Source organism: Armigeres subalbatus, chromosome 2, assembly GCF_024139115.2.
Source record: "Armigeres subalbatus isolate Guangzhou_Male chromosome 2, GZ_Asu_2, whole genome shotgun sequence".
Lineage (NCBI taxonomy): Eukaryota > Metazoa > Arthropoda > Insecta > Diptera > Culicidae > Armigeres > Armigeres subalbatus.
The window spans coordinates 6,141,687-6,213,775 of NC_085140.1; the positions used below are offsets into that span (position 1 = coordinate 6,141,687).

The following is a 72,089-nucleotide window of genomic DNA, read 5'->3' on the forward strand; positions in this document are numbered from 1 at the left end:
AATTTAAAGCAACTTGTTGCAAGAGAATCGGATGAGAATGACCTTGTGAAAAATTAGCGAATGTTTTTTTATGGCAGCGGTTTTCAACCTTTTTCTTGTAAGATACCCCTTCAAACTTTTGCATTATTTGAGGTATCCCTATTTTTTGGTGTAAATGCAAATAAGCGTTGATAAGACATATGAAAAACGGACCTAAAAACTAACTGGATGTATGCTGCCGCTAACCGCAAGTCAGTCCCCAGCCAACAAGTTGGTTCACATAATCAACTTTCAGTTCTGTTAAGTGCACTCTTACACGATATAAATTGATTGTATAAAATGCATAGATTCCTTCTATGTGAACAAAAGTGGAGGCCATATACGTACAAATTAGTATTATGGTAAAACAAGATATACGACGTATTCTGATTTCAATTGAATCTATAAACAATCATGATGTTTTTCTTTAGAGATCGCATATGTTCAGTCATACAGTTGCATAACAAGACTGTTACAACTTTGAAATCTAGAATATATTCCATAGTGAAAACAGCTTTAAACATGTATGCATCCTAATATATCAGTCATATTATCAAAAAAGAAATTCATGTTATTTTGTATGCAATAAAAAATATTTCTTGGATCAGAACTGAATTATATCATCATGGAAAATGTTGTGGGTTTTAGTAAGTATAATGCATATATCAATATTCTAAACTTGACCTCCAGCTACTAGTATCGATGCTCGGACCTTCTAATTTATAGTCTACACGCTATCCGTTTCTCCACGTTCACGCAGCTGTAAACCCATAATTTTTACTTGATGGTAATATAGGATCTACGAATATAATCTGTAACAGACAATGCATTGCATTTTATACAACTTTATTTAGATGGTTACATCAAGCAATATATGCGATTTGATTGAATACATATATATAACTTTATGTTACCGCTTAAACGATCTCTGAGTTGTGGACTGCAATGCTGCCAATCTATGAGAATTTCTCTAAAAAAATCATTTTCAAAAACACTACACCATAGATATTTTATTTTTAAAACTTTCTGTGTATACTCCATGATGTTATGGATTAAAACCCATAAAAAAGCTTAGGGTATAAGAACTGATAGTGAACATTGTAACTGATTCCATTTTTCTGTTATTATGTGAGAAAATTCCTTACGTTCTGTACGAGTATGTATATAACTCACAGAAGTACTCGAAGTTTTTCGTGGAGAATTTTGGAGTGATAAAATAGGGAAGAACAGATAGATTTTTTTTTATTTCAAATTTTGTTCGCATTTCACAAATATATTTAAAGCAATTTATAGATTGATTCTGCAATTGTACTTGTTTTTGTTTACCATTTAGACTTTCAATGGTTTTGTCTTACATATTGGAATGATTCATAATAAGCAACAGATGATAACAATGATGTCGTGAAAACCATTAGATGTATACAGGTTTATTTCAAAGTTTAAAAATCTCGCCATAGGGAGTGAAAAAATAGGAATGGGTGGAGGGGTGTGGGATAGTTAATAAAAATGAGAGTGGACAAAATCGGAGTCAGATCAAATTAGGATGTGATAAATCGGGTCTTTACACCTTTCTCCGTATCGAGTTGGGAGTCCACTATGGGCTATTAATCCTAGTTAGCAATAAAGAAATCCTATATAGACTATTTTATCGTACGGCAGTTTTTTGTTGAATATCATGCTTCTACTTAGTGATAACCAGTGGAATTCTGGCAACTCTGTTTTTTCCTGCTTATTCAGTAAATGCTCAAAAATAAACAATCAATACGCTCATAGATACAACGACAAATAAAAGTAAGTATTGTATTGAAAATCTTGCTAAAAATTAACACTTCAAATAGCAGAGTTGATGGTTTCAAAAATACATAAATTCATTATTACGAAGTACATTACAATCAAGTCTAAATTGCATTATAACTTCAGATGTAATTATATACAATTGTTGAAGTATTCGATATATAATTCTGTTTTGACTTTAAATTACCTTTCATATAACTAATGATATAGATTCTAATTTGATCGTAAGTTTGCATTATATGTGACCTTTGAACAATTTTCCATGACTTTTGTTTGATTCATATATGATTGCGATTTGGTCTGCGAACATATATGACTTTTATTGTACATTCATATACGATTGCTGGTTTGCTGGGTCCCATATGCATATGGATGACTATTGGATGCATCCGAGCCTCTTGAAAGGAGGCTTCCGACCCTCTTAAAAGGCGGCTTTCAAGCCTCTTGAAAGGAGGCATCCGAGCCTCTCGAAAAGAGGCTTCCGAACCTGTCGAAAAGTGGCTTCCGAGCCTCTCGAAAAGAGGCTTCCGAACCTCTTGAAAAAGGGCTTCTGATCCTGTCGACAAGAGGCTTCCGAACCTCTTGAAAAGGGGCTTCCGAGCCTCTTGAAAGGAGGCTTCCGAGCCTCTTGAAAGGAGGCTTCCGAGCCTCTTGAAAGGAGGCTTCCGAGCCTCTTGAAAGGAGGCTTCCGAGCCTCTTGAAAGGAGGCTTTGAGGCCTCTTGAAAGGAGGCTTCTGAGGCCTCTTGAAAGGAGGCTGGAGGCCTCTTGAAAGGAGGCTTGAGGCCTCTTGAAAGGAGGCTTCCTGAGCCTCTTGAAAGGAGGCTTCCAGGCCTCTTGAAAGGAGGCTTCTGAGCCTCTTGAAAGGAGGCTTCTGAGCCTCTTGAAAGGAGGCTTCTGGGCCTCTTGAAAGGAGGCTTGGGCCTCTTGAAAGGAGGCTTCGAGCCTCTTGAAAGGAGGCTTCTGAGCCTCTTGAAGGAGGCTTCTGAGCCTCTTGAAAGGAGGCTTGAGGCCTCTTGAAAGGAGGCTTGAGGCCTCTTGAAAGGAGGCTTCCAGGCCTCTTGAAGGAGGCCTGAGCCTCTTGAAAGGAGGCCTGAGCCTCTTGAAAGGAGGCTTCCAGGCCTCTTGAAAGGAGGCTTCTGAGCCTCTTGAAAGGAGGCTCTGAGCCTCTTGAAAGGAGGCTTCCTGAGCCTCTTGAAAGGAGGCTTCCAGGCCTCTTGAAAGGAGGCTTCCGGGCCTCTTGAAAGGAGGCTTGAGGCCTCTTGAAAGGAGGCTTGAGCCTCTTGAAAGGAGGCTGAGCCTCTTGAAAGGAGGCTTGAGCCTCTTGAAAGGAGGCTTCCAGGCCTCTTGAAAGGAGGCTGAGCCTCTTGAAAGGAGGCTTGAGGCCTCTTGAAAGGGAGGCTTCTGAGCCTCTTGAAAGGAGGCTTCTGAGCCTCTTGAAAGGAGGCTTCCAGGCCTCTTGAAAGGAGGCTTCTGAGCCTCTTGAAGGAGGCTGAGCCTCTTGAAAGGAGGCTTCTGAGCCTCTTGAAAGGAGGCCTGAGCCTCTTGAAAGGAGGCTTCCTGAGCCTCTTGAAAGGAGCCTTCCTGAGCCTCTTGAAAGGAGCCTTGAGCCTCTTGAAAGGAGCCTGGAGCCTCTTGAAAGGAGCCTTCCTGAGCCTCTTGAAAGGAGCCTTGAGGCCTCTTGAAAGGAGGCTCTGAGCCTCTTGAAAGGAGGCTTCTGAGCCTCTTGAAAGGAGGCTTCTGAGCCTCTTGAAAGGAGGCTTCTGAGTCTCTTGAAAGGAGGCCTGAGGCCTCTTGAAAGGAGGCTTCCAGGCCTCTTGAAGGAGGCTTCCAGGCCTCTTGAAAGGAGGCTGAGCCTCTTGAAAGGAGGCTTCCGAGCCTCTTGAAAGGAGGCTTCCAGGCCTCTTGAAAGGAGGCTGAAGCCTCTTGAAAGGAGGCTTGAGCCTCTTGAAAGGAGGCTTCGGCCTCTTGAAAGGAGGCTTCCAGGCCTCTTGAAAGGAGGCTTGAGCCTCTTGAAAGGAGGCTTCCAGGCCTCTTGAAAGGAGGCTTTGAGCCTCTTGAAGGAGGCTTCCAGGCCTCTTGAAAGGAGGCTTCCAGGCCTCTTGAAGGAGGCTCTGAGGCCTCTTGAAAGGAGGCTCTGAGCCTCTTGAAAGGAGGCTTCCAGAGCCTCTTGAAGGAGGCTTCCAGGCCTCTTGAAGGAGGCTTCTGAGCCTCTTGAAAGGAGGCCTGAGGCCTCTTGAAAGGAGGCTTCCTGAGCCTCTTGAAAGGAGGCTCGAGCCTCTTGAAGGAGGCTTCTGAGCCTCTTGAAAGGAGGCTTCTGAGCCTCTTGAAAGGAGGCTTGAGCCTCTTGAAAGGAGGCTTCTGAGCCTCTTGAAAGGAGGCTTCTGAGCCTCTTGAAAGGAGGCCTGAGCCTCTTGAAAGGAGGCTTCTGAGCCTCTTGAAAGGAGGCTTCTGAGCCTCTTGAAAGGAGGCCTGAGCCTCTTGAAAGGAGGCTTCTGAGCCTCTTGAAAGGAGGCTTCCGAGGCCTCTTGAAAGGAGGCTTCTGAGCCTCTTGAAAGGAGGCTCTGAGCTCTTGGAAAGGAGGCCTGAGCCTCTTGAAAGGAGGCTTCCAGGCCTCTTGAAAGGAGGCTCTGAGCCTCTTGAAAGGAGGCTTCCAGGCCTCTTGAAAGGAGGCTTCTGAGCCTCTTGAAAGGAGGCTTGAGCCTCTTGAAAGGAGGCTCTGAGCCTCTTGAAGGAGGCAGGCCTCTTGAAAGGAGGCTTCCAGGCCTCTTGAAAGGAGGCTCTGAGGCCTCTTGAAAGGAGGCTGAGCCTCTTGAAAGGAGGCTTCCAGGCCTCTTGAAAGGAGGCTCTGAGGCCTCTTGAAAGGAGGCTTCCTGAGCCTCTTGAAAGGAGGCTTTGAGCCTCTTTTGAAAGGAGGCTTGGAGCTCTCTTGAAAGGAGGCTTGGAGCCTCTTGAAAGGAGGCTTGAGCCTCTTGAAAGGAGGCTTCTGAGCCTCTTGAAAGGAGGCTTCCAGGCCTCTTGAAAGGAGGCTTCTGAGCCTCTTGAAAGGAGGCTTCCAGGGCTCTTGAAGGTAGGCTTCCTAGCCGCTGGAAAGGAGCCTTGCGGGCCTCTTGAAAGGAGCCTTCCGAGCCGCTTGAAAGGAGCCTTCCGAGCCTCTTGAAAGGAGCCTTCCTGAGCCTCTTGAAAGGAGCCTTCCAGGCCTCTTGAAAGGAGCCTTCCAGGCCTCTTGAAAGGAGCCTGAGCCTCTTGAAAGGAGCCTTCCAGGAGCCTCTTGAAAGGAGGCTTCCAGGCCTCTTGAAGGAGGCTTCTGAGCCTCTTGAAAGGAGGCTGAGCCTCTTGAAAGGAGGCTTCTGAGCCTCTTGAAAGGAGGCTCTGAGGCCTCTTGAAAGGAGGCTTCTGAGCCTCTTGAAAGGAGGCTTCTGAGCCTCTTGAAAGGAGGTTTGGGCCTCTTGAAAGGAGGCTTCTGAGCCTCTTGAAAGGAGGCTCTGAGCCTCTTGAAAGGAGGCTTGGGCCTCTTGAAAGGGAGGCCTGAGCCTCTTGAAGGAGGCTTGAGGCCTCTTGAAAGGAGGCTTCCAGGCCTCTTGAAAGGAGGCTTCTGAGCCTCTTGAAGGAGGCTTCTGAGCCTCTTGAAAGGAGGCTTCTGAGCCTCTTGAAAGGAGGCCTGAGCCTCTTGAAAGGAGGCTTCTGAGCCTCTTGAAGGAGGCTTCTGAGCCTCTTGAAAGGAGGCTTCTGAGCCTCTTGAAAGGAGGCTTCCTGAGCCTCTTGAAAGGAGGCCTGAGCCTCTTGAAAGGAGGCTTCAGGCCTCTTGAAAGGAGGCTCTGAGGCCTCTTGAAAGGAGGCCTTGAGCCTCTTGAAAGGAGGCTTCCAGGCCTCTTGAAAGGAGGCTCTGAGCCTCTTGAAAGGAGGCTGAGCCTCTTGAAAGGAGGCTTCCAGGCCTCTTGAAAGGAGGCTTCCAGGCCTCTTGAAGGAGGCTTCCAGGCCTCTTGAAAGGAGGCTTCTGAGCCTCTTGAAAGGAGGCTTCCAGGCCTCTTGAAAGGAGGCTTGAGCCTCTTGAAAGGAGGCTTCTGAGGCCTCTTGAAAGGAGGCTTGAGCCTCTTGAAAGGAGGCTCTGAGCCTCTTGAAAGGAGGCTTCCTGAGCCTCTTGAAAGGAGGCTTCTGAGCCTCTTGAAAGGAGGCTTGAGCCTCTTGAAAGGAGGCTCTGAGCCTCTTGAAAGGAGGCTTCCAGGCCTCTTGAAAGGAGGCTTCCAGGCCTCTTGAAAGGAGGCTCTGAGCCTCTTGAAAGGAGGCTTCCTGAGCCTCTTGAAAGGAGGCTTGAGGCCTCTTGAAAGGAGGCTTCTGAGCCTCTTGAAAGGAGGCTTCTGAGGCCTCTTGAAAGGAGGCTCTGAGCCTCTTGAAAGGAGGCTTCTGAGCCTCTTGAAAGGAGGCTTCCAGGCCTCTTGAAAGGAGGCTCTGAGCCTCTTGAAAGGAGGCCTGAGCCTCTTGAAAGGAGGCTTCTGAGCCTCTTGAAAGGAGGCTCTGAGCCTCTTGAAAGGAGGCTCTGAGGCCTCTTGAAGGAGGTTTGAGGCCTCTTGAAAGGAGGCTTCTGAGCCTCTTGAAAGGAGGCTTCTGAGCCTCTTGAAAGGAGGCTTGAGGCCTCTTGAAAGGAGGCTTGAGCCTCTTGAAAGGAGGCTTCCAGGCCTCTTGAAAGGAGGCTTCCAGGCCTCTTGAAAGGAGGCTTCTGAGCCTCTTGAAAGGAGGCTCTGAGCCTCTTGAAAGGAGGCCTGAGCCTCTTGAAAGGAGGCTTCCAGGCCTCTTGAAAGGAGGCTTCTGAGCCTCTTGAAAGGAGGCTTGAGCCTCTTGAAAGGAGGCTTGAGCCTCTTGAAAGGAGGCTTCTGAGCCTCTTGAAAGGAGGCTTCCAGGCCTCTTGAAAGGAGGCTCGGGCCTCTTGAAAGGAGGCTGAGCCTCTTGAAAGGAGGCTCTGAGCCTCTTGAAAGGAGGCTTCCGAGCCTCTTGAAAGGAGGCCTTGAGCCTCTTGAAAGGAGGCTCTGAGCCTCTTGAAAGGAGGCTTCTGAGCCTCTTGAAAGGAGGCTTCTGAGCCTCTTGAAAGGAGGCTCTGAGCCTCTTGAAAGGAGGCTTCCGAGCCTCTTGAAAGGAGGCCTGAGCCTCTTGAAAGGAGGCTTCCAGGCCTCTTGAAAGGAGGCTTCTGAGCCTCTTGAAAGGAGGCTTCTGAGCCTCTTGAAAGGAGGCTTCTGAGCCTCTTGAAAGGAGGCTTCCAGGCCTCTTGAAAGGAGGCTTCCAGGCCTCTTGAAAGGAGGCTTCTGAGCCTCTTGAAAGGAGGCCTGAGCCTCTTGAAAGGAGGCTTCTGAGCCTCTTGAAAGGAGGCTTGAGCCTCTTGAAAGGAGGCCTGAGCCTCTTGAAAGGAGGCTCTGAGCCTCTTGAAAGGAGGCTTGAGCCTCTTGAAAGAGGAGCTCTGAGCCTCTTGAAAGGAGGCTTCTGAGCCTCTTGAAAGGAGGCTTCCAGGCCTCTTGAAAGGAGGCTTCTGAGCCTCTTGAAAGGAGGCTTCCAGGCCTCTTGAAAGGAGGCTTGGAGCCTCTTGAAAGGAGGCTTCAGGCCTCTTGAAAGGAGGCTTCTGAGCCTCTTGAAAGGAGGCTGAGCCTCTTGAAAGGAGGGCTCTGAGCCTCTTGAAAGGAGGCTTCTGAGCCTCTTGAAAGGAGGCTTCCAGGCCTCTTGAAAGGAGGCTTCTGAGCCTCTTGAAAGGAGGCTTCCAGGCCTCTTGAAAGGAGGCTCTGAGGCCTCTTGAAAGGAGGCTTCTGAGCCTCTTGAAGGAGGCTTCTGAGCCTCTTGAAAGGAGGCTTGAGCCTCTTGAAAGGAGGCTCTGAGCCTCTTGAAAGGAGGCTTCCGAGCCTCTTGAAAGGAGGCTCTGAGCCTCTTGAAAGGAGGCTTGAGCCTCTTGAAAGGAGGCTCTGAGCCTCTTGAAAGGAGGCTTCCGAGCCTCTTGAAAGGAGGCTTCCGAGCCTCTTGAAAGGAGGCTTCCGAGCCTCTTGAAAGGAGGCTTCCGAGCCTCTTGAAAGGAGGCTTCCGAGCCTCTTGAAAGGAGGCTTCCGAGATTAGCTTAGCTTGATAGACTATACCCATCGTAGTTGCTAGTCGTGATTGGCCGAGAAACAAGAAATAATGCACAGCTCACCAATTGAATAGTTTTCTCGGGACTATGAAGCTATTATCATTGTACATGCTTCGGAGTTTCTTTAATTCAAGACCAATAACGATGCCAGCCACGTCCTCACAGTCAATTAGGATAAAAGGAGGAAATTAGTTCGACACTCATTGATACAAGAGACCGAGAAATTTTCTGCATCTCCATGAGCGTACTGGAAAGAATAAATAGTATGTTAGTTGGGAAGGAAATATATTGGAAATCGCCTTGGTAATTATTTCGACTAATTATTTCTTTTGAACGACGCCATATTCATGATGATACAAAACGGAAAAGCAACGCGTGTCTTACGTATTTTCCCGAAGACTGATTCGATATCTTAACTACTTCGCGACGTCTAAAACACGCACTGCACAAAGCTTGCTCAATGGCTACTCTCTTACTGGAGAAACACGACTGGACAAGAAACAAACTTTCACTTTCTCCCTCTTGAAAGGAGGCTTCTCAGGCTCTGAAAAGGAGGCTTCCCAGCTCTCTTTATGCCTCTCAAATGGAACCTTCCGTACCTTAAAAGTCTGTATTTTAGTGCAGAAGCATATTCTTAACATATTATTCAATATTTTGTTTAGAATAGGAAGATTGCAATGAGGATTTTTTAAATATGTTCATTAGACTTTTTGTTTTTTTTTTATTATTATTTTTTGTCACACAGCTCTTCATACACTCCTTTGGTTGCGGAAGGCAGCTGCCTCAATAGGCTTAGATTCAATGTTCGCTGTGCATATTATAAGTCTTGTACAACAAGACAAAGTTTTGAAATAAAAAATTACACGTTTATCAAAACTTTATAAGTTTTAATGAAAACATCCGCCATTACACATTGTTGTCCGAGGTACCCTCCAAGACCAGCGCAGGTACCCCCAGGGGTACATGTACCCCAGGTTGAGATCCGCTGTTTTCTGGTATCAGGCCATTAGGCTGAAGGTTATTAGTCTGAATAATCATTAGGCCGAATAGTCTTGAGGACAAATGATCATTAGACCAAGTGAGAAGTAAGAAATTACAAGTAAAAAGTTAGTTCTTCCCTTTTCCTTATTTCTTCTTTTTTGTTCTTTCGTCAATTTTCTTTCTTCGTTCTTCCTCAATCTTTCTTCCATCTTCTTTCTAATTTCTTTCTTCTATCTTGTTTCTTGCTTCTTCCCTCTTCCACTTTTTTCTTCAGGCTTTATTCCTTCTTCCTTATTCATTCTTTCTTTATCATCTTTTTCTCACTTACTTTCTCTTTCAAGATTCTTACTTTTTGCTTCTTACTTCTCACTTACTTCTTCATTTCTCCCTTTTTATTTCTCACTTCTCACTTTCTACACACTCACTTCTCACATTTTACTTCCCGGTGTTTCTCCAGTAAGCAGATCGACCGGTCGTCGAAATTTAGGTTTGCTTTGTACGGAAAGCAAAACAATCGGCCGGTTACCGAAATTTTATCCTGCATTGTGTGGGACAGTAAATTGATCAGAAAGAGAAAATTTTGTTCGCATCGAGTTGTGTAGTGCGGTCAAAAATTAAAATAATTAGCGTTCGTTCGTTTTTTTGTTGTTGTTTTAAATCAAACTACACGCTATACACGGCAGACCGTGTACCAAAACGAACCCTGCCATACTCTCTACCCCATATATCCAATGATTTATGGGCATTTCTCGATTTGATTTCTCGTGGCAGTGCAGATGACTCGTCGGCTTCTATCAAAGCGAGTATCACTTCAACAGTTTCCTACCTATTCCTTAATTGACCTGCATTCAGACACGGCCGGCGCAGGTATTGCTTATTTTTGGGTCACCAGTTCCTACACATTAAAGATAATGTTAGTCCCAAACTTCATCTGTTGGTTCTCTGTGTAATTACAGCTGACCTGGCAATAACGGAGTAGCAACCGTGGGCGGACAATCATGCTCATGCTCATGCTCACTCTCTTCTCACATTTTACACGCTTAAAATGATTTACACATCGCATGAATAATTTTTACACATCTCTTCGATAGGAAAACAAAAACGCTTGAATGTGTGAAAAATGTGTGTTAAATCAACTTATTGTATGTGCGAACTCGCATTTACACATTCATGCGTTATTCGTTTTATTCGCATTCGTATTGCTTCGAGAGAAACGAATGGTTCAAATCTGTTCGAATAGGTTCGAATCGAAATGAACCGTTTGTTTTTGTTGTTGATGTTCGGTTGTTTGATGGCAAATAAGTTGCAACTTTCCTCCTCTTAAATATTGAATTAAAGTGAATAAAAATAGTTAGATTAGTTAGTTTAGCAAGTAAGTAAGTAAGTTAGTTAGTTTGTTAGTCAGTTAGTTAGTTAGTTTGTTAGTCAGTTAGTTAGTTAGAAGTAAGAATAGTAGGATTAAAGAAGTGTGATTATTAAAAATGGATGTACTGGCGGAGCGGCTGGATCAAGAGACCATCGCTGTACTTAAAGGTAAGTTAAAATGATTAGCCCACCTAGCGGTGTTGGTGCTTTCAATAAATCGCAGAATTCTGTAAAATTTCAACGAAATCTCAACAGCAGAACAGTTTGGGAAATAATCTCACAGATTTTCGGTGGTTTTGACGATTGAACAAAGAAAAAATAACTGGAAATCGGTGAAATAGTTATCAAACAATACTGCTGTTGAGATATCGGTGAATTTTAAAGAAATCTGTTAAATTATTTAAGTGTCTTACGTTTTTTGTAGTATGTATATGTTCACTGAAAGGCATAGAGGGCAAAACAATAGTATTCTTTTTCGTATTGTCATTACCCCTCCACTGGGACATTGCCGCCTCGCAGTTTTAGTGTTCTTTAAGGCTCAAGACTCCATCACAATGTTTTGAAAATTAATGACTGTATCGCTTGCTTGTAATAGTGATGCATTTGGTAAGAAAAAGTGCAGCAGTGATCAACAAATTTTGTTTACAACTGGGTGTTAAAAATATGCCAGCTGATACATAATGTTGCCAGACTTGACGAAATGTTTATTTTATATCATAACACATGTTCACGGTGTATCAAATATATGGGTATTTATCGGTTTACAAATTTTTATACACCTCTAAGAATGTAACAGAAGCTTACATAACATGTTTAAATATTTATTTCTGGTTGATTTATTTAATCCGACAAACAGCAATGATTTTTTCCAATAAATAAATCTGGCAACGGTGAAGAGATGATTATTTTCTTGTGTATGCACGCCTTTGTTTGCGTGTTGGCTGGCGTATACGTTGTATTGTTCGGATTGAATGAAGTTGATTAGCGTAGATTTTGTGCTCACCATTTCACTTATTGCGCTAGTGAATTTGAGTCCTCCGCATTTTATTACATTCACAATACGGTCGTCAAATTTGTCTCTCACATCGATTTTTGGAAAACAGTTTTCGACAGTTTTTAGACGTGGAGTGAATTAATTAGTGTCCAGGATTAAAGAAAAATGTGAAACTAAGTTGGTAAATAGTTTTTAGCAGTGATAAAATCACGAAAACAGTGGGAAAAAATCAAGTGAAAAATTAAGTGGGTGTGTATGTGTTTGATCCGAACGTTCGAGCGTTAGTATGCGTTCGATGAACATACGAACGTCGGCCGAAGAAAAAGCAGTTTTCAGCGTTTTTTCAGCAATTTCTCAGTAATTGCTAGTTTTGATAAGTGAAAAATTAATATGGAAATGCCATGAATATATTATGATGGAGGGTAAGTTGGTAAATAGCCCCAAAATATTAAATTTATTTCAAAAGTGCATTAGTATTGGTGCGGATTCGAATAAATCATCGTCATTATCGGATTGATTACGGTTTATAGAGCCTTAAGCACTTCCACAGTTGTCAGCTGCGATGTTTCTATAGAAGCCACAAGCCAGGTTACCATTGTTCCATTCGTATACCTATCATGAAGCTAACACAACCCGAAAATTTCCTAGACCTGGCCGGTCTTGCTTTGCAGCCGCGTATCTTACCGCACAGCCAAGGAAGGCCCCATGATTAGTATTTATATAAGTTTCTAATGATGTAGAGAACTCATTTGGGTAGAATGCAGCAAAGCCATAAACGTTGCGAACGGAAATAAACTTTGATTGTGGAAATGTTCAATATTACAGTGACCGGCATATTAAAAAGCCCACTCGCCGTTTTTCATACAAAATGGTCAACTTTGGAGTTCTAGATCTCGATTGCGTGTGAACCAATTTTGCTGAAAATTTGACCAGAGCTCAGATATAACTTGAATTTTACCACACCTGAGTTTCGCCATATTGATTCATAGGGTAAAAAATTATTGCGGTAATACCAAAATTAATTTTTTGGCAAAAAATTATTTTTTGAATATCTTGAATTCTATAGGTTGTTAACTGATGGCTTATTTAGCAAAAACGCGTATTTTTGCAATACAAAAAAGTTTGCGGAATATACTTGTACATTAAGAGTTGTAGTTTTCAAGATATTATAAAATCATTTTTTTACCAAAAAATCGTTTTGGTATTACCGCGATAATTTTTTACCCTATGAATCAATATGGTCGAAACTTAGGTCCTTAGGTGTTGTAAAATTCAAGTTATATCTGAGCTCTGGTCAAATTTTTAGCAAAATTGGTTCACACGCAATCCAGATCTAGATCTCCAAAGTTGACCATTTTGTATGAAAAACGCCAAGTGGGCTTTTTATTATGCAGGTCACTGTATATACATTACTAGCTGACCCGGCGAACTTTGTCTCGCCAAAAAAATATAAACTTTCTGATACAATTTTTTTGCGTACACATTTCGTCTAGAAAACAAATCGGTTCCATAGAATGATTTTTCTTTTTTTTTTAAGTTTATCATAATATTTTTCAATTAATTGAGTGAACAAACAAAAATTACAGTATATCGATCTTTCCGATATCGAGGCCAACGATGTTGCATCGAAGATATTGAGATTAGCATTTTAAAAGTATTCCGGTTTCATTATAACATTTTTCCCATTGTTTCCTATTGGCCAGATCGGACTATGAGCTTAGAAGTTAGGGCCAAAATACATTTCTTTTCGAGTTCAGAACAGTTTGCGAGTTCAGAACAATGGGAACCGAAGCGACAATCTTTCTCTATCGTTTATAACCTCTTTTGGTTTATCCCAAAACAAAATCGCTCACTCGTGGCACGAGCATCAGATATGCTCCAGTTTGATGTTTGCCTACTATTGCCATCTGGTTCGTGATTTGCTTAACTTAGTGAAAACAATACTGTTTGTACAACGTTTGTACGTTAGTGTTTGTACGACGATAAATCTGGTGAATGAATATTCAATGTGTTTTGTCTGTTTGTATGTACTTTATTTCCAATGCTCATTCATATTAAAGTGTAAGTGGCAACATGGATATTACAACTAGTGGTAATGTTAATGTGTTAGTTACGTCACATAACAATAACAATAAGAGTCAGCCTTTGATTCGAATTACACTAATACATATTTTTGTGCTCGTGAAAAAGGTGAGGAGTTTGAGCCAAACTTGCGAGACCTTGCCGCAATTCTGCATTTTCTAATTTTTCTTTATTGTATATCTAAGGATTCCGTTGCCATATGGCAGGATGTAAACGCTTGATACCAGGACACGTGGTAGAGTTGAAGCGGCATTTCAAATTTGTGCATGGGTTGAATGTCACTGGAAAATCTGATATCCTGTTTCGCTGTTCAGAGTGTGGTGCTAGCTATAGCTATTTCAAAACTTTAAAAAGGCACCTGATTACTTCTCATCCGGACATAAAACCGTACAGCGATGTAAGACCAACTGTTGCACAACAAGAAGAACATGTACCAGTCGATCAAACCGAAACAGATATTGCACAGAAACGCTGTGCAGAAACGGACAAAGAGAAGAAACTCGATGCATCAAGAACTAAGGAAGCGCTACTGGTTAAGATAAGGAATTTCGTCACTTCGATGCGGATTGATACTTCGTTGCCAGAGAGTAAAATTCGAGATTTCATGGTAGCAACCGCAAATATCATCCAATGTTATCAGCAGCACACCGAAGACGTATTCAAACAATTTTTGAATGACAAAGCTATCCCAGTCAATGATGAAGTTGCCGTTAATGCACTGAACGACATGAAACTGGATAAGCTGTTCGAGGAAGTTCGAACAGCCGACGAAAATTTATCTTATTTGTCCTCACTCGCTGGGTCTGCAGTGCCAATTCCAAAGGAGATAATCTTAGGCAAACGGACGGTGAAGAAACTTGTCAATCTGGAGCAACAGTTGGGTAAAAAGCCTAAACGTATTAGGAGCATCACTGTTGAGAAAGATACTGCCCACTATGTTTCAATCCTTGATACCCTATCCTTGGTCATGCGGTCGAAAGCGGCTCAGCAGATGGTTGCCAATGAAGGTATGTTTTATTGTCATATAGACTTAACACAGATATCCCCGGCACAGTTTGAAAAATTAATGATAATAGATAATAGGGGAAAAGATTCAGTTGTAGGCGCGTTCAGTTCTGGGCACCTCTACATATCTTTTTAGAGATAATAGATGCTGTCATTTCTGACAACCGTCATTTGTTTGCTATAGTAACATGATGTTTTGAGCTCAATATTAAACCAATATCTACTTTGAACTAATCACATTTTTTTTACAAGAAAAACCTTTTTCAAAGTGTTTTAATAGTAGGGTTATTCGTCTAGCTTTCCATTGATCTAAAAATGTAGGGCTAACTAGGGCCAAAGTTATGGACCAAAGACAAAATGGTGCCCGAACGTCTTCCCTTATAAGTTTGTCATAAGTTTACAGCTATACAATTGTGCGTGTGAATAAACGATGCAGCTAATTCAAATTTAACTTTCTGTTAAATAGCTATTTTAGAGGAAGTTTCCAAGAATACGTGTCAATTTAATTATAGTATAAAATTCGTTTCTTTTTATTTCAGATTGTTTTGCAAGTTTCCGAGACGGAAATCAATACAAACAAAATGACTTCCTCAAAAATCATCCGAACTCGATACGATTATCACTCCACGTTGACGATGTCGAGTACGTTAACCCGTTAGGATCGCGTAAAACGAAACAAAAATTAACGTTAATCAGCTTTAAGATTGAAAACATGCATCCAGCTAAAAATGCCTCTCCAAGTCGTGTCTACTTAGCACTGACAGTACGATCGAGCCATGTGAAGACGTAAGTAAACAATCCTATACGCCTAAGAACATTAGCCGTTTGAAAATGCAATGAATATTGTATATAATAAACTAACTTTCTTTTTTTTTTTTTTTTTTAACTAATTTTATTTGCTAATTATCTAATACATGCATTCATCTCTTAGACTAGGTGTTCCGTGTTTTCTTAACACTATCATCCTTGTTTGCTATGTAATATTTTTAGTTATTATTAATACATTTCAGTTGCCTCTGGCAGTTAGAATTTTTTCCTCTGGTTGAATTGAACCATGTAGGAATTACAATGTTTTCAACTTAAACTAAACTTAACCTATTTTATACTAAGGGTACAAGGAGTTAATCGTTGCAATAGAAGATTGCAACGATTTTTGTCTAAAATTGGAAATTATTTTGTTGGACATTTGTTGCAATGTCTCAATATTAGAAATTCTATGAAGTTCATTGGTACTATACCACGGAGGCAACTTCAGAATCATTTTCAAAATTTTATTTTGAATCCTCTGGAGTGCCTTCTTTCTGGTATTGCAGCAACTAGCCCATATTGGCACGGCATACAACATGGCAGGTCTAAAAATTTGTTTGTAAATCAAAAGTTTGTTCTTAAGACAAAGTTTTGATTTTCTGTTATAAAGTGGATATAGGCACTTAATATATTTGCTACATTTGGCTTGAAGGCCTTCAATGTGATTTTTAAAAGTTAATTTTTGATCTAGCAGAAGTCCTAAATATTTAGCTTCGCTAGACCAATTAATTGGAACCCCATTCATAGTGACAATATGTCTGCTAGAAGGTTTCAAATAAGAAGCTCTCGGCTTATGTGGGAAAATTATAAGCTGAGTTTTGGAAGCATTCGGGGAAATTTTCCATTTTGCAAGTAAGTGGAGAAAATATCCAAACTTTTTTGCAATCTACTACAAATGACACGAAGGCTTCGCCCTTTGGCTGAAAGGCCCGTGTCATCTGCAAACAAAGATTTTTGACACCCTGGTGGTAAATCAGGTAAGTCAGAAGTAAAAATGTTATACAATATGGGCCCCAGAATGCTGCCTTGGGGGACACCAGCCCTTACAGGTAATCTGTCAGATTTAGTATTCTGATAGTTTACCTGCAGCGAGCGATCTGATAAATAATTTTGGATCAGTTTAATGATGTACAGAGGAAAATTAAAATTCATCAATTTTACAATCAAACCTTCATGCCAAACACTGTCAAATGCTTTCTCTATATCAAGAAGAGCAACTCCAGTCGAATATCCTTCAGATTTGTTGAGCCGAATTAAGTTCGTAACTCTTAATAACTGATGAGTGGTTGAATGCCCATGGCGAAAACCAAATTGCTCATCAGCAAAAATAGAATTGTCATTAATATGAACCATCATTCTATTTAAAATAATCTTTTCAAACAGTTTGCTTATTGAAGAAAGCAAACTGATTGGGCGATAACTAGAAGCCTCAGCTGGATTTTTGTCCGGCTTCAAAATTGGAACAACTTTGGCGTTTTTCCAATTATCTGGAAAGTATGCCAATTGAAAACATTTGTTAAATAAATTAACCAAAAAGGATAAAGAGCTCTCAGGAAGTTTTTTGATAAGTATGTAGAAAATACCATCATCACCCGGGGCTTTCATATTTTTAAATTTTCTAGTAATAGATTTCACTTCATCCAAATTGGTTCCCAACGAAGGGTCAAAAACATTCTCTTGGTTGAGAATGTCTTCGAAGCTTCGTGTAACCTGATCCTCAATTGGACTAGTGAGACCTAGACTAAAATTATGGGCACTCTCGAACTGCTGAGCAAGTTTTTGAGCCTTTTCGCCATTTGTTAATAAAATTTTATTTCCCTCTTTAAGCGCTGGAATTGGCTTTTGAGGTTTTTTAAGAATTTTTGTTAATTTCCAAACGGTTTCGAACTGGGATCCAACTTCGAGACATTATTCTCAAAGTTGGTATTTCTCAGAATAGCGAAACGTTTTTTAATTTCATTTTGCAAATCTCGCCAAATAACTTTCAACGCGGGATCGCGAGTTCTTTGGTATTGCCTTCTTCTCACATTTTTAAGACGGATCAGTAGCTGAAGATCGTAGTCAATAATAATGGAGTTGAATTTAACTTCACATTTCGGAATTGCAATGTCTCTGGCTTCGACAATTAAATTTGTCAAAGATACGAGAGCATTATCAATATCACTTTTGGTATCGAGAGGAATCAAAATCATCAAATCATCAAAATTCCTATCGATATACGTTTTATATAAATCCCAATCAGCTCTATGATAATTGAAAGTAGAGCTGATTGGATTATAAATGGCTTCTTGTGAGATTTCAAATGTCACAGGAAGGTGATCAGAGTCAAAGTCAGCATGAGTTACCAATTGGCCACACAGCTGACTTGAATCCGTTAAAACTAAATCAATTGTAGAAGGATTTCGACTGGAAGAAAAACAAGTCGGTCCATTGGGATATTGAATAGTATAATATCCAGCAGAACAATCTTCAAATAAAGTTTTACCATTGGAATTGCTTTGAGCATTATTCCATGAACGGTGTTTGGCATTGAAGTCACCAATTACGAAGAATTTTGATTTGTTGCGAGTCAGAATTTGAAGATCAGCTTTCAACAAATTCTTTTGCTGCCCATTGCATTGAAAAGGCAAGTAGGCTGCAATGAAGGAAAATTGTCCAAAATTTGTTTCAACAGAAACTCCCAAGGTTTCAAAAACTTTGGTTTCAAAGGAAGAAAATAATTTATGTTTGATACATCTATTAATGACAATGGCGACCCCACCACAGGCGCTGTCAAGACGATCATTTCTGTAGATAAAATAGTTTGGATCTCTTTTAATGGAGAGTCCTGGTTTTAAATACGTTTCAGTTATAATGGCAATATACACATTATGAACTGAAAGGAAGTTGAATAATTCATCTTCCTTACCCTTTAGAGAGCGGACATTCCAATTTAGAACTTTCACACAATTATTTGGATCCATTGATTGTATAAATCTCATTTTGAGAAGAGAAATTTTGTCTACCAGCAGCGATGTTTGCATACGTGGGTACATTCGAAAAATTGGAATTTACTGAAGTGCTTGCTACCCGTTGACGAGCGGCAAAATTTGTTTGTGAATTGTGGTGGGTATGAATTGCTCGACCGGTAACCGGTTTCGAAATTTGAGCGTTTGAAAAATTTCTACCCGTCGAATCTGGGATCCGATTGGAATTTCCCGTCATCAATTTTGCACGGGAATTCTAAACTTTTTTGCGTGAAGGGCATTCCCAGAAATTGGATTTATGATTGCCCCCACAGTTTGCGCACTTAAATTTATTGGAATCTTCTCTCACAGGACATGCGTCCTTGGCGTGAGAGGTTTCACCACAAATCATGCATTTAGCATCCATGTGACAATGTTTGGTTCCATGACCCCACTTTTGGCACTTACGGCACTGGGTAGGGTTTTGGAAATTTCCCCCAGGCCTGCGGAAATGTTCCCATGTAACACGGACATGGGACATAATACAGGCCTTTTCCAAACTTTTCATATTATTTAGTTCACTTTTGTTAAAATGAACTAAATAAAATTCTTGAGAAATGCCCCTCTGGGAAGTACCAGAATGGGATTTCTTTTTCATCTTAATTACTTGGACTGGTGAAAATACAAGTAATTGAGAAATTTCAATTTTAATCTCATCCAGTGATTTGTCATCACTGGGTAGACCTTTCAAGACGACTTTGAACAATCGCTCAGTTTTGTCGTCGTATGTGAAGAATTTATGGCGCTTCTCAGTTAAATAGTGAAGAAGACGTTTGCGATCGTCAAAGGATCCCGGCAAAACGCGGCAGTCACCCTTCCTAGCAATCTGAAATGAAACCTTGATCCCCTGAAGGTTACTCAAAATCTCATTCCGGAAGCCAGAAAACTCTGCAACAGATACCACAATTGGCGGAATCCTTTGCTTTTTCGCATGAATCGAATCACCTGGGCTAGAGGTAGATTCGATTTGCTCAATTTCATCATTAATCAAATCGAACTGATTGCTCAGTTGGAGAAGAATTAATTCCGATATTAGAGTTAGAAGGAATATCTGAATTCTCCAGCTTCCTTCTATTTTTTCCGCGCTTGGGCAGGACGGTCTTGAAACCTTGTTTCTTTGAAGGAAGCGGAGAATTCAGAGACTCCCCCTTCCTCTTGTTTTTGTTAATACTCATTGCTGAGCGTGGAGACGTGACCTTCTAAGAGGTTTTTTCCCAGAACGGTGTCCCTGCAGGATTACCACCGCTTGTCGGAATTTTACTTCCGCAAACGGGTCCAACGTAAAACGAAGGCACGGGTCCTTGCAAAGATCGTAACGGGATCAGTGGGTACAAATAGCGCTAAGAAGCACAGTTGAAATTAAAATAGCATCGGGTAGTATTAAAAACTTCCTTCCGCAAAGAGAGAAAGAACCGCACAGCACGAAAGCACGATGCGGTCTATATAAACTAACTTACTTTTCATGTTTGCTCACGGTGGTAAAATGGTTAAATCAATTAGCGATTTTTATTTGGCATGCTGTATACACATTATTTCCAGTGAAATATGCAAAAACACATGGGGAAAAATCTGCAGATCAAAATCCCGAGGTCCACGAATTTTCCCCATGTATTTTTACATATGCGATGCTATCGGGATTTGGGCACAGAAAATCAAAATCCCGGCCCCAAATTGGCCTCCATTGGGGACCGAAATCCGGCGGAAATTATTCCGAAGTGTAAAGTAGCCTTTAAAGATGTCCCTTGTGATTGACTTCATGTGTTAAACAAACAATATTATTGAAATATTCGGATCACCGTGATTTTACACTGAAATGTGAATTCTAATTTCCCACTCGAACGGCATTTGCTAACAGGAACGTAAACACCATGCAGTTATCGAACAGCTAATGTTATCAGAACTGCTCCAAATGTGACAATCTTTCACTCCTACATGAAAAACCATTATACGCACATGATATTTTCATTACAGGTACGGATACCAAACGGTTCTACAGCCGTTGTTGACGGATTTGAAAATGCTTGAATCAGGAGATGGTGTAAATATCGCGGGGGACGACGGTAGTGGGTATATTTTGCACGCCGTATTATGCCACATCGTAGGGGACTCTTTAGCGATGCACGAGATTTTCGAGCTGCTCAGTCCTTCCTGCAACTTTTTCTGCAGAGCGTGTTACTGTAGCCGGAATATGCTACGATCAGGCTCATTCGGGCACAATGCTGTTCCCAGAACAGTTAGTAGTGTTCAACACGATATAGCAGCATTACAAGACGGTTCCATCGTGCCAAAAGACTGCGGCATAGTGCGAGAGTGTGCGTTCAACGCTTTACCGAATTTCCATTTCACAACGCACAACACGTTTGACCCAATGCATGACCTGCTGGAGGGGGTTGTAAAAAAAGTGCTGTCAAGTATATTACTATTAGCAGTGAAGCAATTCAGGATCATGACGGCCGAAGAAATAAACAAGGCTATTAAAAATTTTGATTACGGTGCAGCGGAGTCGCGAGACAAGCCAACGGCCAACTTCAACCCATCCAACAAAACTGTATTAAGTCAGTCGGCCGCCCAAATGTGGCTGCTCCTTAGAGCGTTTCCGTTTATATTTAAAAACATTTTGAATATCCGGAAAGAGTATCACGACCTAGTTGCAATGCTGTTGAAAATAACATATTATTCGTTTTCCGACAAAGTGACATCTAGGCAACTCACAGATTTAGAAGAAGCCTTCAAAAAAATTACAAATTTGTTTTTGGTTTGCTTCCCAACCATAAATCCCACTAACAAATTGCATCACCTAACGCATTACCCTCAAATGATCCGCCAACATGGGCCAATGGTTTTTTTTCAGTTGCATGCTCTTTGAAATGAAATTCAAAGAGTCAAAAGCATTGTCTAAGACATGTAACAATTTTCGCAATCTATCGTTTAGTGTGACATGACCATAGTTTTTATACTTGTCTGTACCTATGACGGTCGTAAATTTTGTGTAGAGCTCCCGTGACATTGTATCATCGATTCTTGTTCGTCTAAAATAATGCAATCTTCTTCAGATTTTTTTCCCGAAGAAGGAATGCGTTATTTTAACGTAGGACTACTTTGTTTTCGATACGGATATTGTAGAATTTAGAATAGTGAGACCGTCATTCAAAATGATTATTGGAATTTAATAACTTTCAACAGTAAACTATTTGTTCCCCTAATCAGTCATTTTATCGCATGATTTTATTTCGGCGAATCAATTCACTTTTTAACTACCATATCTCTCATAACACCAACTACGTCGAAATGGTTTCAGACGGGAACTAATTTTAACAAATTAATGACTGTGATTACAGCTGAGAAAGTTAACGACAGGGCGCTACTTCTGCTGACGGATGCTCATTTGCAGACGATGGGCATCACAGCGGCTGGACCACGTATCATAATACTTAGCACAATAGAAGAATTGCAAACAAACTTGGTCGCACCTGTAGCTCGAGAAGAATCGGAGGATGCAACGCAACAATTGTCGCGAGAGATGTTCGAAGGTGACGGGTATTTCCGAAACAAATATTTATACAAAACGTTAGACGCAAACATAATTCCGGACCAGAATGGACTACACGCCCTCACCAGGATTGCCGCCAAAAAGTTGTCCACGCGTATCCTTGACGGCGGGCGGTGGGTATTATAGAATTAATTCTAATTATTTGATATTTATGTAATGTTTTATCTTCAGATACCCAGAGATACATGAGATGGTACAACTTGCTAAGGAAATAATCAATCTGTTTCCAATACTCGAGCGAACTCGGTTGCACAATACTGCTCCACCGGAGGTACATTACTGATACTAAAACTATCAGTACACTCTTTCCTATAATGACAAATATTTGTCAGGTCTGACTGCAACCAATGTCGATATCTAAACAATCTACTAGATAACTAGAAGTACTTGGCAAATATGTGTCACTACGACAAAGCGTAACAGACAATCAGACGAAAATACTACAGCCATCATTTTTGCCTTTCTCGTATACTAAGTATACGGTAAAGGCTATATGATCGCTCCAAAAACAAACTTTTTATAGAAGGCCCGGAGACCCATAGTGTTATATACCAATCGACTCAGTTCGACGAATTGAGGTGATGTCTGTGTGTGTGTGTGTGTGTGTGTGTGTGTGTGTGTGTGTGTGTGTGTGTGTGTGTGTGTGTGTGTGTGTGTGTGTGTGTGTGCGCAAAACTACTAAAAAAAATGTCACTCATTTTTCGGGCACTTACCCTCAACCGATTTGCTTGCAACAAGTTGCATTCGACGCAGAATCCTGTCCCATTGTTTCCTATTTGAAATTGGCCAGATCGGACTATGGGATCAAAAGTTATGGCCAAAATACAAATTCATACAAAAAAATCGCGTAAAAAATGTCACTCATTTTTCGGGCACTTACCCTCAACCGATTTGCTCGCAACAAGTTGCATTCGACGCAGAATCCTGTCCCATTGTTTCCTATTTGAAATTGGCCAGATCGAACTATGGGATCGAAAGTTATGACCAAAATACAAATTCATACGAAAAAATCGCGTAAAAAATGTCACTCATTTTTCGGGCACTTATCCACAACCGATTTGCTCGCAACAAGTTGCATTCGACGCAGAATCTTGACCCATTGTTTCCTATTTGAAATTGGCCAGATCGGACTTTGGGATCAGAAGTTATGGCCAAAATACAAATTCATACAAAAAAATCGCGTTAAAAATGTCACTCTTTTTTCGGGCACTTACCTTCAACCGATTTGCTCGCAACAAGTTGCATTCGACGCAGAATCCTGTCCCATTGTTTCCTATTTGAAATTGGCCAGATCGAACTATGGGATCGAAAGTTATGACCAAGATACAAATTCATACGAAAAAATCGCGTAAAAAATGTCGCTCATTTTTCGGGCACTTATCCACAACCGATTTGCTCGCAGCAAGTTGCATTCGACGCAGAATCCTGTCCCATTGTTTCCTATTTGAATTTGGCCAGATCGGACTATGGGATCGAAAGTTATGGCCAAAATACAAATTCATACGAAAAAATCGCGTAAAAAATGTCACTCATTTTTCGGGCACTTATCCTCAACCGATTTGCTCGCAACAAGTTGCATTCGACGCAGAATCCTGTCCCATTGTTTCCTATTTGAAATTGGCCAGATCGAACTATGGGATCGAAAGTTATGACCAAAATACAAATTCATACGAAAAAATCGCGTAAAAAATGTCACTCATTTTTCGGGCACTTATCCACAACCGATTTGCTCGCAACAAAATGCATTCGACGCAGAATCTTGACCCATTGTTTCCTATTTGAAATTGGCCAGATCGGACTTTGGGATCAGAAGTTATGGCCAAAATACAAATTCATACAAAAAAATCGCGTTAAAAATGTCACTCTTTTTTCGGGCACTTACCTTCAACCGATTTGCTCGCAACAAGTTGCATTCGACGCAGAATCCTGTCCCATTGTTTTCTATTTGAAATTGGCCAGATCGAACTATGGGATCGAAAGTTATGACCAAAATACAAATTCATACGAAAAAATCGCGTAAAAAATGTCGCTCATTTTTCGGGCACTTATCCACAACCGATTTGCTCGCAGCAAGTTGCATTCGACGCAGAATCCTGTCCCATTGTTTCCTATTTGAATTTGGCCAGATCGGACTATGGGATCGAAAGTTATGGCCAAAATACAAATTCATACGAAAAAATCGCGTAAAAAATGTCACTCATTTTTCGGGCACTTATCCTCAACCGATTTGCTCGCAACAAGTTGCATTCGACGCAGAATCCTGTCCCATTGTTTCCTATTTGAAATTGGCCAGATCGAACTATGGGATCGAAAGTTATGACCAAAATACAAATTCATACGAAAAAATCGCGTAAAAAATGTCACTCATTTTTCGGGCACTTATCCACAACCGATTTGCTCGCAACAAAATGCATTCGACGCAGAATCTTGACCCATTGTTTCCTATTTTAAATTGGCCAGATCGGACTTTGGGATCAGAAGTTATGGCCAAAATACAAATTCATACAAAAAAATCGCGTTAAAAATGTCACTCTTTTTTCGGGCACTTACCTTCAACCGATTTGCTCGCAACAAGTTGCATTCGACGCAGAATCCTATCCCATTGTTTTCTATTTGAAATTGGCCAGATCGAACTATGGGATCGAAAGTTATGACCAAAATACAAATTCATACGAAAAAATCGCGTAAAAAATGTCACTCATTTTTCGGGCACTTATCCACAACCGATTTGCTCGCAGCAAGTTGCATTCGACGCAGAATCCTGTCCCATTGTTTCCTATTTGAATTTGGCCAGATCGGACTATGGGATCGAAAGTTATGGCCAAAATACAAATTCATACGAAAAAATCGCGTAAAAAATGTCACTCATTTTTCGGGCACTTATCCTCAACCGATTTGCTCGCAACAAGTTGCATTCGACGCAGAATCCTGTCCCATTGTTTCCTATTTGAAATTGGCCAGATCGAACTATGGGATCGAAAGTTATGACCAAAATACAAATTCATACGAAAAAATCGCGTAAAAAATGTCACTCATTTTTCGGGCACTTATCCACAACCGATTTGCTCGCAACAAGTTGCATTCGACGCAGAATCTTGACCCATTGTTTCCTATTTTAAATTGGCCAGATCGGACTATGGGATCAGAAGTTATGGCCAAAATACAAATTCATACAAAAAAATCGCGTTAAAAATGTCACTCTTTTTTCGGGCACTTACCTTCAACCGATTTGCTCGCAACAAGTTGCATTCGACGCAGAATCCTGTTATGACCAAAATACAAATTCATACGAAAAAATCGCGTAAAAAATGTCACTCATTTTTCGGGCACTTATCCACAACCGATTTGCTCGCAGCAAGTTGCATTCGACGCAGAATCCTGTCCCATTGTTTCCTATTTGAATTTGGCCAGATCGGACTATGGGATCGAAAGTTATGGCCAAAATACAAATTCATACGAAAAAATCGCGTAAAAAATGTCACTCATTTTTCGGGCACTTATCCACAACCGATTTGCTCGCAACAAGTTGCATTCGACGCAGAATCCTGTCCCATTGTTTCCTATTTGAAATTGGCCAGATCGAACTATGGGATCGAAAGTTATGACTAAAATACAAATTCATACGAAAAAATCGCGTAAAAAATGTCACTCATTTTTCGGGCACTTATCCACAATCGATTTGCTCGCAGCAAGTTGCATTCGACGCAGAATCCTGTCTCATTGTTTCCTATTTGAATTTGGCCAGATCGGACTATGGGATCGAAAGTTATGGCCAAAATACAAATTCATACGAAAAAATCGCGTAAAAAATGTCACTCATTTTTCGGGCACTTATCCTCAACCGATTTGCTCGCAACAAGTTGCATTCGACGCAGAATGTCTCATATTTTCTTATTTAAAATTGGCCAGATCGGACTATGGGCTTAGATGTTATCCCAAGCAACACAACTTGTGTCAATACTGAACGTTTCACTGTATTGCAACTATTCGGAAAGAAACAATCTTTGCGTATGTGCCATCAAATATAACTCTCTTGCAATCTAAAAAGCGCAAGAGGTGGAGCCTACGGAAACATCCTTCGATTGCAGTAAAATTGCAATAATGTTGCAAAATACTACAGCGGAAAAAAATAAAATAAAAATATAAAACTGGATTCGATTTATAGATCTTGTGATTGATAGCCCTTCACTCTACCACAGCACCATTCAACACTTCGAAGGGACTGCATGTTGACTCACCATAAAAACCATACGATTATGAAGTTTTGTACTCGAGTTTTCTGTTACTTGATTGCACCATCACCGGAAAAAATTGTGAGTTGTCAAAACGTTGAACGATACTAAATTAAACATGAAGACACACTCAACTTATTTGCAACTCAATTTAAACAAACAAATAAATTTCTAAAGACGCATTGAAGTTACATGGTAAAAAATATGCACCTTGATGATTTTGTTTCGTGTTTGAAACATGAAGTGCAATATTCTTTGGTTGTTTGTTTCCAAATGTCAAACACGCACTGCATTGCAATGTTAATGAAACATTGACCACAACTCGAACGTTTTTGACATCTCGATGCAACTTTTTCGTGCTTTGATGTTTTTCCAATGCCTTTAATGAAACTGAATAGAAACAAGGTGCTTTTTAGAAGATGTTGCGTGTGCTACTTGGGATGGTCAAATTACTATTTATTGTGAAAAAGAGTTCGAAAAAGTCTAGCTCACTTTTTTAGCACTTAGACTTCATCTATCAATATCGACAATCAATATCTATTGATGAATTCGACGCAGAATCTTGTCCCATTGTTTTCTATTGAAAATTGGCTAGATCGGACTATGGGATTGGAAATTATGGCTGAAACACCATTTTTGCCTTTTTCTACGAAAAGGCTGTATGCTCGCTCCAAAACCAAACTTTTACAGAAGGCCTGGAGACTCATAGTGTTATATACGTATAAGCTCGATGAACTGCGATGATGTCTCTGTGTGTGTGTGCGCGCACCAAAAGTGCGAAAAGTTTAGCTCACTTTTTTGGAACTTATCCTCAACCGATTTAATTCCAACTATAGATAGTAGAATATATAGATAGTAGAATCTATAGATGAGCGAAAGCATGGCTGAGTCGATTTTTCTACCCGTGCACACGCACATATGACGTCACAGCCCTTAACGTTTCCATTGAAATCGTGACGTCATGCTCGTTTGGAGACACGTTTGACAGTTCGTTTGGAGACAGAGGATTTATCTTCACTCATCTATATATTCCACTATCTATAATTCCAACAAGTTTCATTCGACGCGGAATCCTGTCGTATTGTTTTCTATTGAAAATTTGGACCATGGGCACAGAAATTATGGCCAAAATATACTATGTGTTATAAAAAAACGAGTAAAAAAGTCTAGCTGACTTTTAATGGACTTACCCTCAACCGATTTACTCACAACAAATTGCATTAGATGCGGAATCCTGTTCTATTTAGAAAGTTGGCCAGATTGGACTATTACCTTTGAAATTATGTCCAAAATAATTTTTGCCTTTCTTGCGCAACAAAGTTGTACCGAAAGGCTATAATTTCTTTCCGAAAACGAACTATCGGATGCTTCACACTGATACACTTCCCTTCCTCTTCATACGGGAGTTTGGTAGAAAGATGGTCATGAGATTTATATCATAACAAATATTGCCCTCCGCTTGCTTGATGGGAATGACATTTTCGTTTTCTTTTTGTGTAGTCGGAGCTTCAGTTCAATTTACATCCAAAAGTGATATCCTTAAAATATATGACTGGGTAAAATAAAACAGGGGTATGTACGTCAAAAAGATTGGAAAAGGAAACAAAAATGTCGAAATTCTTATTAGCATATTGTAGATCAAGCTGAAAACCGAACCGAGGTTTCGCGACAATCGCATTTTCTCGCATTTCCGGATGTTGCAACTGCATCGCGAGTAGTGCGCAACTGTGCCATAGTCGGTTTTCAACTGGATCTACAATATCTTTGCCATAAATAATCTGATTTTCATAGAACGGACAAAGAAATTTGTCTTTTTTACTCCTAGCTACTAGCTCATCTATTTTCAAGCACACACATTTTACGAAGGTCGAGAAAGGCACCATCACCGCTAGGTGGATTAATCTGGGTTTTTTTTTTTTTTTGAGGGTCTATATCGACCATGACTGATTTCCATATTTTTTGTCGCCATCAAAGAAGAACATTTTCACCAACATGCAGGCATACTAATTGCACTGACCAGACTCAATAGTGCTATTTGAGGGTTCATTAATAATAACTGTTATTCGGAGTGGCCTGTGCAGTACATTCAACTCGGTCAATGACTGCACGTCGCCAATCACGCAGTCTACGGAGGGTCCGCAAATCGTCTTCTACCTGATCGATCCACCTTGCTCGCCGCGCACCTCACGTTCTAGTTGCCGTCGGACCGTTGTCGACAACCATTTTCACCGGATTACTGTCCGATATTATAGCTACGTGCCCAGCCCACCATAGTCGACCGCAATACGCAACACTACCCTTTTGAAAACTCCAAGTGCGCGTTGGTCCTCCAACTCGTGTCCGTAGAAAACTACTGATCTAATGAGCGTTCTGTATGTCAAGTATGTCTTGCGCTCATGCTCATATACTCAGGTTCGTCACCATACCGCCATCGTTGTCTGTCACATCGCCCTTCAGGTGTTCTTCATAATGCGGTCGCCACCTCAGGATGACATCACACTCGTTTGTAAGAAGGTTCCCGTTTATGTGCCTACACACAAGGATGTTACATTTAAAAATCTGCGTTAGATCATTTAGTAGTTTGTCAATAACTCATTCCAGAGGCTAAATTTCAAAATGTGTTGTATGGTGGACTTCTAGTACGAAGGTTTTTCTACAACTATGCATATTGGTTCGTTGCTAGAATTCAACTAATAGCGCTAGTTGCAGTATCTTAAACTAAATGATTGAATTTTTGTTATCATTTAGTATGAGTTACTGCTACTAGCGCTAAGTGATCGAACGCAGCTTACTAAAAGATCGATAAAAACCTTGCCTACACATGTCAGGCGTGGCGCATAGCGTAGGCGTGGTATTTTTGCTCGGTGCATTTGCTGCGTCCCTTCATGGTCTCGATCTTCCTGCTGGTGATTTTTATCGTGCGTCGCTTTGGTTTATCGTTTTTTGGTTAAATGATCTCCACGTGGCATTGATGATGCTATAGTTGAAGAAATGGTCTTTAATCCTCTTATGTCGTTCGTAGTGTTTGGTTTTAAAGGCGGCTTATTGGGCCTGTGGAAAGCCGTCGTATCAGGTCTGTTTAGTGCCTCACCCAATACCAGGACTCGGACTAGTGCGCTTGGAGCGGTACAATGTCACTTTTGCGTAGCCTACTTGTGGATATATGCAGCTTTTTATAGACGTTGAACAGAGTCCGCTCTCTAGCTCCACCATATCCCAATAAGGCACTTCAACTCGCAGCTAGCCTGGGAGGGATCACCAAGTCCTTGATGTCCCCGCGAACGATGTTTACATGGAAAGTGTTTCGTCTGTTTGTCTGTGATTGAAGCTCATAGTACAGATACTAAGGTAAGTAAAGTATACAAAAAAAAATTTGACGTACACAATTCGGCACCAACATTTCAAAAGGGCGAAACTGCTTTCGTAAACAAGAGATTCTCACGTCGCTGGTGGCCTAACTTGAGCCCACCCACGTAATCCAACGCCACTGATGGAAGCAACAGATCCTCTTCTTGTAGTGGTAGTGGTGACAGCTTTTACGCCATTCACAAATGTCACGCACACAATATATGGATTTCCTCACCTTGGTATCTAAGCTTCGTGATTCTCAATAAAGACTGTTTTAGCAAGTTTTATTTCTTTTTGCCTTTCTCGTATACAAAGTATACGTAAAGGCTATATGTTCGCTCCAAAAACGAACTTTTTATAGGAGTCCCGGAGACCCATAGTGTTATATACCGATCGACTCAGCTCGACGAATTGAAGTGATGTCTGTGTGTATGTGTGTGTGTATGTGTGTGTGTATGTGTGTGTATGTGTGTGCGCAAAATAATCTCACTCATTTTTCAGGCACTTATCATTAACCGATTTGCTCGCAACAAGTTGCATTCGACGCGGAATCTTGTCCCATTGTTTCGTATTGAAAATTGGCCGAATCGGACTATGGGCTTCGGAGTTATGGCCAAAATATATTTTTTTACAACAAATATTCTCACTCACTTTTTAGACACTTACTCTTAGCTGATTTACTAGCAACAAGTTTCATTCAACGCAGAATCTTGTCCCATTGTTTCGTATTGAAAATTGGACAGATGGGTTTCGAAGTTATGGCCAAAATCCACTTTTTCACATGATAAACACGTACAAAACTCTCACTCATTTTTCAGGCACTTATCCTTAACCGATTTGAAATCTTGTCCCATTGTTTCGTATTGAAAATTGGCCCAATCGGACTATGGGCTTCGGAATTATGGCCAAAATATATTTTTTTATAAGAAAAATTCTCACTCACTTTTTAGGCACTTACTCTTAGCTGATTTACTCGCAACAAGTTTCATTCGACGAAGATTCTTGCCCAATTGTTTCGTATTGAAAATTGGCCCAATCGGACTATGGGTTTCGAAGTTATGGCCAAAATTCATTTTTTTACATAAGAAACCCGTACAAAATTCTCACTCATTTTTCAGGCACTTATCTTTAACTGATTTTCTCACAATAAGTTGCATTCGACGCGGAATCTTGTCCCATTGTTTCGTATTGAAAATTGGCGGAATCGGACTATGGGATTCGGAGTTATGGCCAACATATTTTTTATATAAAAAATTCTCACTCACTTTTTAGGCATTTACTCTTAGCTGATTTACTCGCAACAAGTTACATTCGACGTAGAATATTGTCCAATTGTTTCGTAGGGGCTGTCCATAAACCACGTAGACTCTTGAGGGGGGTGGGGGATGGGTTTCGAAAAAGTCTACAATAGTCTACGAAGGGGGACGGGGGGTATACCGAAAGTCTTAGTAGACTTTTTGATTTTATGTTTTTTAAAAGCGATTTATACAGTAGCTGCGTGCAAAGGTCACTTGTTTGATTTTTTGATTTTTTTAGGATGTTTTTGGCTTTTTTTCAAGACTTTACCGAAATAATCTCTTGTATTTCTCCTTAAAAATTTAATGAATTTCACTAAAGTAAAAGTCTGAGCTACGGTTTAAAACTATCATGGATTTCACCCGGAAAATCTTCTGTGATGAGCAGGAAAATTCTGCAAAATATTTCCAAACCAAACTTTCGATTTTTTTTCAATATCTTCACTTGGATTTTACTGCAGATTCTACTAGAATTTCGTTTAATTTTCGGCAGGAACTTCTTTGCAAACTATGGAAATTATGTCGTACTTCAACGGATTTATTTTGGGAATTTACAAAGGAAGCATTTTGGAATATCCAAGAAAAAGTCTTTGGAATGCCCAAAAGATATTCTTTGGAACTTGTAAAGGGAATTCTACAAAATTTCCGCGAGAAACCCTTCAGAATATTCACTGGAGATTTTCTGGGAAGTCCCCGAAATTTTTTGCTTAATTTCGGAAATTCTTTGGAATTTTCGCGAGGAATTCTTTGCAAATATAAGAAAAAATATTTGAAATGCCCGTGGAAAATTCTCCTTCGTAAATTTCTTCGGCAGTTCTAATGCAAATTCTTTGGAATTATCGATGGAAAATTTTGGGAATTTCTAAATAAATTGTTGAAAACTTCCACGAGATATTATTTGAATTTCTCACCAAAAACAGTTCGAGTTTCCACTAATAAAATATTTACATTTTTTGTAAAAAAAGCCCTTCTAATTTTCATGAAAATTTATTCGAATTTTTACGAGTAGTTCACAAAAAGTTCAACTAAAAATTCTCCATAATTTCCACCGAAAATTATTCAGAAAATATTTTTTGGAATGAACATAATATTTATTTAAATTTCCTCAAGAAATTGCTCCCACTTTGCAAGAGAAATTAAAAAATATCGTAGGAAACCATTCTAAATTTCCACGGGAAATATTTCGGAATGTCCGTTTAAACTAAAAATTACCTCGGGAAATAATTCTAAATTTTCACGGAAAATTACTAGGGTTTTTTAACGGGGAAACTTTTAGAATTTAGAAGAAAAATCTTGGGAATTCAACAGATGCTTATTCAGCGGGATACTGCATGGAATTTAAAAAAAAAAGCACCGGTATTATCACGGAGAGTTCTTGGAGTATTTCAAGGTTATCAATTGGGAAATCCTACAAAATTTCCGCGCAAAATTTATTGGAATGTAGACTTGACATTCTCAAAATTTCAACTCGAAATTTTTCTGAATTCTGAAAATTCACGATTTTTACAATTATGAACCGGCGTTGAGAATTATAGGTCAGATGCGTGACAGATTTTATCAGTGGCGAGCCGATGCAAAAATGTGGACGATGGTGCACCATGGTGCACACCTCTAGGAGGAATTGAATTCAACAGTATTTAAATTAATTGGCTTTGAGATTTGATTTCAGGAGTTATGGACAGAGGATTAAATTTGATTTCGTTTCAATTTGGTTTTTGTTTTGTTGGATTTTGTTCAGCGTGATTTTGTTAAGGTGTTTTGTAAAATTTGGTAAAGTCTACGTAAACATCATGGGGGGGGAGGGAGGGGTTTTGAAAAAGTCTACGAAAGTCTACTGTGGGTTTCGAAGTTATGGCCAAAATACATTTTTCAAAATCTCACTCATTTTAGTCACATATGTACCCTCAGCCGATTTCTATACCAACATTTGAAAAGGGCGTAACAGCCAAAATGTATTCCTTCTGATTCTTTGTCTACATATATAGCTATATATGTAGGCAAAGAACCAGAAGGAATACATTTTGGCTGTTACGCCCTTTTCAAAAGTTGGTCTAGATTTGCTCGCAAGAAGTTGCATTCGATGCAGAATCCGGTCCATTGTTTCCTGTTGAAAATTGGCCGGATCGGACTATAGGCTCAGAAGTTATGGTCAAAATACTTTTTTTTTCACCAAAAGTGCGTAGAAATTACTCACTCGAAAGAAATGAGAAAGGCACCATCACCGCTAGGTGGATTAATCTGGGTTTTTTACTGAATAATCGCGTAAAAAAATGTCACTCATTTTTCGGGCACTTATCCTCAACCGATTTACTTGCAACAAGTTGCATTCGACGCAGAAAAGTTTCTCATTGTTTCCTATTGAAAATTGGCCAGACCGGACTATGGGATCGGAAGTTATGGCCAAAATACTTTTTTTACTGAATAATCGCGTAAAAAAGTGTCACTCATTTTTCGGGCACTTATCCTCAACCGATTTACTTGCAACAAGTTGCATTCGACGCAGAAAAGTTTCTCATTGTTTCCTATTGAAAATTGGCCAGACCGGACTATGGGATCGGAAGTTATGGCCAAAATACTTTTTGCCTTTCTCGTATACTAAGTATACGTAAAGGCTATATGATCGCTCCAAAAACAAACTTTTTATAGAAGGCCCGGAGACCCATAGTGTTATATACCGATCGACTCAGCTCGACGAATTGAGGTGATGTCTGTGTGTATGTGTGTGTGTGTGTGTGTATGTGTGTGTGTCTGTGCGCACCCCACCCAAAAAAAAATGTCACTCATTTTTCAGGTACTTATCCTTAACCGATTTACTCGCAACAAGTTGCATTCGACGCAGGATACTCTACCGTTGTTTCCTATTGAAAATTGGTCAGATCGGACTATGGGCTCGGAAGTTATGGCCAAAATACCACTATTTTTATTTAAAAAAATGAGTAAAATAATGTCACTCATTTTTCAGGCACTTATCTTTAACCGATTTACTCGCAACATGTTGCACTCGACGCAGGATACTCTACCATTGTTTCCTATTGAAAATTGGTCAGATCGGACTATGGGCTCGGAAGTTATGGCCAAAATACCACTTTTTTTTTATTAAAAAAATATCACTCATTTTTCAGGCACTTATCCTTAACCGATTTACTCGCAACATGTTGCACTCGACGCAGAATACTCTCCCATTGTTTCCTATTGAAAATTGGCCAGATCGGACTATGGGCTCAAAAGTAATGGCCAAAATACTATTTTTATAATGCACGAGAAAGGCACCATCACCGCTAGGTGGATTAATCAGGGTTTTTTTTCTGTATCCTTAGTCGTTTTTCTTCTGGATTCACGGAGGCAAGGAAAGAGGTCCGCACACTGGCGTTGTGTATCATCATTTACGGAACACCATTCGAAAGCTACCGAAGCAAATGCTAAAATTTCAACGTAAAAGGAAGCTCTCCGAGGAATCTGAACCAATCTCCGATGAGTTGTACGAAAGGGCATTAGTGCTCACAAGGGTAGAGAGTACAAGGGTGAACTTGCTACACATAATCAATGAGATGATCGCTTGCTTTGGAATTCATAAAGAGATGTTACGAAAGGGAAAATCATCGGAGGAGATATTACAGACATTCCCTCATCTACTGTCATTCAAAGGGCTAATGGTGAACACATATTTCATTTAATTAATTTAGTTTCCATCTATACAGATAACACTGAATCAAAAATGTAACGCCATAATACACGGTTCGAGGCCACATCTCCCCATCCTCGGTTGCGCCTTACGTTCGCCATATTGCCTACCTAGCTCGCTTCGCTCCACGCTGCAACCGAATCCGAATTGCACACCATCTTTGCAGTGTTGCTGTCCGACGTTCTCATACATGACCTCAGGTTTTATAAGCATTTTGTACATGACACATTTGGAGCAGGTGTGAATTTTCTTTGAAGTATCTTCTGGAACCTATGGTGGGCACAGTTATGCACCTTCGCATTCTTTTCGTAATTATTCAACCTCTTGGCAATGATCTCAGGACGAATTCATCGACGACCACGAAGGAATCCAGTCACCTTTTCAAATATGTCCATATTATCCTCGAATCTGATAATCTGGTAATATCAACGCACCCTCTGACCTATGTTCATATTATCCGCGAAGCAAACAAATCCATTACCTTAGTTTCATGGTATCGAAATTAAATCAATTTTAAAAAAGTTACAATTTATTCACAGCTTCATCAAGCCTTCAATAGGATATGCCTGAAGGAGATGCCTGAAGAGCCTGATTTGCATTAGGTTTTCACCGATTTTTTTATTTTGCTGCCAACCAGATACGGCGAGGTGGAAGATGGTTAGTCATACTTTTGATTTCGAAACCTATTGTTCAATAACTAAATCATAAAACTATATCGGCTTTTAGTTATCATTCGTGGATGCTTGCGTCTGATGGCATCAATGCCGATACGCGGTCAACGCACTATGGGGAATCAGGTGGCCGAAAATAAAAAAAAAATCTACTTTCTCTGATTCGTAATTCAAGTTGACCTACTAAATGCTAATGCTTTGGAGCATTAAACCCCAGCATATAAGGGAGCGTCCATAAATTACGTAACGCTTAGAGGGGGAGGGAGTTGAGTTAAGTGTGAAGATCCATACAAAATTTCATACAAAAAGTGTGACGAAAAGTTTTAAAAAAATCTATGCTGCACTGCAATTAACTCTCAATAAAATGTCCATCAGATCCAACGTCCCTTCGGCCGAACGACCATTTCACGAAAAGTCATTCAACCAAACGTAATTCTACGACACGTCCTATAGCCAGTCTACAATCTACATACATATTTATAGATAGAAGATAGAAGTTTGTTATAATGTAAAACATGTCAACATTTGTAAGGAAGGAACAATGACGTGAACATTTTTCAAGTGTTATTTTACGAAAAGCGAAGCAAAGCCAAAGTTTCCTCAATAATTTGATTTTGCGTTGAAAAGAAGTTAACGTATACACAAAAAAAAACAAACTGGAGTTTTGATACAAAAATAATGGTCAACTGACGCTTTTCATTTCAACAATCGCAGAACAGTTGTCTATCGATAGGCTGTTGCATTAAGGGATCAAATTTATATTGCCCTATTTAAGGCTTTGATAAACTCAATGATGAGGGAGGCATTCAAAACAGTTATTTGATTAAATAGTATATCGTTTACATGTAGCTAATATACATGCCTCTGCTTCATGGAAGCTCGTTCTTGGAATGGTAGCCTAACGCCGGAATGCAATCCCAGTAACTGTATCAGAATACATAAGATATGCCGCGAAATGCCTTGAAGGTGAAGATAGTGCACACAAACTTCAACTTCTCATTCCGGGAAATCTTCGCAATGCCCAACCTATAGCATAGATTTTGCACCAGCCAGCAGCCCCGTCACCAGCCCTTCGCATCTATCCAACTCGACCTACGAGTCAGTACGGTGGTTTGGTTTCGTTCGGTTCCTACTGCATCCATCCGCTCATTCAGTTGTTATTGTTGCTGCTCCCGAGGCATCCACTATTATTGTACCTATACGTACCGACATGTAAGTTGGGGAATTTATTACACTGATCTACTCAAGCGCAAGAGACACATCCATACCGTACACAATCAAGTTGCTGAAGCTGTTGTTGCTCTTGTTGAGACAGTATCACCCCGTTTCAGCTTCCCTCGCCGTCCGTAGAGGCGGTTCGTGGCCAAGAGGAAAAACAGGTTCCCTCCCGCGCCAAGCAAGCGTGAGTTCATATACATCCAGTGCACGTTGTGTTTCAGATTCCATATTCTAGAGCAAACCACATCATACCACACTCTTTCTCCTTCGGCGGGGCTCTCACTCCCAGTTGGTCGTATAAAATGTGTCTTCTACCGCTCTCTGCTCTGTGCTACGGTTCCGTTGATAAACTCTTGTTTCCCCTCCCCAGTGGCGTTCAGAACTTCAGAAGTGCTCCACAGCATCTTCATCGTCTCACAGAAACACGGCGACGCACGGTGCCGCCGCTTCTACAGATTTCCCCAAGATTGGATGGAGGGGCCTTGCTGGCATGTCTCCCCTTGGCTACCCTCCTCCGGAGTTCCCTTCTTTGCTCCAGGCCGATGCGGTGTGTCAATAACGTATGCCCCGTCGAGAAAATCCTTGCGCATTCCCTTGCGCTTCTCCTCCCGAACTGAACGTTGAATGAGTCCTCCTATCGTCTCATGCGACCGGTTGGAATAAGATGCTGTTCAAAGCGTCGCCGTCGTGTGTTGGCGGATTATGATTAGGACCGATAATGGATGATGCTTGGAAGTTCATGTTCTTTTACGATGATCGGTTCGTTTCGTTATGGGCAGGGTTGTAGCTGTTAGGTTGCCTTCAAATTAGATATCGCTATATCGTGAAAATTAATTAAACGTTCATCAAAATACTATTCAAAATTGCAAACAAACTATACTTCAAACTTATATGGAGATATCTAAATATTTTACTGAACTCGGATGAGATCACCGTGGGTTTTTATATTTTTGATTTGTTGTTTTTTTTTTCGGTGATAATAATACACATAAAATTTACGTTTTCTAAAAAAACGATTCGGGTTAGGTAGGATCCATTAATTATGTAACGCAAAAACTGTACCTTTTAAAGTTTTTGAAGTTATTTAGTTCTCGTGCTCAGTATCTGTAGCAAAATTAAACTGATTTGGTCCGGTCTTGGTATTAGAAAATACGCGATTGATTTCTCTTTTGTGTATAGAGTATGATACAGAATTGTTGCTTTCGACTGTGACTGATTATTGACGACGGTATTTTTCGGCTCTTTCAGTCTTTATGATAAGCTAAAACGGGTTTTGCGTCTACTGTCCGACGTTTCGGTGTTTATTACACCTACTTCAGGGATTTAGAGGCTGCGTTCCCTGAAGAAGGTGTAATAAACACCGAAACGTCGGATAGTGGACGCAAAACCCATTTTAGCTTATCATAAAGACTGAAAGAGCCGAAAAATACCGTCTTTAATAATATGATACAGGATTGATGCGTTCGATTAGGATATTTATTTGTGACTGGCTCGATCTATCTGGCTCTTACCTACTTGATATATGAGATGCACACGGTCTAACGATTATTATTATTATTTCAGACTAAGGCCGAAGTGGCCTGTGCGGTATGTAAGAGTCTTCTCCATTCGGCTCGGTCCATGGCAACACGTCGCCAGCCACGCAGTCTACGGAGGGTCCGCAAGTCATCTTCCACTTGATCGATCCACCTTGCCCGCTGCGCACCTCGCCTTCTTGTGCCCGTCGGATCGTTGTCGAGAACCATTTTCACCGGGTTATTGTCCGACATTCTGGCTACGTGCCCGGCCCACCGCAGTCGTCCGATTTTCGCGGTGTGAACGATGGATGGTTCTCCCAACAGCTGATGCAACTCGTGGTTCATTCGCCTCCTCCATGTACCGTCCGCCATCTGCACCCCACCATAGATGGTACGCAGCACTTTCCTTTCGAAAACTCCGAGTGCGCGTTGATCCTCCACGAGCATCGTCCAGGTCTCGTGTCCGTAGAGGACTACCGGTCTAATGAGCGTTTTGTAGATGGTCAGTTTGGTACGGCGGCGAACTCTATTCGATCGAAGCGTCTTGCGGAGTCCAAAGTATGCACGATTTCCAGCCACTATACGCCTCCGAATTTCTCTGCTGGTATCATTTTCGGCAGTCACCAGTGAGCCCAAGTACACAAATTCTTCTACCACCTCGATTTCATCACCACCGATGCCAACTCGCGGTGGGTGGCTCACATTGTCTTCTCTTGAACCTCTTCCTATCATGTACTTCGTCTTCGACGTGTTGATGACTAGTCCGATCCGCTTGGCTTCCCTCTTCAGTCTGATGTAGGCTTCCTCCATCTTCTCAAAGTTACGTGCCATAATATCTATGTCGTCGGCGAAGCCAAATAGCTGGACGGACTTATTGAAAATTGTGCCACTCGTGTTAATCTCTGCTCTTCGTTCCAAAGCGATGTTGAATAGCAGACACGAAAGACCATCACCTTGCCGTAACCCTCTGCGGGTTTCGAAGGGGCTCGAGAATGCCCCTGAAACTCGAACTACGCACATCACCCGATCCATCGTCGCTTTGATCAACCGTGTCAGTTTATCCGGAAATCCGTTTTCGTGCATAAGCTGCCATAGCTGGTCCCGATCGATTGTATCATATGCGGCTTTGAAGTCGATGAATAGATGATGTGTGGGCACGTTGTATTCGCGGCACTTCTGCAGTACTTGGCGAATGGCGAACACCTGGTCCGTGGTGGAGCGTTCGCTCATAAAACCCGCCTGGTACTGCCCCACGAACTCCCTTGCAATTGGTGCTAGTCGACGGCATAAAATTTGGGAGAGTACCTTGTAGGCGGCGTTCAGCAATGTGATTGCGCGGTAGTTGCTACAATCCAGCTTATCGCCCTTTTTGTAGATGGGACACACGACACCTTCCATCCACTCCTGCGGCAAAACTTCCTCCTCCCAAATCTTGGTAATGACCCAGTGCAGCGCTCTAGCCAGTGCCTCACCACCGTGTTTAAATAGCTCTCCTGGTAGTTGGTCAACCCCAGGGGCTTTGTTGTTCTTCAGCCGGCCAATCTCCTCCTGGATTTCCGGTCTAACGATATTGGTTTTGATTCTACCTACGCTGCTACCATCGTTCACTACGGTGATTATGAAGTTATTTATATGTGATGGAGTGAGAGAACTATCTTTCCTAATCAAGTTTCACATTAGCATGGTTCAATTCTATTTTGGACCGTCCACCGTTGAAAAGTTTTCTTTTCGAACAAACCCTATTTGTCTAGCTATAAGGTGGACCGACACACATGTACTTCTATATAAGCAATTCTTCGGATTTTTACACGTGCTTCTTCGGGTTACGATGATGGCTCGAGGCCCATCGGATGCATTCTAATGCACTGCAGGGGCTTGTTAACCGATGGTTTGCTGACATCGACTTTCAATCGTTCGGCGATCCGCAGACTCTTCATAACCACCAGGTTGGAGGTCCGACGAGATCGATGGGTTGCCGACTGATTGTGTTGAAGTTTGGATCCAAAGGGCTGGATAGTGATGGAAATCCGGTGGGTTGATTCCATCGTTCGAAGGGAGTATTCTCACGGTTGCAGGACGTTGGTAGAGGTAAGTAAGAAAACTATTTTGAGCTTTTTAGTGGAATGTTTTCACCTGTCATAAGACGAGTTTAGACAATCCCATTGAATTCCACCACTTAATTGTATCTTGACAGATACGTATTTCGACCTCAAAGGTAAGGCCGTCTTCAGTGTCTCGTACTTGACTCGACTTCAGTGTCTCGCAAGTCGAGTCAAGTACGAGACACTGAAGACGGCCTTACCTTTGAGGTCGAAATACGTATCTGTCAAGATACAATTAAGTGGTGGAATTCAATGGGATTGTCTAAACTCGTCTTATGACAGGTGAGAGGTAAGTAGTCGTTTAGCAGCACCTGATGTCGTCGAATGGCCAGAGTGCCAAAAGAAGTAGTCTCATTTGCCAATAAATAGATAAATAAATGTATAAATAAATAAGTAAATAAATAAAGCATCTGAATTAATAATGAAAATCTACAATCGGAATACATAACAAAAATGAATAAATAATAAATAAAGACCTGCAGACCTGCAGGCCTGCCCAACCTTTTCAAGCCACGGGCCAATTTTCAGAATTGTACATATTTTTATACATTTTCAAAATAACCAAAGTAAAATACTTTTTTTTAGAATGGCATTTAATTTTACAGAATGGCTAAAATTGTTTCAAAGAGAAACTAAACACGATTTAATTGCGTTTGAACATTTTTTTGTGTGCTTCTTTTTTTCTTGACCTGGAATTGTTGGCTTCTTTCAATACTCGACGCATATGATGATGATGATGATGATGATGATGATGATGGTCCCGCCACATACCCCTACAAAGGTTTGAGATGGACGAGCTATCTTTAAGATAATTAAATAAGATCAATGTAATCGGTTTTGCAAACAAACGATCCGATTGTATATACAGATATAAAATCCAAAATAAAATTCCATACTGTACAGCAAAAATAAATTGGTAAAATGAACTAAAGAACTACACCTAGAATTTTTGTAATCAACAGTAGTGATACATGGAGCTCATCAAAAGCTAAACTTGTGAAACCTCTCGCACAGATTTCAAAAGCTCCGCCAAACATCGCGTTCTTTTCACAAACCAATATCGCAATCTAAAACTCACATGTATCTGAACATGGATCATTAGGTTCGACAACCAAACATCAAAACTTGTGTAACCGCTCCGTCGATAACAAAAGTTTCGGAACAACCGCGAGTACAAAATAATCTACCAGAAGGCTTACTACTAATTCAAGAGCATGATTCAACAGTTCGAAATATGCAAGTTTTTAAATAAATTCAAAATCATTCATATCTGTAATCCGCGCGCGATGCTCAAACTTTTGTAGACTACACAAAGAAAGGTTCAAAAATAAACTACGTCAATAAATTAAAATCCATCATCATCATCGAGGCGAACGTTATAGCTTATTAATGCCTCAATAAATAATAAAAATAAAAAATGGTCCATAAAAATCATCCGTGGTTAAAAACTTCGTCAAGATACGGGTAGCTGTTCAAAAGGCAGCTTTGACGTGTGAAATACATTGTCTCTTAAACTGTGTTAGCGTGACTGCACGTTTGATGTGTGAAGGCATCGAATTGAAAACATTTAAGGCTCCGTCAGACGTTGCAAGCAAATCACTCGTGCGAGCGAATGATTTCTGAGAGCACTCGCAATTGCAGTCACACGTAGCAATTTTTTACTTTAAGCAAATGACAGATTTACTCTCATGCAAATATAAACAAAAACGAAAAACTTGTTTTTCGGCCACAAAATCTAATTTCATTCCTATTTTTGCAGTGCAACACTGCCACCTGAAAACGTTTTCACTTTTGCGAGCGAAAAATTTGCTAGTGCTGCACTAGCAAGCGCAATTTCGTTTCTGCGAGTTGAAAATTTTTAACGCTTAGCAGTCACACATTGCAAGCGAGCGTTTGCTTACGAGTTGTCATTTGTTTGCATGCAATCACTTTCAGTGTAGTCAGACAGGAAATTTTTTGACAGTTGTCACTTTCTGCGAGCAAAATGCTCGTTGCGAGTGATTTGCTTGCAACGTCTGACGGCACCTTTATACCTTTAAAAAACAAAGAGTTTTGTGAAGCGCCATACAGAAAATAGGGTGTTCTCACATTATCCGCGTGTCTAGTATTATAACTATGAATATCACTTCCTCTTTCAATTCGATCACACAAATATCGAGGCAGTAAACCGTTTATTACTTTAAAAATGAACACCATAGTCAAGTACACTATTCTTTGCTTCACTGACAGCCATTGTAAGGCGTCCAACAGGAAAGTTGAGGAAGTGAATCTATCACATTTTAAAATCAAACGCATTATTTTATTTTGTAAGCGCTGCAATCTCGATATTTGTGTTTCGTTAGCCAAGAAAAGGATGGAAGGACAAAAGTCCAGATGAGGAGAGATGATTGATTTATACAAGAGTATTTTGCTACCAATAGTCAAATCGTGTTTTAATCGACAGAGCATTCCATACTTCTTGGCTATTTTCTTGATAACATTGTCAATATGTATGTCAAATTTTAGCTTGTCATCAATAATCACGCCAAGATATTTAATATCGCGGACGCGATCAATTGTCTCATCATCAATTTTAACAGAGACATCCTCATTTACTCGGGTTCGCGAAATTACCATGTATTTTGTTTTATTAATATTCAATTTCAAATGCTAGTTTTTTTTTTTTTTTTTTTTTAACTGATTTTATTTGCTAATTATCTAATACATGCATGCATCTCTTAGACTAGGTGTTCCGTGTTTTCTTAACACTATCATCCTTATTTGCTATGTTACGCTTTTAGTTATTATTAATACATTTCAATTGCCTCTGGCAGTTAGAATTTTTTCCTCTGGTTGAATTGAACCATGTAGGAATTACAATGTTTTCAACTTAAACTAAACTTAACCTATTTTATACTAAGGGTACAAGGAGTTAATCGTTGCAATAGAAGATTGCAACGATTTTTATCTAAAATTGAAATTATTTTGTTGGACATTTGTTGCAATGTCTCAATATTAGAAATTCTATGAAGTTCATTGGTACTATACCACGGAGGCAACTTCAGAATCATTTTCAAAATTTTATTTTGAATCCTCTGGAGTGCCTTCTTTCTGGTATTGCAGCAACTAGTCCATATTGGCACAGCATACAACATGGCAGGTCTAAAATTTGTTTGTAAATCAAAAGTTTGTTCTTAAGACAAAGTTTTGATTTTCTGTTTATAAGTGGATATAGGCACTTAATCTATATGTTACATTTGGCTTGAAGGCCTTCAATGTGATTTTTCAAAATTAATTTTTGATCTAGCAGAAGTCCTAAATATTTAGCTTCGCTAGACCAATTAATTGGAACCCTATTCATAGTGACAATATGTCTGCTAGAAGGTTTCAAATAAGAAGCTCTCGGCTTATGTGGGAAAATTATAAGCTGAGTTTTGGAAGCATTCGGGGAAATTTTCCATTTTTGCAAGTAAGTGGAGAAAACATCCAAACTTTTTTGCAATCTACTACAAATGACACGAAGGCTACGCCCTTTGGCTGAGAGACCTGTGTCATCTGCAAACAAAGATTTTTGACACCCTGGTGGTAAATCAGGTAAGTCAGAAGTAAAAATGTTATACAATATGAGCCCCAGTATGCTGCCTTGGGGGACACCAGCCCTTACAGGTAATCTATCAGATTTAGTATTCTGATAGTTTACCTGCAGCGAGCGATCTGATAAATAATTTTGGATCAGTTTAATGATGTACAGAGGAAAATTAAAATTCATCAATTTTACAATCAAACCTTCATGCCAAACACTGTCAAATGCTTTCTCTATATCAAGAAGAGCAACTCCAGTCGAATATCCTTCAGATTTGTTGAGCCGAATTAAGTTCGTAACTCTTAATAACTGATGAGTGGTTGAATGCCCATGGCGAAAACCAAATTGCTCATCAGCAAAATAGAATTGTCATTAATATGAACCATCATTCTATTTAAAATAATCTTTTCAAACAGTTTGCTTATTGAAGAAAGCAAACTGATTAAGCGATAACTAGAAGCCTCAGCTGGATTTTTGTCCGGCTTCAAAATAGGAACAACTTTGGCGTTTTTCCATTTAGCTGGGAAGTATGCCAATTGAAAACATTTGTTAAATAAATTAACCAAAAAGGATAAAGAGCTCTCAGGAAGTTTTTGATAAGTATGTAAAAAATACCATCATCACCTGGGGCTTTCATATTTTTAAATAGTAATAGATCTCATTTCATCCAAATTAGTTCCCAACGAAGGGTCAAAACATTCTCTTGATTGAGAATGTCTTCGAAGCTCCTTGTAACCTGATCCTCAATTGGACTAGTGAGACCTAGACTAAAATTATGGGCACTCTCAAACTGCTGAGCAAGTTTTTGAGCCTTTTCGTATTATTTAATAAAATTTTATTTCCCTCATTATGTGCTGGAATTGACTTTTGAGGTTTTTAAGAATTTTTGTTAATTTCCAAAGGGTTTCGAACTGGGATCCAACTTCGAGACATTATTCTCAAAGTTGGTATTTCTCAGAATAGCGAAACGTTTTTAATTTCTTTTGCAAATCTCGCCAAATAACTTTTAACGCGGGATCGCGAGTTCTTTGGTATTGCCTTCTTCTCACATTTTTAAGACGGATCAGTAGCTGAAGATCGTCGTCAATAATAATGGAGTTGAATTTAACTTCACATTTCGGAATTGCAATGCCTCTGGCTTCGACAATTAAATTTGTCAAAGATACGAGAGCATTATCAATATCACTTTTGGTATCGAGAGGAATATCAACATCAAAATTCCTATCGATATACGTTTTATATAAATCCCAATCAGCTCTATGATAATTAAAAGTAGAGCTGATTGGATTATAAATGGCTTCTTGTGAGATTTCAAATGTCACAGGAAGGTGATCAGAGTCAAAGTCAGCATGAGTTACCAATTGGCCACACAGCTGACTTGAATCCGTTAAAACTAAATCAATTGTAGAAGGATTTCGACTGGAAGAAAAACAAGTTGGTCCATTGGGATATTGAATAGTATAATATCCCGCAGAACAATCTTCAAATAAAATTTTACCATTGGAATTGCTTTGAGCATTATTCCATGAACGGTGTTTGGCATTGAAGTCACCAATTACGAAGAATTTTGATTTGTTGCCAGTCAGAATTTGAAGATCAGCTTTCAACAAATTCTTTTGCTGCCCATTGCGTTGAAAAGGCAAGTAGGCTGCAATGAAGGAAAATTGTCCAAAATTTGTTTCAACAGAAACTCCCAAGGTTTCAAAAACTTTGATTTCGAACGAAGAAAATAATTTATGTTTGATACGTCTATTAATGACAATGGCGACCCCACCACAGGCGCTGTCAAGACGATCATTTCTGTAGATAAAATAGTTTGGATCTCTTTTAATGGAGAGTCCTGGTTTTAAATACGTTTCAGTTATAATGGCAATATGCACATTATGAACTGAAAGGAAGTTGAATAATTCATCTTCCTTACCCTTTAGAGAGCGGGCATTCCAATTTAGAACTTTCACACAATTATTTGGATCCATTGAAACGGAGTCCGATAACAATTTTGTGTGTGTACTTTATACCAACCTGAACAGCTTCAGGAATGGTATTTGCTTTGAACATTGCATCAATCATGTGATGCAATTGTTCAGTTAAAAAATCAAAATCGGAAGCAGTCATGCTACCTGAATCGGCAACATAACCGTTATTTTCCGTTGGGAAATGGGTATAAACCTCATTTTGAGAAGAGAAATTTTGTCTACCAGCAGCGATGTTTGCATACGTAGGTACATTCGAAAAATTGGAATTTACTGAAGTGCTTGCTACCCGTTGACGAGCGGCAAAATTTGTTTGTGAATTGTGGTGGGTATGAATTGCTCGACCGGTAACCGGTTTCGAAATTTGAGCGTTTGAAAAATTTCTACCCGTCGAATCTGGGATCCGATTGGAATTTCCCGTCATCAATTTTAATTCAAAACTTTTTTGCGTGAAGGGCATTCCCAGAAATTGGATTTATGATTGCCCCACAGTTTGCGCACTTAAATTTATTGGAATCTTCTCTCACAGGACATGCGTCCTTGGCGTGAGAGGTTCCACCACAAATCATGCATTTAGCATCCATGTGACAATGTTTGGTTCCATGACCCCACTTTTGGCACTTACGGCACTGGGTAGGGTTTTGAAATTTCCCCAGGCCTGCGGAAATGTTCCCATGTAACACGGACATGAGACATAATACAGGCCTTTCCAAACTTTTCATATTATTTAGTTAACTTTTGTTAAAATGAACTAAATAAAATTCTTGAGAAATGCCCTCTGGGAAGTACCAGAATGGGATTTCTTTTCATCTTAATTACTTGGACTGGTGAAAATCCAAGTAATTGAGAAATTTCAATTTTAATCTCATCCAGTGATTTGTCATCACTGGGGAGACCTTTCAAGACGACTTTGAACAATCGCTCAGTTTTGTCGTCGTATGTGAAGAATTTATGGCGCTTCTCAGTTAAATAGTGAAGAAGACGTTTGCGATCGTCAAAGGATCCCGGCAAAACGCGGTAGTCACCCTTCCTAGCAATCTGAAATGAAACCTTGATTCCCTGAAGGTTACTCAAAATCTCATTCCGGAAGCCAGAAAACTCGGCAACAGATACCACAATTGGCGGAATCCTTTGCTTTTTCGCATGAATCGAATCACCTGGGCTAGAGGTAGATTCGATTTGCTCAATTTCATCTATAATCAAATCGAACTGATTGCTCAGTTCGATTGGAGAAGAATTATTTCCGATATTAGAGTTAGAAGGAATATCTGAATTCTCCAGCTTCCTTCTATTTTTTCCGCGCTTGGGCAGGACGGTCTTGAAACCTTGTTTCTTTGAAGGAAGTGGAGAATTCAGAGACTCCCCCTTCCTCTTGTTTTTGTTAATACTCATTGCTGAGCGTGGAGACGTGACCTTCTAAGAGGTTTTTTCCCAGAACGGTGTCCCTGCAGGATTACCACCGCTTGTCGGAATTTTACTTCCGCAAACGGGTCCAACGTAAAACGAAGGCACGGGTCCTTGCAAAGATCGTAACGGGATCAGTGGGTACAAATAGCGCTAAGAAGCACCGTTGAAATTAAAATAGCTTCGGGTAGTATTAAAAACTTCCTTCCGCAAAGAGAGAAAGAACCGCACAGCACGAAAGCACGATGCGGTCTCACAATTGCTTCTATTTCAACCATCTACTTAGAGAGTGTGAATCCTCGTTCAAGCGTGAAATGGCATCTGCTAAATTTTTAGCTGCAATGAATATCACGGTGTCATCAGCAAAAAGATTTATATCACATGTCATTTATATACATAATGAATAAAATAGGCCCTAATACACTTCCCTGCGGCACTCCTAGCGTGTTCTCCACGGGACTAGAAACAGAATCATTAAAAGCAGTCCTTTGAGATCTGTCAGAAATTCCAAAGCGCTTGATTGTGCTCAACAATAAGGGCCGAGAAATTGTCTCAAAAGCGCGTTTTAGATCCAAGAACACAGCAACAATCGTATCTTTACGCTCTACATTTTCCTTCCATTTAGCTAATACCAAGTTCAATGCGGTTTCACAAGAATGACCTTCTCGATATCCCGATTGTTCCGGTATCAGCAAGTTATTTCTATTCAAATACTCAAGCAGCTGGCCTTTTACTACAAGTTCCAAAATTTTCTCTAATGTGTGCAACATATTGATAGGACGAAACTCTTCGGCTTTAATCGTCCCAGCAACTTTTTGAATCGGAATCACTAGAGATTCCTTCCAAACTTGTGGCACGTGCCCAGTTCGTAAAGATTCATTTATAAGGTCCAGCAAGTTGTGTCCGATGACATCAAAGCAGTCTTGTATTACCTTGGCATTAACATTATCGACTCCAGCCGTTTTTCCAATTGAAGAGCAAATATTTTCAAGTTCTTCTAATGTTATTGGGTGAAATCCATCAAATCTACAATTAAAATTAATCGGCTGTTTTATTTCGTCAGGCTCATCAACTAACTCAATTGACTGGTTAATCAGTGAGACACTGTTGACGAAATATTGATTGAATTTATCTGCAATAACTTGTTCTGACTGTTCTAATGTGCCATCGAAGGTTATGGATCGCTGTTTGCTACTATTAGGTTTTAACAAGGATTTCAAAATTTTCCATAACTCTTTGCTGTTATTTTGATGCTGATCAATTTTCCTCTGAATATATTCGCATCTCGTTTTTTTCAACATATGCGAATATTTATTACGCGCGACCTGATACCTTTTCCAATGAATAGCATTATTACTTCTACAAAATTTTCTGTACAATTTGTCCCTTTTACGTTTGAATCGTAAAAGATCCAGATTGTACCAGCTGTTCGAGTTTTTCAGAGATACATATTTATGTTCTATTAGATTATTGGTACAGGTTTTCAAAACGTCAGTAAGAACAGCTGATTTTTGATCTAACGAACCGACGTTTGATTGAAAATCCACGTTTCTTGCGACAAGACCCGAGATAGCTTGTTTTGAATATTTTCTCCAGCACTTTAATTTGATAAGATCACTATTATTATCACTATTATCATCTACGTTAATTACTAGAGTTTCATGATCGGTTATTTTCAAATCACAAATCGTTACCGTACTAACGGAATCGAAATTAGAATATACATGATCAATTAAAGTTCTACTGTGCTGAGAAATACGTGTGTAATCGAAGACCTTTTGTTTCAAATAAAAAAAAGTCTGCTAACCGTTTCAAATGATTCGAATTATGGATGTCACACCAATTGATATTAAAATCGCCAGCGAGTATATTTAATTTACTAGGATCTATGAACATCTCCAACTAGTTCTCCAAAATTTCAACAAATCGCTGGTCATTTGAACTGCTAAAACTGCTAAAATATAAAACTCCATAGTTACCCATCTTCATGCCACGTTCAACTGCAATGCCTAAGAACCAGTTACCATCACAAACTTCGTTCAATTGAAGCTTGAATTGAACCGATTCTTTGACATAAATAGCAACACCGCCAGTGTGTCTTGAATGTGATAAACAAGCAGCTACACTGTAACCCGGGATACTGTACTGTTCGAAAGAATCACTGTCAACGATATGCGTTTCAGATAAAAAGACTAAAAATGGACGTTTATCTTCTACACCCAAAACAATTCTGTGTAACATTCTTTGTATTAAGCATTTTGTATCAAATCTCGCATTCAAACCGATCAGAGCATGTCATACTTGTTAATACAGCTCATTGCATTAAGTCGGTTTATTTGGCTTCGATCAATACATCCAAACGAATCTCGTTGGCTCCTCCTAGACAAGTATATGAATCGTGTACAGCAATATAACTTTAACCCACACAATATTCCCGATTCCATTTAGCTTGATGACGGAAAAGGACACAAATATGCATGGTGCTTATTCCACTCGTATCACTCATTGCTATCCCTGTTACCCTTCCACTTGTCGCATCCGCATAGCATGAAACGTGGATCATGATTGCCTTTGGTCCATTCATTCCTTATCTGGTAAATAGTCCAGATGGTTAGCGCGTCAGTCTAGATGTGCAAAGTGTGGAGGGTCCGGGTTCAATACCCGTCTTTGACCGAATTTTTTTGTAAGGTTGTTGAGGTTGTCGAAGTATGCAGCATTCCACTCCTCGATGGGGAAGTGTAAAATTAGATTCAATGTAGACACTAACACATAACCAGTTCTTATTTTCTCGTGACCGGAGACCTAATGCAAGGGCCTGCCGTTTACTTAATACAATCTGTGCATATGTCGCAAATTATGGCAAACTGTACGCGAAACTAATGCGAGATTGCAATAAAATGTTGCAATCTCTGGTTGGGTGTACAAGCTGACGTAATGCAACGTAGTTTGTAGAGAGACCTGCAATGTTCAAATACAAAATATCGAATTTATTTACATTCATACTAGAACTTGGTTGCTATTCACTGAAATGCAAGCTGCTCTTTTTGCGATCAACTAATCTTTTATACACTTTGCATTCAGTACTGAATGCTCCGTGTTTAACGTCCAAATTCTTTTTACGTTCTTGATTCATTTTATTACAATTAACACATTTCAATACAGATGACGTGCATTCAGATGTCTTGTGAGGTCCATTGCACTTAGAGCACGCGATAGCGTTTTTGCAATCTGTGCTCATGTGCCCAAATTCTCCACATTGGAAACACCTAAGAATACTAATCTCAGGAACAACAAGGCACCGATCAAACCTTATATTTACTTTCTTCGCGGTCAACAAACAGCTATGACTGTCTTTATCGACTTCAATCACAACGTTGTACTTGTTGTATTTGAAACGAGGATTTTCAAACACCCGTATTACTTTTACATCATTGATAGCGATGTCTTCATTCTGATCTTTTAAAATCTGAATGAAGTCATCGGAGGAAAGTTTCGCTCATGCCCATCACTTTTAACCTTGGCACCGATGAGGGAACAACAGCATTGTAATTTTCACCCAACTCGCTTTTAATGCCTTCTTTCACAACATTAATACTATATCCTGTTGCACACTCAGCAATAATAGAGCCGTTTTTCCCGTTTCTAAAGTTACTGATTTTGTGTGTTTTTGGATCTAATTTGGTGGTCAAAAATTTCCGAGTATCATCGCTACTCTGGTTGGACTCTTTCGGTTTTATCACTATAACCGGACGAGCCTTACGAACAACCTTCACATCATTAGCGGTCGTACTTTTTGTCTTAGCTTTATTACTACTATTATTTATTACTACTATTACGCATATTGATTTCGCAATCGAATTTCACAAGTAGAAAATGAAGATCAACAATTCTCGCGCTTAAAATAGTAGGGGCTTATTGGTCGATTTCTCTTAATCGATGTTTTTTCAATTTTTTTTTATTCCTTTATTTATTTGATAGGCACTCTGTGTTACTTAACCGCTATTGTGCCGAGATCTACTGTGGTATTCTGCAGCCAGAATCCACACAGAATTTAGATCTTCCATTATTCATTGTTGTTGTCGTTGCTGGTCTATCTCGTCGTGAGTCCATTGTGTTCGTTTTGTCCATGTCGTGTATCCAATGATCGTTGCATTGTCCGGTTGCCATTTATCCGGGTTACGTTGGAGGAATGTCTCCGAGAAGAACAAGTTGTCAGTTGTCATCGGGCAGCCGTTACGGTGAGGCGTGCATCCCAATACGCCACCACATAGGCTGCGCATCCGGCGACTGACGAGGGTTTTGGTGGAGGGGCTGGGAATCGAACCCATGACCATTCGCTTGAAAGGCGAACGTGTAGCCAACTACGCTACGGGATCCCCTGATGTTTTTTTAATTAATGTGGCGAACTTTGGTAGTTTGCCGAAGATTTTATTGTTTGGTATGATGAAGATTGATTGCACACAGTTGTAGCTTTCAAAACAATTGGGTCCTAAAGCCCTACCTCATTTATGGTTGCAAACGACAGTGCATCGGTCAAGAATACTTTAACCGACGTTATAAAAATACTAGTAAAAGTCAAAATCAGTAAAAATAATATTTTTGTGTTTAAGACATTTTAAGGCAAATTTTGGGTTGTGTAACATTTCAGAACGTCAAATGTTGAGTCAAGAGCCCTGCGGTGTTTTGCTAGTGCGTTTGAATCATATTATTCCGTACGTCAAACAAAACCGAAAATGTCGAGGAAACATTTTTCATCTATTTTTAAATTTCAAATTAAACAATGTTCCTTTTGATTTTTGAATCGAAAGAAAAACTGACGCGTTCAGGATGATTAACTTCATCGTTCCCTGAAAGAAAATCGAATATTGAATCATCATTTTAGGACCCAATTGAGTTATTAAAAAAATATGAAATTGATTAAGACAAATCGATCAATAAAGTTATGCCCCTATGATTCTAAGCGCGAGAAATTCTTTTTACTGTTCAATCAAAGGTAATTGCCTATTTCCGGGGATTAAACCACCCGACTTGGACGTTAATTTACAATGTTATGAAAACTCATATGTGAATATGTACGTTATGTGGAAGATATTGATTTGAAAAATGTATTGGAGGTAACCACTTTCCCTTCGATGGGACTCGAACCCATGACCCTACAGTACGCTAGACTGGTGCTTTAACCAACTAAGCTACGAAGGACCTCCGTCGGCCTTCGCAACCTAGCGGCTACTGAACGAGCTCGAGATTCCCAAATTGGACGCATAGTCAAATCACTCGCAATCCATTTATCAAGCCAATACTTCCACATGTGTATTGTACACGTCCACATTAGAGGAGCGTGAGTATTTAGAATGTCTGGCGGCTATACACATTCTTCATCAGCAACGGTACTTTAATCCCCGGAAATAGGCAATTACCTTTGATTGAACTGAACTTGAGTTGCGTGCTCTTGCCTACGCAATGCGGTCGGGTCTGAGCTTGACGACCGACTGGCAAATAGCTTACACAACCTCACTTGATCAGTACCGTTGCTGATGAAGAATGTGTATAGCCGCCAGACATTCTAAATACTCACGCTCCTCTAATGTGGACGTGTACAATACACATGTGGAAGTATTGGCTTGATAAATGGATTGCGAGTGATTTGACTATGCGTCCAATTTGGGAATCTCGAGCTCGTTCAGTAGCCGCTAGGTTGCGAAGGCCGACGGAGGTCCTTCGTAGCTTAGTTGGTTAAAGCACCAGTCTAGCGTACTGTAGGGTCATGGGTTCGAGTCCCATCGAAGGGAAAGTGGTTACCTCCAATACATTTTTCAAATCAATATCTTCCACATAACGTACATATTCACATATGTTCTTTTTACTGCTTTCATTATTTATGAGAGTTGATCACACAGCTATGTACTTCTGGGAAGAGAAAATATTTTACGAAAGATGTGTCTTTCTGAAATTTAGAATTGAGCACGTTGCTGCATTGGAGGTCAATTATCTCCATTTGAAATATATTATTCACATCAATAAATGGTGTTTTCAAAAATTAGCGAATGGGCTTGAATATTTCTGGCTTCGTTCTTTGGGAAAGTTGACCTTAAATAAATTACAGATTCGATTGGGCGAATAAAAATTTTCGACAGGAAAGGTCAATTGTTTCAAAAGCTACAAGCGTGCTTGTTGATTCTGGTGCAAGATGCTATCAACCTTTACCACACCAATCAGCATTATTGCTTTGATTCTTCAAGTGTCACAATGCTCGTATTCTTTCCGTCATTGTCGGAGCTCCATCAGTTGTTAGACCTTAAGTTTTCAAAGAAGAGTTTAAGCTCCTTCAAACAGGTCTTAACAGCTTTCCGCAGGTCTATACCTGTGGTAGTCGTTTCCTTCATTGAGATCAAAGCCGCTTCCTTTGTAATTTGAAGATGATCATCAATTCCCCTTATGAAGACAGCTACCTGTACATTGTTTTTTACATTCAGTATTTTCATGAAAGGTTTTGTATAACAATGAAAGGTTTCATCCGTATTGCAAAAATCTCATCAGAAGCATGCTTGCCCAGATTTATTTCCTTTAATTAGTAATAACCTACATTATTTATTAATGGATAATAAGAAGGAGCTTCTCGAGACAGATAGAACAGCTTTCGGGCCAGTTATGAAGTATTTTTCCTTACACGCCGCGGGCCACAAATAATGGAGCCAGGGGCCGCATCCGGCCCGCGGGCCGTACGTTGGGTAGCCCTGCTTTAATGGATGGGCCAGTGGTTCAGGAATACCTAGTTTGCATTACTATAGTGCTGTCCAATGAGCAGCTCGAAGTAGCTCGAAGTTGTTCCCGTCCTGCTCGTTCTTGTTTGTCAACAAACGGGCATGAGCAGGACAGGGAGAAACTTCGAGCTACTTCAAGCTCTGATTGGACGGCACTTATGTGTTTCCGAATGCCGAAATTCGTAATCATCTTCGACATTGAAAAAATGCACCGAGTTACCAACCGTTTTTGGTAACAACGTTGTTATATGTTGAAAAGGCCAGCTGATGGTTTGGAGAATGTTTATTGTTTTTTTTTTGTTCAAATTGTATGTTTATATTATTTATATAAATGTTTAAGTGTATAATAATCGTCTGTTTCCACATTTTTGTTTTTGATTACGATGTTTATTTTACGCTTAGTAGCTTAAAGCGTCTTTTCTGGAGATATGCACATTTCATTTTCTGATATATATCACAATTGGCATTTCGTTGCCAGAAAAAGTGGTACATGTACAGTTCCACCCACTAAAATCAGCTTATTTAAAAGAAAATTCGGCAAAATGACTGTTTTCACAACAGATTTTAATCTTATTTTGAATTTCAAGATAGTTTACTGCCGTTAACAATGATTTTAAAAATGTACATGTACCACTTTTACTGTCAATGTTTTTCGGTTTATGTTTCCTTTTGTTCCCATTAATAATGGTACATGTGCAATTTGTTCCAATAAACTTTAAATTTTTCATAAACTTCGCTTATTGTTCACTACTATCATTAGGCACATAAGTCATAACATGTTGGTACTGTTTAGTTGTCCAAAATTGCAAATATGAATTTACTAGCTTTCGAGACGAGCCAGCCTCGGGCTGAAAGTCTCGATAATAAAGACAAAAAAAAAATTACTAGCTGTATGTACCCGGCCTTGCTCGGAGCTGCCAGTTTGATTCGCAGTTTTTTTTACAATCGGAAAATGAATAAACCAATTGATCACCAGGATAATTGTGTTTTCTTATTAATATTTACTTCATCATTTGATTAAAAGAAGGCTAATTTCATTTGAAAAAGGTATTTGAAGAACGCATTTTGAAAAGGGATCAAACCCAAAATCGCCTTATTCTGGTCAACCGTCTATTTCTAAAGAAGGAAAAACATCCACCGATGCCTTATTCTTGGCAAACGCAAATTTTTAAAGAAGGGATCATTGCTTTTCACTGGGCAAACACCCTCCCCTTTTCCATTCTTAACCCACTATCGTCGTTTCCTTAATATGAAGGGGATATCAGAAGTTACACTGAGTTGAACGATAACTAAACAATACCCCTCCTCACACACCCTCCCTCTTTTCCAAAGAACATTCGTAACACCCCTATCGCCGTCTCCTTAATATAAAGAATGTGTATTCCAAATTTGGTTGAAATCGGCTAAGGGGTTCTTTGGTCGAAATCGGCCAAGTGGTTCAGAAGTAGTTAGCGAACATACATACATACATAGATTGGTTTATATATATATAGGTTATTCGATGTTTTTGGGAAAATGCGTCTTCTGAAAAACTTACTCAATGTAACATGCACAATTTTTGCAGGCACCGGCAAGATGAAGTTCCTCCATGTGGCCTAGATCCAAATACTCCCTGATGAATTCTGAGTAGGCTGACTTTAGAGCCGAGTTCGCTTCGAGATGGTGACTCAGCAATAGCAGACGACGAGGTAGTATGACATTCCAAGCTAAATCAAGACTTCAGGTTTCTTCGATAGCGCTCGAAACGACCAGTAGGGTAAGACACTCAGAAGTCGCCTTCACCAGAGTTTTCGCCTCTATTTCAAAATCTTCATTTCTCGTAAACTAGTTGTTGAAAACAGTTAAAGTTGATGTTTTTTCATTCAATCAACAAACAATTTAAAAAAAAACTTCAGCTTTAACTGGATCCAACAACTAGTTTTCAGGGAAAAAAGAGATTTCAAATAGGTGGGATTTTTGGGTGTCTCACCCTATCAGCTCTATTGATGGTTGCAGCAAAATGTTCTTCGCAAGCCGACTCCTCGATGGACATAGTACTTCAAGATTGACACAACTCTATCTCTCAAAATCTTGAAATTGAGTCCTCTAACGAAAGCGTACTACAGACATGGCCGGTGGTGATTGCATTTGGAGGTTGCCGTAGACCAACTGCGCTGGAAACAACCCAACCCAGAGTGGTATTCTAGAGCACAGGCCGTCATTGACCATGCTTAACGAAACCATCCAGAAGTAGATCGTAGTACACTTCCATTCCGATTATCATATCTACGGAGGCTGGCTTGTGGAATTAAGGATCTACGAGTACGAAATCGGATGACCATTCCGATGTGGAAACAACATGTTTTTTATTACTTTATTTTCGTTCCTGCAATAATGCGTCTCCAAATTATCCTGCTGGTATCGTTATCGGAGGTCACCAGTACACGAATTCTTGAACCACCTCGATTTCGTCACCACCTATCCAAACTCGTAGGGGTGGCTTGTATCATATGCAGCCTTGAAGTCGATAAATAGATGATGTGTTAGCACGTTGTATTTGCGGCATTCCTGCAATACCTGACGTACGGCGAACACCTGACCTGTGGTAGAGCGTTCACCCATAAATCCCGCCTGGTACTGCTCACGAACTCTCTTGCAATTGGTGTTAATCAGCGGCATAAAATTAGGGAGAGTACCTTGTAGGCGGCGTTCAGCAATGTTATTGCGCGGTAGTTGCTACAATTCAGCTTATCGCCATTTTTGTAGATGGGACACACGACACCTTCCATCCACTCCTGCGGTAGAACCTCATCCTCCCAAACCTTGGTAATTACCCAGTGCAACGCTCTGGCCAGTCCCTCACCACCGTGTTTAAACAGCCCTCCCGGTAGTTGATTGACTACAGAGGCTATGTTGTTTTCCAGCCAGCCGATCTCCTCCTGGATTTCCTGGAGATTCCGAGCCGGAAGTAGTTCTCTTCCACTAACTGCTCACATTCACCGTCATACCAGTCGTTCTCTGATCTGGAAGCACCGTGCCTAGTGCAAAGGTTGCGGTGCTTCCAATGGCGGATCAAATATCTCTTCAGCCATCTCCCAGCGACGCTGCGCCTAGCTGCTCTTCCGCACTACCAGCTGCTGCGCGTAGTCTTGAGCTAGTCTACCGTCTTATAGCCGCCCAATGTTAAGCCGCGGCTTTCGACTTCGACGCGTGTTGTACACCGTCGAGAGTGTTGAGCGCAGACGTACTGCAACGAGGTAGTGGTCGGATTCAAGTTTCGCAATGCGATAGTACGTACGTTCGTGATGTCGGAGAAGAGTTTACCGTCGATTAGAACGTGGTCGATTTGGTTTTCCCTTTCTTGCTTAGGTGATTTCCATGAGGCCTTGTGGATATTCTTGCTGGGGAATAAAGTGCTTCTGACTACCATTCCGCGGGATGCTGTACGTTGGTGATGCTATGGTTGAAGAAACGGCCTTTTATCCTCAGCTTGTACATCCTTGCGTTGATTGGCTGCCGCTCAGTCACGCGTTGGCGCCGGTTCCCAGCTCGTTGGAGGTTACACAGCATTGGTAGAAAGTAGCCGCTCGCTTGCCCGCTTTTCGACGTCGTCGTCGCGGGGATATAATTCATCGTAGATTATCCTATCGCAACCAGCGAAGCCTAGCGACTTGCAGTTCCATGCTCCAATCGTGATCCTTTATTCGTCGCCTAGGTCGTTGCCGATTGTATCGAGTTGTCTATCCAGCTCAAATTGACAATTTATTATGTAGTGAAATTAAACTGATTTGCCAAAGATTTCAGTGTTTGGTGTGATAAAAGATGATTGCATCTCGAGTTAGAAGCAGCAATCACAGCGCCAGTATTATAGTGATCTCTATTTGAACATCTACTACAAAAGTGTCCCTAAGTTGAACGTTGGGATCAGATCTATATGGGTAATTGTTTAAATCATCATATAAGTGTTCACTTTTATAGTAATTCATTAGTTTTTGAAATCTAAATAAATGCTCACTGACTGATATTCGATCGGAAATTGACAGTGTTTAGCCGAAAATGAAAATGTTACGAAGTGAGGGTAACAAAAGAGACCGATGGGCTTCACCAAAAACACTCGATTATTTAAAGCAAGGTTCTTACATCTAATCTTGATTTAAAGCTCTGTCCGTGTATTCCTTTTCTATGTGTATAAGACTCTTAACCGAAGACCTCTAACAAACAATACGAAGCCACTCTCATATCTCAACAGAAATTAATCGAATACATACCATGCTTCAACCCTGGTCTATCGAATGGTTCGCAATGTTACTGTTTCGCTGACTTGCAAACATGTGAGATTTTACACCAACCAATTGCACTGTTGTTGTCGTCCTCGTCGTGAAGTTCCCCTTCGGCAACTTCTACCGCAGTCATATGTAGCCACCCTGGCATTGCAATCAGTGCATTCTCGGACGATGAAGATGATCACAACATCACCGTACCTCACTCGTCCCCGGGGCTTCCGAGGGACAATCTCACCTCCATTGCCCATTCTCCCCAGTTTTATCCACTGCGCGGTGCAGTATTCTAGCTGTTTATGCCTCGCTGCTTATGAATCGCCCAAGTGTTGATGACGGCGATGATGATCGCGATGACGACTCGGCTGCGAACGAGGATATCAACGCAACGCCGCAGCCGCAACGGTGTTCTCCCGCGCAGAAGACGCAGGGCGAAAATAGCCGGAGATTTATGTGCGCGCCTTCGACTGATCTTCGCTGCATGTTGATAGATATTGTACCTACCTAGATGCAGTTGGCGGAGTATTCTGTCGCGTAGAAGGACGCTCCTGACGGGCTGCCGGCTGCGAGTGCAGCACACAGTGGCAGGCTTTCGAATGACGATAATAGAAATAGGTTGTGTCTAATCCAAAAAGAATTATCATGCAGGGTACCATTATGTTTAAAACACTGTTTAGTTTTTTTTTGCAATCTGCTAATTGAGCCCATTTTGCCGTTTCCTTCCTTTTTCTGACTAAACATCAAGTGTAGGCAAGATATATCCTGGGTGCTTATTTTATCAATTGATAATGCTGATAAAGGTGCTGATGAAAAAATATGAAGTTCTACCCGTTTTACGGCCACCGCGTGCGATTGATAATGAGTACGTGCACCGAAGTTAACTGCAAGCGAGCGATCGGGCGGGGATCACTATGGCACAGATCTCGAACCTTATTTCAAGCATAATTTTTCATAACGACGTATGTAACAAATATGAGGATTCGAGAAATCCTTTGCAGAAAGTTGGCAAAACTTTTTCTAAAACTGTTTTAAAACTAAATCTTTTCCCAATACTTTTTTCCGCTGGCATGCATCATTACAACAAGCGTAATAAGCGTGCTTCACAGTAAAGCTCAGTTCATTCAAATTCATTGTGAAAAATGATAAAATTATACATACACCGGTATGCTATACGTAAGTCGGTGTACATTGGTCGGTTTTCCATAGTGCACGATTGACGCAACTGCAGTTTTGTTTTGTTTTGATTTGTTTGTTACATAGGTCGCTCTTAGTTCCCATATGTTAAAGCGACGTATGTAACAATGAGACTTCAAAAATAGAAATTTTTACATACGTCGATTCGCAAAAAGATTGAATTAAAGAATTTTAAGATCTGAAATCAGTAAAATCGATGCGTATTATATAAAGCCGCGTGTGATTGTCACGTTGTATTAAAAACCCCGTTTTGTTTACTTTTGTTACATACGTCGTTATGAAAAATTATGCTTGATTTTACTGTTGCTGGTGCTTCTGCTTCTACGGGCACAGACAGGTCGGATTCGGGTGGGGGTGAGACACGAATATGTGATGATAAATTTATGAGCTATTAGCGCAAAAAAAACGCACCCCGACAAGAATACTCGTGGCCTGCAGGGTCTCGGGACAAAAGGGGCATGGCGGGATGAACGGATTGTAAACCAGTTTCATCGTCTCGGACTTTGGGGAGTTATTCTCTTTGTTTAACAAATCGCGTATCTCAGCAGAGTGTATTACGATTCGCGTTCGACGGTGGCTCGTCCGAGAGCTACAGGGCCACGGGTGAGCAAAACACCGAAGATCTTTCATTTTTTGTGCGTCTGTGCTCTGCTTCACTGTGCTCTTGTTGGTTTATTGGTTCGTTGACCATTACTAAGAAATAAGGTGATGATGAAATCGTTTTATGTGTTGCTTTTTCTCGCAGGTTCCGATGTGGAGTCTTTTTTGGCCATTTCGCGCTACCTACCTACTACTGGGGCGGAATAAATCAAGATGAGCCGGAAGTCGTTCGTCAATAAGGGCAATGTTTGGTGTTTCGGTGTCGGTCGGAACGTTTCATCTGATGAGAAGTTGCGAGATTACTACGCTTTCTCAATTTGGGTTCGAAGGTACTCCGATTTGGACATCTACTCATTGCGGTTTTTTTACATTCGAGCAAAATTTAAGGCAGAAATACGCAGCAGGGCTGGAAAAATATGTAATTTCGCTAGAATTGTGAAATAAGGTTAACTTCGATATCATTTTCAAGAATGTAATGTAGCTGATAATATGTTTCATTACTATTTATGTCGATAGATTGCATTGGGAAGTAATTACAAATGTTATGTTGGTAGAGCCTATTTTTCATCTAATTGAATATTTTAGATGTTTACTGATTTTGTTGTCACTGGCCATTATTTCGCGAACACTTTGAAAGTTAGCATTGTATCTAATGGCTTCATATTGGAAGGTAATATCAGAGTCAATATTTTCCTTTTTATGTTGATGTTCTTTATTTTCATTTTGTTTAAAGTCCATTAGTGGCTAACAACATTTGTACGATTTTAACACTTTACAAACCGTTGTAGCACTTTTGTACCATAGTGAATGTCCGATTAGGATTTTCCATACGTTGACAATATTTATCGTTTATTAAATTACCATTTCTAAGCAACATACTCGTCAGTCTTGAATAAATAGCACCATTCATTGTATTTAAAACATTCATGATGCTTGAAATAGATTCATTTTTTTTATGAATTTATTATGAAAAAATACATCTCAGTATGTAAATTCAAAGTTGTACGGAACATACTACACATGCTACGGATGATTCACTAGTATTCAATCTCATTGATCCATCTGCGCATCACATGTTCTAACAGCTATCGGATCATTACCAAAAATTAATTTCAACTCGTAGTTTTTGTTCAATTTCTGATCGTTTTCTAATCGATTTCAACTGGCCACATCAATTCTAAATACAGTTGATTTATTCTTATCACGTTTATACATCGTTTGGTTTCTGCGCATTTACAAATGATGAGAAAAACATTACAAATATATTTGATTTTTAACAAAAACTCTCATGTTATTATATTTGATACTGCCTTCCATCTTCTCATATCATCTTTTCAGGATTCAAAAATTATGTAGTTCAACAAATTAATCAAATGAAATAAGTTCGTTTCCCTGATTAAACCAGAATATTTTCCGACGGACGGTTTTCCATCTCCGAGCAACAATTCGTTTCAAAACATACTGGTGATGAAGAAAAGATTTCGAGTTTTTGGTGAGAAAATTCCATATATTATAAATTTACATTATATCAATTTGAAACTATATGATTATATAAAAAACCATCAGGGCACCCGATTGAAACGATTTGGATAGGAAGAGTGGAATCGCCAACTTCCTGTTGTTAACATCTCGTGGATAAAGGGCGGGCTCTTCTCCCCATCTATTGGGTCAATCTGGGAAACGAGGGCTAGATTATATTATTGTATGTACGAACTTTCTTCTGGAAGGAGATTCTCTATTCATCCCGTGGATTTGCATAAGTGTCTCTGCTTATGGATCCACCCCACCCATTTTTAGCCCTTCATACAGGAGTTTGATGAAATTCAAACAATAATCATGATCAAATCGTTTGTCAGATATGGCCAGTGCTATCGGCAGGTGCCTTGCTACAATAGATGATAGTATCATCATCATCATCATCATCAATAACTGAACAAGTGATAAAAACAATTAATACTTTGCATTAGGTACAGCCATAAATTGTACTGAATTTATCGACAGTTTTAGTGGCTTCTCCATAATTACCCAGCATGATCAAAGTTGTACGAAGAATTAATAGATAGAGTATGGGATTGGCTTCACATCATCAATGTGCTCAATGTTCAAAGAGTCAATAACCTTATGATCATTGTGTGTTATACGTTGTTCCTAAAGCCTCAATATACCTCTGCATATCCACAATTGTCAAAGGAGCTGGATTAGTTAGGAAGTTAGGAAGAGTATTGATAAAAAAAACATAGATTTGAACTTACCTTGTTAAGTGATATGATCTATGATACTATAGACAAGAAACATACATTCACTACTACAATATAAGTATCACGATATTGATGCATTTCCAAAAGAATTTCTGTATCTAACTACGAAGTAATTACCAGAGAATTTGCCAAAAGAATCCCTGGAGACAGTTCCGAAGGAATTCTTGGATAAATGTACAGAGAAATTAAAGAAATTTAAGAAATTCAGTAACTTTGGAAATACCTTTAGAAATTTGTCTGGTGTTTCCTGGAAGGAAATCCGATGGAGTCGAGGGAATGGAATACTTGAAAGAATTTCTGAGCGTATTGCCAAAGGAATTCTTGGAGGAAATTCCGAAAGATTTTCTAGAAGAATTCAAAGACAAATTTTGAAAGAAATTCTTGAAGGAATCCCTAAATTTTTTAAAGTATTTCTTGATTTGTTTGCTGAGGATTTTTGAAGAAATGATTTGAGGAATTTAGTAATGAATAACTGGAGCAATTTTCGATGGATTACTTATAGAAATTCACGATGGAATTCCTGGAGGAACTTTTGAAGATGCCTGCAAGAACTTCTAGATGAATAATCAAATGAAAATCACTTTAATAAAGTTTCAAAAAAATAATCAAATTAATTCCGGGGGGTGATTTTCCGAACGAGCTTTACTCTAAGAAATTTCCGGATAAACTTCCTAAGCAACTGTCCAAATAATTCTGGAGAATATCCGAAGAAGTATGATGGTTTTTTGTTGGATTTTTAAATTTTGGCATGAAGTCTTAATTCCAGACTCAAAACAAGGTTTTTTTCTTTTTAAATCTTTCCGGGTTTTCGAATTCCAAAGGAATTCCTTCAATGAATAATATGTATGTGAATAATATCCTACTACTTTACACATACCGAAGGTAAATCTTAATTTATAATCATGCTCAACTTAAACAGTACAACATTCCACAGTTTGAGTTCACACCACGATCTAGCATTGTGCATTACGGTTGCTACTAGTACGGGCGAAAGACTTAGCAGAAGAACACTAAACGTAAGTCAAAACAGAATTATTTTATGTATCCCACCAAATCACACAAACACATACACACATAAATAAAAATAATAGCCAACAAATCCTATCAATTTCTCTTTCAAAGGGATTTTATAACCCTCAAACGGAAACCAATAAAGAGTGTTATTAAATCGGAAAATAATCTTTCTGTTCGTCCGTTGCTGGCGCAACAGTTCTTAAGGTGACACGGGAAGCACTTACAATCATCAAATCGTCATCATTTTCATCATTGAATGCTTAACATTTTTTCTACAACAAATATGATTTTGAAAAAGTATCACCGGCGCGTGCTTACTCGCAGTCTACACGCTGATACATTTACAGTTACATCAAACAACTGAAAACCGAAATACGCCGCTCCAAAGTTGCGAGGTGATAATGCTAGAAAGAGACGAAAGATAGGAAAAATAACACGTTGTTTAGTGCCTCCCTGTGTCACCTTAAGGAAACTCCTTTAGAAATTCGTTAAGAAATTAGGGTAAAATGCCCAATAGTGGACCCCCTAGTAGCGGAATTTTGCTCTTCCTGTCATAAGGCTTAGAAATGTTCAACATATTAAATCTGCTTGATATTTAACAACAAGCTCTGCATCCCCTCTTGACGATACATATATAAAACACCCAAATACACGACGTTATTCGTTGAAATTAACATTTTAAAGTCTAACTGAATTCGCCCTATAGTAGACCCCTTGGGGGTCCATAATAGGAAATTGCTTCCCTATAGTCGACACTTCATTTGATTTTCATGTCCCGTTTCGGGACGTTCTTCTTCCCTATTATGGACCCTCCAAAATATTCCTATAATGGACACTCTCGTGTTTAATTTTTATAGAATTGTAAAAAATCATCTAATTTTACTTTCCATACCATTTCCAATGCATGTAATCAAATCATAGGACTGTAAGGTAGGTTTTCCCGATAGAATTTCATAGCAAAATGATGACATTGTGCAGTAATAATGCAAAAATGGCTGGAGGGTCCACTATTGGTTGGGGGTCCACTATTGGTCACTTTACCCTATTCCAGTTGTTCTTTGGAAATTACTTCAACAATTCACTCATACATTCCTCCTGAAATACATTTGCAATTTCTTCCAAAATTTCTCTAAAAAATCCTTTCGAAATTCTTTCGTAAAACCTCCCGCAAGCCCTTTATCAATTTCTCCAGAAACTCAATATAATTTAGTAAACCAATAAAATATTTCTTTCAAAATTCATGCAGGAATCATTCCGGAAATTTTGTTGAAAATCCGGAAAATTATTGAAGAATGAAATAGGAAATCTTAAAGAAGTTTCTCTAAGAAACTCAGAAGGATTATCTTAAGGAATTTCAGATGAAATTTCTAAAATATTCTCGAAGGAGTTCCCAGGAGATTTTCCGAATGAAATCTCAGAAGGATTCCCAAAATAATATCTTGAAGATTTTCTAGGAGATTCCCGAAAGGCTCAAAGGAAATTCCGAAGGAATTTTATAATAAATCTCCGAATGTCTAAAGGAATTTCTAGAAGAGCAACTTTGTTACTAGTTGGATTCAACAGTTGGAGTAACCAACTGTTGCTAACAAAAAATCTGGAGGAATGACCGAAGAAATTCCTTCAAGAATTTTCTAAAGAATTCCTGGAGATCTGAAGAAATTCCTGAGGCAAATTTCGAAGGTATTTCAAGATTTTTTTTTCCCAGAGATTCCGAAGGGATTTCTTGAGAAAGTACTAACAGAATTCTAAACACATTCCTAAGAAATTCTTAAATCAATTTCTGACGAAATTCCTAAAAGAAATTTCCAAAGGCATTTCTTCGGAAGGATTTCTCCTGAAGGTATTCCTAAAACAATTTTCGTAAGAATTCATGAAGGAACTTCCGAAAGATTTTTAAAAAGAATTTCTAAAGAAATTCCTAAAAAAATCGTAAAAGAATTTGCGAATGACTTTCGAAATTTTCTTATATGTATTACCTTCTTAGAATTTTCGAAGAATTTCCAAATGAAGCTTCCAAGTCCTGACCTTTGGAATTTACGAAGGATTTTCTAGAGGATTTTACGAAGGAATCTCAGGAAGAATATCAGAAAGAATTAATGGCGTAATATCACCGACGAACCGACGTGTCACCCCATAGAAAATAATTCAAATTTGCTGCCCACGACACCATGTTGAAAAATCATCGAACACTACCGCCACCCCCATAATGGCTCGCGAAGTTTTCATAGCTCAGCCACCAACCTACGTGTATTAACATTGCAGCGGAGTTGTGTCTTAGCTCATTTGACAGGAGCGATCGCCCGCAAAAGCGAATGACCGTTAAAAAGTGTGAGACAATCAGCGAGCGCCAGTGACACGTCGGTTCGTCGGTGGTAATATTCTAAATTATTTCTGGAAGGAATTCCTAAAATGGAACGAATTTCTGAAGGAAATCTCGAATAAAATTCCAAAGAAAAGTCTGGATAATTTCCGGATAGAACTGGCAAAGGAAGAGCTGACGAAGAAATTATTACAGCGATAATGATGGAATTTCCAATAGAATTACCGGTGAATGTATTGGAAATATACCAAAATTTCTGTCGAAAATAACTCCAAGAATTCCTTCGGAGTTTCTCCAGAATTATTTAAAATTCTAGGATTTTTTTTCTCAGATAAGTTTTGGCGGATATAATTATAAGAAAATTATTTTGAGCTTTTTAGTGGAATGTCTTCACTTGTCATAAGACGAGTTTATACAATCCCATTGAATTCCACCACTTAGTTGTATCTTGACAGATACGTATTTCGACCTCAACAGTAAGGCCGTCTTCAGTGTCTCGTACTTGACTCGACTTAAGTCGAATCAAGTACGAGACACTGACAAGGGATATAATTAAATTTCAGGGCTAAACATATTCGAATTGATGGGTCACGTTCCCCAGCTTAACTCCGCTAGTGCTGACATTGACCGGACGAAAGATAAATTTATAATACCAAGAATAAACAAAGGAGTAAATAAGGCAAATTATTTAGAGCTTAATAGTGAAATGTCTCCACTTGTCATAAGAAGAGTGCGTCCATGTTTTGTGTGTCAAATGCATGGGCATAAACCAAAATAATACCCAATCTTCAAGGCGAAAACACTTGAACGCAGGAGATTTCAAAATTTCTGATTTTCGGGCGGGGGCTATGAAATGGTGAGTTGACATCTGGGAAGGGGCGTTCTCGTCCGTTTCCACAGGTCTACCGATGACAGTAGACCACGTACTTAGCTGATAGTGTAGCCTGGGTTCTGTTGTCCTTCTGACATCAGCTAAAGTGAGGGGACCTCCTAGAGGACTACCTAGGTCATGGTGAGGTTTAAGAGTGGGCTTTGCTATAAAAAGCTGCATGCATCCGTAAGCAGGCTCTACCATAGCGACCGTGTGACGTTCTAAGCGCACTATCCTATAGGACTATAGTCCAGGAGATGTCTGCATAAGCGTCTGTTCTCCATGTTAGGTTATCCAGACCTCGTTGAAGTTTTGCCACGAGCGCTCGTATGAATCGTCCCCTGTAAACGACAGAGGTGTCATCGGGGAACAGTGACAAAGTGCTGGCTTCTTGAGTTTCTGGCATGTCGGAGGTGAACAGGTTGAACAGCAGGGGCCCGAGGATACTATCTTGCGGGACGCCTGCGACGATGTCGTGCGCATTGGAACTCGCTCCGCTGATAAAGACCCGGAATGTCCTTGCCGACAGATAGTTGCGGATGATTTTCACTAGGTAGCTGGGAAGATTGTGGCGATGTAGTTTGTTCACCAGACCATCATGCCATACATTGTCGAATGCCTTTTCGACATCGAGTAAGGCCATGGCGGATGTGTGAGAGACATGCTTGTTCCGTCTGAGGATGTTGGTAACTCGGGTCAGTTGGTGTACGGTTGATCGACCACGTCGGAAACCAAACTGCTCATCGCGCAAGATGTTATGTTGTTCGACAGACTCGAGTAGACGATCGTAAATCGCTTTTTCAAACAGCTTGGATAACCCTGAGAGAAGACTGATGAGATGATAGGTTTTTGGAGAGGAAAGATCCTTCCCAGGCTTCCTGAAGGGAATGACTTTTGCAGACTTCCAGGACGATGGGTAGTTGCTGAGTCGCATACACTGATTGAAGATAAGCGAAAGGTGCTCAAAGAATGGAGCACTTATGTGTTTGAGCTTTAGGATGCTGTTGAAGCCTGGGGTCTTCATGTTTTTTGATGATTTAATATAGGCCGTCAGTTCGCCAGCTGAGATTTCCAACTCCTCAGAAAAGTGGAGATTGATGTTGTTTGCAAGGTCGCTAACGGCTGCTTCATGTGGACTGATGATCTTCTGTCCAAGATTGTGTGAGCTGGCGAAATGGCGACCTATTTCGACTGCCTTCTATGCAGGAGTTATCAAGCGATCCTTAGAGTCATTGTTGTCTAGTGGGATCAGAGGTGGAATGGGCCGAGGCTTAGATTTTAGAATTTAAGTCAACTTCCAGAATGGCTTAGCACAGTCTGGGAGAGCGCGGATCTTATTGGAAAAATCACTAATTCTGAGGGCCACCTTTTTGCTTGGATAATTTTAGTCATGTGATTGCACCGGGTCTTAAGCGCAGGCAGCCAAGTACGTTGGTTGGTTACTGCGAGTGGCATTTCGTAGACGGATCAAATCTTTGGTGAGTGTATCAATGGTCTAGGTGTTGCTTACCTGCTGGACCTTTGGTACATTCTGCTCGCGAGCTAGGGAGAGCACCTCTTGGATGGCGTGCAGCTGCTCGTCGACGTCGGATGACACCGGATGCCGTTGGGAATCGATGTTCTCGTCAACGCACCGTTGAAACCGACCCCAGTCGACTTGGTGTTAGTTTCGCCGGGTTAGCTCACCAAAGTTCCAACTTCCGCCACCACCGTGACGTGACGTGACCATTCATGTTCGTGATGAAGATGTCGAGTGTTGCATTGGCCCCGGACCGTGTCAACCGGGTAGGGCTGTCAGGGTTCAGGATGGTGTAGTGGCCCTCCAGGTCGACGTTGGACCATACGACTCTGCTCCGGTTTAAGACGGTGTTTCCCCACGATTGGTGCTTTGCGTTCTCGATCTCCAGTGATGATGAACTGCCCCTGCCACCAAGTGAGCTTCACTATATCCCTTCGTAGCTCGGCCGACATGCCGTCGTCAACGTTGGCTTGTGTAGGACAGTAAGTGACGATGAACGTGAAGACTCCGACGGATGTGGTGACTCCAATGGCTTCGATGATTTTGAGCTTGAAATCCGGCAGCAGGCGGCAGGCGATGTATCACCGCAAGGCGATTGTCACTCTTCCCCCTTTGGAGCTTGTTCGATCGAACCTCACCAGCCTAAAACCCGGAATTGTTGCGCTTACCTCGGGATTCAGGTGGGTTTCGGTGATGAAAGCCGCGTCAATCTCCTTCTCCTAAAGGAAAACGCTGAGCTCGACAATTTTGCTCTTGAGCCAGCAAGCATTCCTATTCACCAGACCCAACCATTTTCAATTACGAAAAGGCCCAGAGTGTAAATCTGGTCGAACCGCAGCTTCGAAGCCGAGGCGCAAGTTGGCTGAATATCGGAGCCAGCTGCTCCGGAGTATAGAGCGGAGCGGAATCCTCCGGGGGTAGAGGGTGCTAATCTTGCTGCAGCGGCGTTCATTCGCTGGTGGACGGTCTGGATGTTGCTTTGCTTGACTTGACTTCCGGTGGGTCCGAGGTAGCAGCAGCTACGAGTCTTCTTTGCGGTTGCAGCGGCGGAAGGACCAGGATCGGCCGTTGCGGAAGCGGGATTGTTGGGAAGTTTCGTTCGTTGAGCAATGGGGGCGAGCCTCGGGCTGGTCGATTTTTTGTGGAAGCTTTCTTGCGGATTTCGCAGAACTCCGCGCGTTACGGGCAGGCCTTCGTGGTGGCCCCATGATTTTCCCCACAGTTGGCAAACTTGGGGTCAGCTTCTTCCATTTGCTCGCACTCGTCGATGCCGTGGTCACCGCCGAACCGGGTGCATCGTGCGTTTATGAAGCAGTTCCGCGTGCCAGGGCCGAAGCGGAAACAGTTCATGCACTGCGTGACGTCACGATGCACGGGGTTGTACGTTGTCCACTCGACGACAGTGCTGTTAATGGTCTTGATTTGCTTGAAGTCCTTCATCGTGGTAGTACCGTGCTCCAGGTGCACCAGGTAGAGCTGATCGGGAAGTGTCATGCCGACGGATTTTGTAAATGTTGGTCGTCTTCAGACCACTTTCCTACAGCTCCTTTTCGTCCACTTCGTCGAGGCCACGCAGCACGACTTTGATGGGTGCAAAACTGGAACCGTTTCCGTTAGACCTTCCCTCAGTTCCTCAGCTCCTTTTCGTCCACTTCGTCGAGGCCACGCAGCACGACTTTGATGGGTGCAAAACTGGAACCGTTTCCGTGAGACCTTCCCTCGGTCATTAACTTCACACCTTCGACGCACAATCGAAAGCTGCACTTCAGGCCCCGGGCGATCAGTTTCCGGAGGTCGGGGCGAAAGTCCGACGGGTTCCCTTTCACGAAAATCGGCGGGCACTTCTCCGCTTCTTCCGTTTTTTCGTGGTACCCAGCAGATTGCCGGCGTCACCATCCTTGAGCGAGGAGTGCTTGTTGCTCAAGAGAAGCTTTTCACTTTCCTCGTCGGGAGCAACCTCCTTCTATGTACACTTTCGCATTTTATTCGCGTGTCCGAATTGGCCGCGGTATCTCCCATGAGAAAAAAACACTTGGAAGGCCTCTTTGTCAATCGGTAAGGGTGCAAATATTATATGCAACCATAACAATCACCAAAGAGGCGGGGCTGGAAGGTTTACTTTATTGACTATAAGAAAGCTGTTTTCCCCGCACTCGTGCCATTTTGTTCGAGATGTCGTGGAGAGCGGTTCTAGCATCGGCATCGACGGAGCTGATGAAGGAAATTTGATTTCTTTCGACGGCGTGGGTCGTGTGGTTGCCAGCATCAGCAACACAAAAGGGACATTTTTTCGCAACATTCGTTGGCGACTGCGGTAGTCGTGAATAGTTCGTAATCTACATCATGGTTGATCGAAACGCGTGATTGTATATACAGTATCCCCCCAATTATCCGGACCTCGACCCATTTAAACACATTATGCTGAAAAATATATTAAGCTCGTTTAGTGGAATGTATTCAACCGTCTAAGACGAATTAAGTACTGTCCATTTAATTCCACCAGTTAATTTTCGTTATCTTTGCAGATACGTATTTCGACCACAACTGTGTGGTCGTCTTCAGTGTCTTGTACTTGACTCGACTCGAGTCAAGTACAAGACACTGAAGACGACCACACAGTTGTGGTCGAAATACGTATCTGCAAAGATAACGAAAATTAACTGGTGGAATTAAATGGACAGTACTTAATTCGTCTTAGACGGTTTCACATTATGCTGTCAGTTTTCAAATGTGTGCTGTGATTTTGTTTTGGTTCATTTGTATGGATTTTACTGTCGGATTAACGAGAGAAACCCCGATAGTCCGGCCATACTTTTGTCAGATCAGCGGGGGTATACTGTACTCATATTCTAACCAACAAAACAATAATACTTTAGCTAACACTAATATCAGAATTATAATCAAGTACAATGCGTATTGTGTTACAATGATATCCCTACGTTGTCCAACGTCTACCTTGCACACTACCCTTCTGATTTTGTTTACAGTTTTATCATAACATTTTTCCTATTAATTAAGTAAAGAATCAAAAATAGGCACATATTGAACTATCCATTCTGTAATGATAGAGTAGAGTGGGGCAAGAGTACGTTTTTGATTTTTTGAACTTATAAAAAAAGATAAACTAGAAGCACTGCATCAGTTTGATAGGAATTCCGACCAACTATGTTTATGTGTAATTGTAAACGATTTGAATAAACAACAAGGGAGATATGAGGATAGTTAATTTTCTGGTCATTTTGCTAAAATGAAATGTGTTTACGCATGTAAACCTTTAAGTTATGTTGTCAAACCCGTATCTCCGGCCGAAATAAGACTACTTTTAAAGCGTAAAAATCCACAATAACGAAAAAAGGGGCAGAAATCGAAAATTATCACAAGTTCTCCATTTAAAGATAAGTAATTTGGTGTTAGAAAGCACTTAGCGAACAAGGCGCTGAAGCGAAATAATAAAATTATATTTGGTATTGTTTTACACCTCAACATAGTCCGAAAACACAAATTCATCTAAATGATAATCCTTTAATCAAAAGAAACATCCATAAATTACGCAACAGTGAGCTGGGAGGGGTTGCGAGATATATGACGATTCATAGATTTTTCAGAGGATTGATACAAAAAGTGTAAGATAGGGAAGAGAGGTGATGAAATAGTAAAATTTTCCGTTTCGTAATTAGTGATCTTTCTTTAAAGAAATTTCCTTTGTTCAAGCCACGCGAAACTTGGTATATTTTTACCCCTGAATTTTTTTATATATAATAAAAAACAGTGTTTTTTGGGCTGCGAAATGGTGAGTTGACATCCGGGAAGGGGCGCCTAACATAGCTCTGGTCCTCACAAGTTCCAATACTCACGCTTCCACGGGTCTTCCGATGACAATTGACCGCCAGCTAAGGGTTGCGTACTTAGCTGGTAGTGCAGCCTGGGCACTGTTGTCCTTCTGACATCAGCTAGAGTGAGAGGGTGCGTCCTGTGGGGTCTGCCTAGGATGTGGTGGGGTTCGACAGTGGGCTCTGTTGAACTCCTATAAAAAGCTGCATGTATCCCCAAGCAGGCCCTATCAAAGCGACCGTGTGCCGCTCAAAGCGCACTAGCCTAGTCCTGGTGTTGGGTGGGACTTTAAACAAATTTGACCCGACTGACCGAGCGTCTGTTCACCAAGGAGGTGCGGCTCCAACAGCGTCTGTTCTGGCATCCAGCGGCTGAGTATGAAATGCTATTCCCCGGAAGCTATACCTAAGATGGCAGCCCCATCCCGGTGGATAGTTAACCTTGGGCCAACAACCTACTGTTCCCGAAACATCAATTTGTTCGAGAATCCGATAATGAAAGAATACGGACTGATTTTACGGCGACGACTCTTAGCGCGAAACAACGGACACGAATAGGAACATGGAACGTTTTAACCCTAGCCCAGCAGGGTAAATTGGCACAGCTTGCCAATGAGGCACGCCGCATGAAGCTTGAGATCCTGGGACTGAGTGAAGTCCGTTGGCCAAACTTTGGAGAACACAGAACGCTGTCGGGACAAGTTCTGCTATACTCTGGTTTACGAGGTGAACACGCTCCCCGGCATCGCGGAGTTGGCTT

At 40.5% G+C, this 72,089-nt stretch overlaps 1 protein-coding gene across 1 annotated transcript; it reads left to right on the forward strand.

Moving 5' to 3' along the window:
• Positions 1–10,289: 10,289 nt before the first annotated feature.
• LOC134208809 (uncharacterized) lies at positions 10,290–58,231 on the forward strand. Its single transcript, XM_062684755.1, has 9 exons — positions 10,290–10,427; positions 13,521–14,342; positions 14,880–15,126; positions 20,124–20,188; positions 21,491–21,815; positions 21,874–21,973; positions 33,895–34,083; positions 36,262–36,332; positions 58,009–58,231. The coding sequence occupies exons 1-9, from the start codon at positions 10,376–10,378 to the stop codon at positions 58,229–58,231; spliced, it is 2,094 nt and encodes a 697-aa protein (XP_062540739.1). The 5' UTR covers positions 10,290–10,375.
• Positions 58,232–72,089: the final 13,858 nt, after the last annotated feature.

Bases quoted from the DNA above. Each gene is read 5' to 3' on its own strand.
- LOC134208809 (XM_062684755.1), top strand. From the start codon at position 10,376: ATGGATGTACTGGCGGAGCGGCTGGATCAAGAGACCATCGCTGTACTT. The intron at 21,816-21,873 runs GTGGGTATTATA...TTTTATCTTCAG, and splicing joins CGTATCCTTGACGGCGGGCG to ATACCCAGAGATACATGAGA. The intron at 36,333-58,008 runs GTGAGTTCATAT...TGCGCGGTGCAG, and splicing joins CCCTCCCGCGCCAAGCAAGC to TATTCTAGCTGTTTATGCCT.